Below are 72,089 nucleotides of genomic sequence, written 5' to 3' on the forward strand. Positions count from 1 at the left end.
AAAAATAAAATAAAATAAAATGCCTTAAGCCCAAAACCTGATCCAAGCCCGACCCAAACCTTTGGACCATTCATCCATGACCCATTAAACCCAGTTGGCCTATTTACCAAATGGAGCTGGAATATTCTCAAGAATTTTTTCTTTGAAATATTCTCTGGAATATTCCTTATGCTAAATTTTTCGAAATTTCTCAAAAACCCTCATAAGCTAATTTCGAGATCCTGAGTTCGTTTTTGACATCCATTTAGTGAAATTCTAAAGTTTTAACGTAGTTGACAACCAAGATGTCTCGATTGACTTTTTACGAAAATTGCCTGGGTCCTTCCTTAGCATATTTTGACGCGCTGATTCCAAATCCGCCGTCTATTTCTCCAAATTCAAACGTTTTAATTGATTTTTACTAATGGTTCTCAATATTATGCTTATGTGCGATTACTATCGGAGACTCCGGCTAGCCTAGTTCGAACGACTATGACCTCGCAAGTAACTGTGAGTGAGTCTTTTCTTTTATATAGTATATATATAATTGTTACTTTCCATATATACATTTCATAAATAGTTTTCTACAATACGTTTAGATTAGCATGACGTTTATAAGATTTAGCACATTGATAGAAATTATGAAGTTATGTTATGTCCTATGGGATGCACAGATATGTGTATTATTATTGATGCCAAATTATATTTACTACTATGAATAATATTATGTTGACTAGAATTATCGAATCACTGTGGCATGACTATATTTATGTCATTTGCTTATCATTTGCTACAGCGATGTTCGTACTCATCGGGGCTAGGGCTAGTCTTCACATGTATGTGCACATCGCACCGTACACTCACTTTGGATCCATTGTAGATGCCAGTGATGTCCTAAATTGCTATAGACAATTAGGACTCATATGTGCTGCGCATAGCGCCAGTCTTCACGTGATTGTAGTACTAGAACATATATCATTGTTTCACCTAGTCCCGTTCATGTCAGAATATCTCTGCATGAACTCGTGTGTCAGCATGTGTCAATGAGCACTCGATATGATACAATTGTTTATGTGAGATTATGTGACTATCGAACGTTACATGGTTATTTACGAAATATATTGTGACATATGGAGTTCTTGAGATATTACAGGCTACAGTAAGTACTTTCATACTATACGTAGTATGTATATTTTGGAAACTATACTTGTTTACGGCGAGTGGTTATTATGTTTTCGAAAAGGTTTTTACAAAACTTTATTTTCAGGCCCACTCAGCCTTGTATATCGCCCCTCCAGGTATTAGTGGCTAAGCTTTTGTGTTGACAAGGATTCTTGGTAAATCTTGGTATTGGAGATTACCTCGATGGTATAATTCTCATCCTCCCTTACTGTACTTTACTTATGCTCTGACATCACGCGTGAAATGGGTTCATTCCCGCTCACAAGCGCACTCTTATATTTAGGCACTTTTAGGTTTAAATTTATTCACACTTCACTTTATGGCTTCGTCACCCTCCTAGTGTCGGCCATCATAGCTCTATTCGGAGTCCGTGTGGACATTTCGGGTCAAAGTGTATCACCCAGCTTGTTCATGCAGTTACTTTTTGTATGACTTGTGTGCCTACATAGATAATGAGCAGTGATTTTCATAACAATGAATTTTTAATAACTTTCATAGGTGTGATTTTATGATAGCTATTCGTGGGAGTACGAGGTTTCAGTCAAAGTAGTTGACTGTTCTTTGGTCAAAATAGGTTGCTTATGTACTGAATAATCATCCTTTATGGATGAGACATCTTTTATATTTCTGCACTATGCTCTGAACTTCATGTTTTGTAATAAGGGTTACCACCCAATCATGTGTGCACTCTGGTTTATTTAAAGTTTAAAGTTTTCCTCGCCTTTGCACATCAACCTTACTTTATGGCTTTGTCTCGCTCCGAGTGTCGGCCAACACATCACAATTCAGATGGACACGGGGACATTCTGGGTTGGGATGTGTCGATTTTTGCAAATAAATTATCGAAGCCATGTCTTTTAGGAAACAACTCTCTGGTAATATGAAAAGGAAAAAAAAAAAAAGGCAAAGGACAATGAAATTGCCGAAAGTTTAAGAGTATCTCTTAATAAAAAAATTTCTACAAAGAATGAGTCGGTTGAAAATTTGAGAGAAAATGATGTTGGTGAAGAGTCACAAAATGTTGTTGGGAAGTCTCATGATCGTGAAATTGGTGGTTGTGTGGAGAACGATGTGAATGACGACTCTCATGACCATGAAAATGGTGGTGATTTAGAGGAACATGTTGGTGATGAGTCTCAAGACCATGAAAATGGCGGTGATGTGGATTTAAATGTTGATGATGATTATATTGGTGTAGAGGAAAATATTCAATTTCCTAAACCTAGTTTCCATTTAAACATTTATGATCCAAGAGTTTGGGATGGTCTTAATGCAAAAATGAGAGACTTACTTGTAGTAAAAGGACCAATTCGAGGAATCTCACTTATCCTAAGGACAAACTCTTTAGAAAATTTTCCTCACACTACTATGATAAAAAAAAAAAATTACGAATGGGTAAAATGGCTCGTGTACTCAAAAGAGTTGGATAAAGTCGTTTGCTTTTGTTGTAAATTGTTTAAAACAATTGCCTCAAAAAGTGAGTTTGCAAAAGATGGAATTAGTGATTGGAGACATCTTGGTGACAAGCTTGACCAACATGAAAAGAGTAAAGTGCATCTCACTAATTCGAGAACTTGGGTTGGGATGAAAAGTAGATTGACAAAAAATCAGACAATTGACAAAGAATTTCAAATGTGAATCAAGAAAGAGACAAATCATTGGAAACAAGTGATGCTTAGTGAAATGTCTTACCATACGTAATTTAGCATTTCGTGGAACAAATGAAAGACCTTATGAAGACTCTAATGGCAACTTCTTAGGTTTACCTGAAATGATTGTGGAGTTTGATCCAATAATGCAAAAGCATTTTCGACTCATTGAGAATAAAGAGATTCATCATCACTATTTGAGCCATAAAATCCAAAATGAGTTGATAGCTATTTTAGCTTCAAAAGTCAAAACTGCAATCATTAAAAAAGTAAAAGAAGCCAAATTTTTTTCTATCATTCTTGATTGTACTCCTGAAGCAAGTCATGTGGAACATATGACTTTAATTTTGAGATGTGTTCACTTGTCAAGTAGGTCAATAAATATAAGGGAGTATTTCATGAAGTTTTTAAATGTGGAAGATACATCAGGACAACGACTTTTTAATGAGTTGCAAGATGTCCTAAAGTCTCTTGATCTTGATATTGATAATGTGAGGGGACAAGGTTATGATAATGGATCTAACATGAAAGGGAAACACCAAGGTGTCTAGAAAAGATTGCTAGACATAAATCCCATAGCCTATTACATGCCATGTGGTTCTCATTGTCTTAATTTAATAGTTTGTGATATGGCAAGTTCATATCCTAAAGAAAAATCTTTTTTTGGAGCATGTCAATGCATATATACGGTGTTTTCCAACTCTACAAAGTGTTAGAATATTTTGCTTGAACATCTTGATGGTTTACTTTGAAGTCATTGTCAACTACTCGATGAGAAAGTCACATTGAAAGTGCTAAAGCAATTAAATCCCAAGTGGCCCAGGTTAGAAATGCTTTGTTTAAGTTGGTGGAAATTACTGAGAATCCCCAATTAAGCAGGGATATAGGATGTTTAGCATTAGGAGAACTTTCAAGTTTTGATTTTCTATTAAGTTTAGTTATTTGGTATGACATTTTGTTGAAGATTAACGTGGTGAGTACAAAATTACAATATGAATACATGCGTCTTGATGTTGTTGTAAAGGCATTGGAATTACTTTTTACATTTTTCGAAAACTACAGAGAAACTGGTTTTGCTTCTGCTATGAATGATGCTAAAGAAATTGCACTTCATTCGGAAATTCACCCTATTTTTCAAACGAAACATCATACACCTAAAAAAAACATCATGACGAAGTTGATGGTAATGACAGGGAACAACAGTTTGCTGAAAAATCATTTTGAACATATTATTTTCTTGTTATAGTGGATATTGCTATTTCTCAACTGAAACACAGGTTTGAACAGTTAAAGCCTTTTGAATCTATTTTTGGCTTCTTGTTTGATGCATCGAAGTTAATTTCATTGGATGATCAAGCGCTAAAAGAAAATTGTTTGAATCTTGAAGCACATTTGAAACATGAAAATACCATGGATGTAGATGGAGCCGACTTATGTTCCGAATTACAAGTTTTGCAAATGATGTTACCTGAAGAAGCATTCTCTCTAATAACCCTTGGACATCCATGGAAATAGCAAGCTTCATAAAAGAAACTGACATGTGTCCTAATATCTTGATTGCTTATCGTGTACTGTTGACGGTACCCGTGACCGTGGCACCTACAGAAAGAAGGTTTTCAAAATTGAAATTATTGAAACCTTACTTGCGAACCACTATGACTCAAGATAGGCTAAATGGATTAGCAATCTTATGCATTGAAAAGGATGAGATTGAAGACTTGGAGTATGATGATATAATTGATGATTTTGCTTCAAAAAATGCCTGACGACAATTTCTTAAAGGTTGAAATTTCAAGGAGCTTTGCTAGGAGTGCTTGTATGTGATTGTACTTTTGATTGTCAGGGTTTAGGTACTATGTTCCCCTGTTGTATATTTTCTCAAGTAATATAATGTGGACATGAGGGCCTAGCCCCCCATCGTTGATTGGGTTCCGGCCCTCGTTAAATATTTTTTTTTTAACATATGTTTCCATATTAAAAAAGGGCACATTTTGAGCTTTCGCACTAAGCACCAAAACAATCAGGACCGGTCGTGACACATAGAATTGGACACTTTCAATGTCAAGGACCCTACATTTAGCAACAAGAAAAGATCCGAATTTTTATTCAACTGAAAAAAAAATAAAAAAAATAAAAAAAAAAAAAGAGTAGATTCTGATGTAAAAGAAAAATAAAACCAGAAAAAGACAAACAAATCACTATATATTGCATCAAATTTCTGAAGAAGCAATATAATTTTGGAGGTATGAAAAATCTCAACAAATGGTACTTTGAAGGACAGCATAGGGGTTCTTTATAAAGGGATAACTCATAGCTAACAGTTTTGTATAGCTGTGTTTTACAGTTATAATTTTAGTTGTGACAGTTTCTGTAACTAATCTCTATGATTAGAGATTTAATTAAGCACAATTAGTCACTAAGCTTTATTAGGAAAGTGTATAAATACTGAGTTGTATTTTCCTTACTCATTAAGAAAGAAATAATACAAGGCTTATTTCTTACATGGTATCATCGCCTCTCTGCTTCACCGTCTCTCGATCCTTCTTCCCTACAATTTCTTCTTCGATTGGTGCATCTGCAAATTCCTCTCAATTTTTATTCAAACTTTGATCTTCGATCATGGTGTCTTCGACTTCATCTCATGTGCAACCTAAAGTTATTGCCCTAAATCTTGCAATTCATTCCCCTAATTTTGCAACGATGAACCCTAATTCCTCAAATTCCTCAATCTCGTCAATTTCTTCCATCACTGTTTAGAATATCAATTGTATGGTTCCTACGAAGCTCAAGTATGACAATTACCTTGTCTGGAAAGCTATCTTCGCTCCAATTTTCTGACGATATAAACTTACTAGAATCATTGATGGATCTGAAGTTTGCCCGCCACCTTATGTTCTTGATCAATCTGGTCAAAACTCTAGAATTCTGAATCCTGACTTCGAATTTGGTATAAAAAAGACCAGAATATATTGATTTGGCTGAATTCTACTCTCCTGAGAAGATTATTCCATTCACCGTCGTATCACATCATCTCGAGAACTCTGGCTAAATCTCGAGCATCGATTTGGTGGCGTTTCTACTACCTATATTCATCAGCTTCGTTCTCGTCTTCACTTTGTTCACAAAGGCGATCTTGCTATCTCAGATTATTTGCAAAGAATTAAAGGCCTCTCTGATTCTCTAATAACTGCTGGAGCGTTTGTCTCTGATCATGACTTGATTGCTATTAGTTTAAAAGGCTTACCTGATGAGTATGAGTCGTTTAATGACTCTATCATGCTTAGGATTTCCACCACAACACTGGATGAACTTCATGGTTTGCTGATCAATAAGGAAGTCTTCATGAATCGCAAAAAGAAATGTGTTGCCTCATTTGGTTCTACACCACCACAGTATTACAATTCTCTTCATGCTTATGTTGATCAACAATTTAATCATAATGCTCCACCAAAGTTTCACAACAACAATCGTGGTCGAGGATCTTTTCCACACAATAATTGTGGCAATTTTCACAAGAACTTTAATAATCCTCAAGGTAACTTTCACAATTCTGGTGTTAATCATGGCAACTATAAAACAATTTTAGAAATTGTAACAATTTTGGTGGAAATCACTCTAATTATGGTGGAAGAACTCTCTGTCAAATATGTCATTCCTTTGATCATGAAGTTGTTATAAGAGAATGAATCATGCTTTTGCTGGAAAAATCCCTCTTGCAAAACTTGCTACTATGTGTGCTCACACTAACTCTGAGCAATCTCCTTCTATTTGGTTGATGGACTCGGGTGCTACATTCCATATTACTAATGACATATCTACAATTCAATCTCCACATCCATACTCTGGCGAAGACAAGGTGTACATTGGTGATGGACAAGGTATGGTTATCCATCACATTGGTAATTCTATCATTCCAACACCACATGCTAATTTTGGATTGAGTAATGCCCTTCATGTTCCACTGATGAAATTCAATTTACTCTCTACCTATCAATTCTTAAAAGATAATCATTGCTCTTTCACCCTTGATTCTGATGGTTCTGAAATCAAGGATCGTTCTTCGGGGAGGATGTTTTTTCGAGGGCCAGTTAAAGCAGGATTTTGTCCCTTGCGAGGTCTCTCCAATGTGCCCTTCTCACATTCTGCTATGTTCAGCACTAAAGCATCATTGAAGACCTGGCATAATAGGCTCGGTCATCTTTCTTCTGTTATGTTTAGAAAAGTATTAAATAAACATAAACTTGTTCACAATGGCGACAAGTTTGTATCTTTCTTTTGCATAGATTGTACCATAGGCAAAAATCATAAGCTGTCATTTTCTTCCAGTACTAGTTTTGTGTCTACTAGTTTAGAGTTGCTACATTGTGACGCTTGGGGTCCATCTCCAGTTTCTTCTGTCGGTGGTTACAAGTTTTACTTGTTGATTGTGGATGAGTTCACCAAATATACTAGGTTGTTTCCTATGAAAACTAAATATGAGGTGTTCTCTATATTTGTATCTTTCAAAGCTTATGTAGAGAACATGATTGGCAATAAATAAAAATCTTGCGATCAGATTCAGGGGGTGAGTTCACTAGCTCTGTGTTCAACTCTTTTTTTATCAAATAGTGGTATTTCTCATTAATGTAGTTGTCCTCACACCCCAGAACAAAATGGATGTGTTGAGAGGAAGCATAGGCACCTTACAGAGACTACACAGACTCTATTGGTTTCTTCTCAAGTCTCACACAAATTCTAGGTTGAAACCTTCTCTACTGTCCTTTATCTCATCAACAGATTACCAATTTCGAGACTGGACAAATCTCCATGGGAACTCTTCTTCAAGACAATTCCAGATTATTCAAAATTAAAAGTGTTTAGCTGTAGCTATTATCCTTGGCTTAAACCTTATGCTTCCTCAAAATTGGAAGACAAAAGCAAGCATTGTGTCTTTCTTGGTTATAGTCTTCAGCACAAAGGATATCGGTGCTTAGATCTTCAATCTCAGAAAATCTACATTTCAAGGCATGTATTGTTCAATGAGGGGCATTTTCCCTTTCATGATGTACAGAAGTCTTCTACCTCATCAATACCACAGTCTCCAGTGCATGCTTCTTCCACAGAATTTAATCTTTCATTTCCTATATCTTAGCATGTTTCACCATATTCCACAGTGCCTACATCATAGTCAACGGCATCTCCATCACTTGCAATATCTCAGCCACCTTTATCTTCATAAGTACCATCTCAGTTCTCTCCACAAGTATCCTCAGCATCTCATTCATTACCTTTGCAGCCAGATTATTCATCTTTAATTCAACAATTGATTTCTACCAACTCTCATCCCATGAGTACAAGGTCTAAAGCAGGTATCTTTAAACCAAAAACTCTCTCTACCACTAAACATCCAATTGATATTGATACTTTGTGCCTACCACTTATCTACAAGCCTCAAAGCATGCTCACTGGAATCAAGCCATGCTCGAAGATTTTCAGGCTCTCAAAAACACAGGTACTTGGACCTTAGTATCTCCCTCTCCGCATCAAAACATTGTAGGCTATAAATGGGTGTTTCGGATAAAAAGAAAACCTGATGGTACAATTGACAGATTCAAGGCTCGCCTTGTACCCAAAGGATTTCACCAACAAGAAGGTATTGAGTTCATAAACACCTTCAGTCCAGTTGCCAAACCAGTGACCATTCGAATTCTATTAACTCTTGTTGTTCAAAATGATTGGTTTCTCAATCAGTTGGACATTAGTAATGCATTTCTTCATGGTACGCTCAAAGAAGAGGTAATGCATGACACCAGTTTCATGGGGTACTTTGTACCCAAAGACGCACAGGTGTTTGTGAATGCTTATGTAATTGGAAGAGATCCAGATGTGTGGCCTGAAGAGCCGACGTTGTTTAAGCCTGAAAGGTTCGTAGGCTCAAAGACTGATTATAAAGGGTAGAATTATGAGTTGATTCCATTTGGAGTTGGAAGAAGAATGTGTGCAGGTTCCTCTGGCTCATAGAATGCTGCATCTTACATTGGGGATGTTGCTTCACAATTTGATTGGTCACTTGATGCAAATGTTACTAGAGAAACTATGGATTGGAAGGACAAGTTGGGGATAACAATGACAAAATCTGAGCCATTGCTAGCAGTGCCTAGGAAGTTGGGGATGCAAATGTTATTAGAGAAACTATGATTGTTGCTAGACAACAATTTGGTGTTCTTGAATGAGTGATCTTAATCGACTTGTTTAATATTGAACTATCGTACTGAACGTCAAATGTATTCATTGAATAACATGACAGTGTTTGATTGATTCAAATTACTCAAAATACTAACGCAAGCATTGCCCACCTTATTTGTAAACAAATTTGGTGAATGAATTTGATGATTCGAACGTTAATGCTAATAGTGTTATGTCAAATTGTTGCTCAACTTATGTGCTACAGCAACGTTGTATTACAAAATGTGTGAAAGATATTAGTTGGGGAGGGGGGGAAGTCTTAAAGAAGTATGTTGTATGGTAATATTAAAGAAACATTGTGTAGAAAAAGGAGATCAATTGATTGATCAAGCATGGTTTTTGATTAAAAATTTACATAAGAAAAAGTTAATCATTTGGATTTTTCCATGTAGTTGGTATTATAAGGGCCCAAACAATAGGGACAACATGATCAACACAGACAATTTTCTGACCATTGATATATACGAAGAACATAATTCATTGATACTATTACCAAGAGAGGAGTGATTTCTGTCTTTTCACCTCTTTGACTCCCTTTTTTTGTAGTCACTAGATTGAATAGATCAAATGAGTATCAATGGATAAAATTAGGAGTGCAAGAGGTCAAAAGGGAGTGCAGCGATATGTCCCCTTTCGAAAAGCAGAGGACAAAGAGGAGAAAATAACTAAAAAGAAGCAATCAATCTGATTAAATGAAGGTAGCTACGGACATGTCAAAAGATCAGTGCAAATATACCTATCCGTGATGCCACAGAGTTTCGTATTACAAGATAAGCTTTACAAGAAACTGACCGTAGGCCCCCAATTCATCCAACATATGAACAAATGAAAGAATCTTTGAGTTCCAAGAAGAAAAAGTAAACAGCAAAACAGAAGCTAAACGTGTTAATTTGATGCGTTAAACATCTCAAGAGTGGAGTAATTCGATTTCCGATCACTTATAACTACTTCTTGGAAGTGTTGTCTAGTAACTCATGCTTCTTTAAACCACTTTATTGATGAACATCTCCATCTTATAGACCTGTGCAAGTCCAAAATCCGCTAATGCCATCTGCAGAATTTGTTAAGCAATTTCATCCTGCTTGAGCATATAATCATCGTATGGCCGGCTGCCACCAGCATCTCGCATAGCCTTCCTATTAAGTTCATCAACCATGCACATATAGTTCAGACCAATGAGAAGCTCTGTAATTGCATCTTCAGTTTTAGCCTGACTTGCAAAGTAGAGGGTCTGGACCAGAAGCACATTTGTCTTGGAAACTTTCTGCTGCTTCACAATATTGTGGTCAGAATGCCACCGTATCATGTTATGGGCGAGTGGAGCAAGCCATCCCAAGATCTGCTCCATTGCTCGATTCCACTCGCCTGCAAGGGCAGGATTATACACAGATGAGCCCATAGTTTTGGCATATGACTTTAGTCTAGCTCTCAGAGCAGCTCTTATGGTTGTGGTCAACATATTGTAAAGATTAGATCTTTCATCAAGGCTGATCAAGTGAGGTGATGAAGCTATCTTTTCAATCAAAACTATCACATATGCGTAATGGAGAGCTAGAGCAGCATCGCCAAGGGTAGAAGGTGGAGCATTTAATAGTGTGCATTTTGAACTGAACAGGGACAGTTTAGAATAGATGCCGTGGCTGAAAGATTGAGATCCCATATGTGTGTACTTTAAGTCATCAAAATGTTTGATACTGGTACTTCTCAAACTCATAGAACCACCCATATCTGGCTTGCAGCTCTCAAGAACAGGAGAATTGCTTCCACCCGTCATACATTCTTTAAAAGGCCGAACATGAGCAAACCGTTTGGCTTTTAGTTGGGAAAAACTTCCATGGTGGATGGATGACTGGTGATGAGTTTGCCACTGCTTGTTTGTTCTATTCTTGCCAGCATTAAACCTCGGCTTTGTAAGCGACCTCCCAAGAGGTTCAGAATATAACCCACATGGATTACCATCAGATGGATGAACGGAAGAGTGCATAAGAGCAGAAAATGAATGACTGTGGGAAAGACAAACAGAATTGATAACTTCAGAGCTATCCATTCCCTCTCCCAAAGCCATTTGATTAAATCCAAAGACCAGCTTTATCCTCTCTAACATTGTGAAAAGGGATCTTGCCAAAAGTCGGACAATGTAATCATACGTTCTACTCCATGGAGATATATCTTGTAAAATTTTCACTACTTGACGCCGCCACATTACCTTCTGTTGAAACTCAAGCAATTTTACCCGATTTACTTCAGGATTAGCACGCATTCTCCTCAGAGTTTGCTCAAGCTCTGCCAGCACTTCCAGCTCCTGCGATAATTGCATTGTAACTTCAACAAATTTCTCCATTTTCTTCACTTTCCTCTCCATTTTGCTCCACCTGTAAGCCCATCCAAGCCACTGAAAACCATTCTCGACAGGGTCCTCGAAAATTTCTTCAAAACGGTGATACACAGGGTCAGTGCACTTCTTCCCAAGCCTGACGACAGACATTGCCAGATATCCCAAATCCTCAATTATCTCATTCAGTGCAAGTTCCATCAAGTAATCATCGTTGTCAGACACGAGCCTTCTGACCCCAATCAAGTTAACAATCTCTTCCCTCAACCTAAGCATCTCATTCTCACTCACACTATTCCATAAATTAACCATCTTTAACATCAACCCCGCAATTTTAAATGCCAGAATTCCAATCACCGGCTTGTCAGCCTCCGCCAAACGACTCCATGAGAACCTCAAACTACCAAACCAGGACCCAGACACTATCTCACCCCCCATTTAAGCACATACACCGCAAAGTGCGAAACTAACCCTAAACAGAAACCTCAGTAGATCCCTTTCCTGTCACAGAACAAGAAGTACAACTATATTATATTGTTAAACAAAAAACAAAATCACAATTTCTTGACCCCCGAAAAAACACAGGAATTTCATGGAATTAACCCTAAGTCCCAAAATATATCTTAGCTCAATAGTAAAACCATACACATGGCTCTAACCCTTCATTTGGTTGCTCGGAAAGACATTAAATACCCAAAAATCAAATAAAGAAATTGATAATTTCCCGGGTCCAAAACACAAGAATGACAACATTTTCTTACCAACCAAACAGCCCTCACAGATTCAAACAACAATACACTAACACAAGCATATACACTGGTACTAACGCTGTGCATACATACAGTTACAGTAGGAAGAACACTCACCGTTTTACTCGAACAAGGTGGAAGCTTGACATTGATCTGAAGCGCAGAATTAAACAAACATAGCTGAGCTATAGAAAGAGAGGAAGGAGGAGGAAGGTTTGGGGGTTTGGGGGTTGGAGTGGGAGGGAGAGCGTAGGTTTTGACCGTACGCGCGACCTGCGTACAAATAGCCGCGCCCGCAACGCGGAGAAAAACAAGCGAGACAAAGCTCAAGTCGAAAACAGTCCGAAACGAGTCGTGACCGGTCCAATCGAGGTGAGAAACAGGATTCCCTTGGGGAATACCACCAATGGTCCATTTTTTCCATTTTTAGTATTATTTTTGTAAGAGCAATTCCACACTTAAATACTCCGTACGCTAGAGGCAATTTAATTCCTTCAAATGGACGGTAATTATTTTTAGTGAACAGTACTTGCTTAAGTGTACTTTTATTTCTAAATTGAATAGCCTAGAATATTAGTATTAAAATATTACTACTAACAAGATAATTTTATTTTTAATTTTGAATAATAATAAAAGATTGGTTGAAAGTATTTGAAAATATTGAAATATGGTGTTATGTCACATCTCAGCCCAGGCCCCCACCACATCCCGGGCTCGACTCCACCGTAGCACGATATTGTCCACTTTGGGCCCTGACCACGCCCTCACGGTTTTGTTTCTGGAAACTCACGCGAGCAGAACTTCCCAATGGGTCGCCCATCCTATGAATGCTCTGGCCCCCTTTCTCGCTTAACTTCAGAGTTTGTACAGAACCCGATGCCAGTGAGCTCCCAAAAGGCATCGTGCTAGGTAGAGATGAGAATATACATATAAGGCATAGATCATCCTCACCCCTGGACGATGTGAGATCTTACAATCCACCCACCTTAGGGGTCCGACGTCCTCGTCGACACACATCCAGCTAAGGATTGGCTCTGATACCAAATTGTCACATCCTGGCCAGGGCCCCCACCACATCCCGGGCTCGACTCCACCATAGTACGATATTGTCCGCTTTGGGCCCCGACCACGCCCTCACGGTTTTGTTTCTGGGAACTCACGCGAGCAGAACTTCCCAATGAGTCGCTCATCCTGAGAATGCTATAGCCCCCTTTCTTACTTAACTTCAGAGTTCGTACGGAACCCGAAGCTAGTGAGCTCCCAAAATGCCTCGTACTAGGTAGAGATGAAAATATACATATAAGGCATAGAGGATCCTCACCCCTAGGCAATGTGGGATCTTACATGTTAAGTGGAAGAACATAGTTAGGTATTTATAGAAAAAAATATATATAATTAATTTTTTTCCTTTTTTTGTATTTTAATTATTTTTTTGGATTTTTAATTATTTTTATATAACTTTTTATAATTTTTTAATTGTGGCTGACGTTAGCCTTGCATCACATAGCCTAAGGCCTGGCCCTGTCGATTTCTGCCTAGGGGAACAACAAGGAGCTCAGTGGTTTTTTTTTTTTTTTTTTTTTTTTTTTTTTAAACAAACGATATTACCTACACTAGGAGGTAAGGGAGTGGGCAGCTAGAGGGGTTTTTGGGTGGGGAAAGGGATTTAATTGACTATACCCCAAGGGATTTTTTTGGGCCAGTGCTCAAAGAGAGTTTGGATATTTTTTAACAAACAATATAATTTACTCTAAGACCATATTCAACCCTTTGAATTTTAGGTTTTAAACTAACCCAATTCTTCTCAAATGGTTGCGCTTAAAATAAGTTTTGAGTTAAAACCTAAAATTTGAGCAAATATAACCCATAATTTAAACTAGGAATAAAATTGCATGCATTAGCATTCCTAAACAACTCTTATATTAAAGATCAAAGGCTTATTCTTAAATCATTGAATGTGGCCACAATTCTTAAACAATTGAATGTGCCCACAATATCAATAACCGAAGGATAAGTTGAACAACCTAAAGACACGAAAATACGTATCCAATATTTAGATACTTGATGTCATCTTTTATTCTATGATCCTAACATGTCCTTATTTTTTATGAGGAAAAAAATAAAAACATGAATGTTATTTATATAATAATGTGACATTGTCAAGGCAAATTAAGTATATTTTTGGATGATTTGGTTGGTGGGTTGATAGGGACGTGTAGTTGCGAGTGGCTGTTCTTGGACATGGGTGGTTTGTGGTTGGCAAGAGCATTGGGAATTTCACTGTGGGGTTGCGTTGGGCCGCCAGTGATCGAGGCCAACAACAACAAAGAAGAAACAAAGAAAGGGTGTTTTGCTTTTGATGAATGTTGAATGTTTTTGTTTGTGTTAGTTTGCTAGTTTTGTTGTTAGTGAATTGTGTTTGGGGTATTTCCAGGCGCATATACTTGTCACCTAAGACAAAATTTGATTAACTTTCCTCTTCTAAATTGGAGATATTATAAGGATGAGGATCTTTTTCAGATCCTCTTTGTGAGGATTTCGGGGATCACGTCATCGTGTATGTTCATTGTACATCGTGCGGACAGTTTTCATTAGGTAATGTTTGTGTTGAATTTTAAATAAAAAAATTCAAAATGATTTATAGCCGCAGAATGATAGATGAATGAAAAAGATGAAGTGATTCCCACAATCCTCACAAAGAGGATCCATATAGGATCCCATTCCATATTATAAGGAGAGGGTGTGAAATGGATTTTAGAGAGAGAGACTTCTCATATCAGATGGTACATTTGTTTTGTTTCGCACTTGGTTAATGAGGGATAATCGACTGAATTTAAAGTTTAAGGAGAAATTGACAACGCCTTATAAGTTTAAGATGAAAATCAGCAAATACTTCTTTTAAAAAAACACAAGCTTTGTCGCGATTTGAGAAGCTTCGACCCTTCTTTCATAAGCCTTTCCCCTAAGTTTTATTGTTTTGGTACTCTTAGCATGGTTCTTAGTTGAAGCACCATACCAACTATCCCTTTCTCAAGGAATCAACCCATAACCATAGCTTGAGGAAGCTCAGTTTAAAACACAACATTCTTTGTTTGAAGTGATGCGTTTGACCTTGTTTTACACTTATATGTATGATTTGATTTACCTTTTTACATTTCCAAATTGTGTAAAGTCCATATTATTTAGTTTTCTTTTTGCGTCATCATCATTGATTGATTGCACTTCTCTGGCGAGACAACAGCAAAAGCAAGGGTTACAGAAGATCTTGCAGTGGAGCGAGTTTCCAATCGGATCCATCATTTCTCTCATCTCATTGCAACTATGTACTCCATATCGCCATTTCAAATAGTGCTCTCACATCTGTATGATGTTGCCATCGTCTCTCTCCTAGGTCTTCTTCGCCATCATCTCTCTCCTAGGTCTTCTTCCTTAGGCTTTTCTTGCTTCTCGAATTGAATCTACGGCCCCAAATCCTCTTCATTATCTACAAACATCCATGTTGATATATAGTTTCTAGTGAAAACATAAATTAACCACATTGAATAGGAGAACAACACATGGAATTTTATCTTAATATGACAATTTTATCCTTAACATTGTGAGCAAACCACACTAGAGCTCAAAGGGCTAAGTACTTTCCTGCTTTATAAGTCTTGGGGCTTCGGTCCCATACACAAATCAAGGTGTTCCTTGGGCCCATGTGTTAGAAGTACGCCCATAAAGCCACTCATTTTATGCAATAACTTTTGAAATACTTATGTTAAACTATTTATTTAGTTTAATGGAAGAGCCATATTTATTGTTAATCACTACTTGATGTATTATGTGTTTAATCAATAATGCAATCCAAGGAATGTAATCAACCCGAGAGATAAGTAATCTAAGTATGTTAGATCAATAAGACATTTCTCTTATGTTCAATCCCAAACATTTGTAGCCATAGGATTGTCAATTAGGCATTGACAATCCGCTAAGGCTAATATGTGTGATGTCAACTCAATTAAGTGTATGACTTGTCTCAAGTTAGTAGCGTTGGACACTAAGATAAACACATAGGTGCTCAAAAGGTTGTTGAGTACACTGAACAATGATCAACAAAGAGTTCTAACAAATATTTCATGTAAGAACTTATAAGTTGCAATTAAATAGTTTAACTATGCGATTTAGTGGGCGATTACAACTAAATAGTTTAATTGTGCATAGTTAAGATTAATTAATTAGTTAATTAATCATACGAAGAATTTCTTATTGCACATTAAGTTAGCTTCGGGTTTCATGGCCAAAATGAATTTTGGCTTATAAGACCTATTATGCTAAAGTTGTATGACAACTTAAACAAAATGGACAATTAGCCCAATGACTAGAGGGAGGCCGTTTATGCAAGGAGGGAAGGCTTAATTTCAAGTTTGCCACTCACTTGTGAGTGAGTATAAAAGTGAAGTTTGAGCTTTAACCTCATTCAGGTTTTTTTGAGACAAATAGTAAAACATTTTCTCTCTTTTCTAAGGAGGGCGGCCACCTAGAGGAAGTATAACTAGAAATCTTTCTTCTTTTAAGTCATTCCATGTCCTCTTCACATCTCACCTTGGTGTGGAAACTTAGAGACTTTTCAACCTTTGAAGCTTTGGAGATCATTTTCACCAAATCCTTATAAAGCAAGGAGCTAAGAGACAAGGAGGAAGGAAACATCCAAGGAGCTAAGAGTGAACTTGAAGGTTACCCATTTCCATGATAAATTTGTGAACACAAGGATGGGCTTCAAGAGTATGAAAGTTCAAATCCTTCTATTTGACTTTGTAAAGAATCTTGGTTCACCATTCACTAGGCTTTGAATTTCATGGGAATTAGAATAGTTTTTGAGTTCTTGCCTGCTTTAATAGTTATTTTGTATGCTTGTATACTCAAATGCTCTTAGTAAGTCAAAAGTTTTCCTTCACCATGATATCCCACTGCTGCCACTATTTTTTCAAGGCCCAAGAAGGCAGGGGTCAATTGTTCGAAGTTTCCTTTAGGTGTCTCGCACTCTAGTGCCACTACGTGCCAGAGTCCTCCCATGGACTTCCTATATCTATATGTGGGGATTGGTCTGCATCATGCTAGCTGAACATAGCGATCTGCCTAGTATGGCATGCAAACTCACCTCCCAACTAACTGGGAGGATAATTTCTCCTATAAATAGCCAAGTCCAATATAGAAATCGGTTATCACCACTTACTACTTAGAATTCTCTATGCTCTAGTTTCTCTTAAACTTGTTTGATTTAGGCATCGAAGGCCCTTGGCGGATGCCCTCCCCTTTTTTCTTTGGTGTTAGTCAATTAGGCTAAGGGAGTTTCGTGTTTTGTAGGTGTGATTTCATTAATTCAATCCTAGACGAAATTTGCATCAGAAGATTGATACTCCAACTATTTATGTAAAACGTTTTTGGAAGCAAGAGTATATGGTACAACTAATGAAAGCTTTGCATTCTTGATAGACTATATAGTTGCCTTAGGGCCTTAGGATGACTATGGACCTTCGATTGGATTCAACACGAGCCTAGTGTTGGATCTCGGTCTAGGGATGGTGGTTAACTTTAATTACGCATTTAACCGAATTAAGGCATTTTTCCCTATTATGCGTTGGACTGAACTACTCCAGTTTGCATGCATATCAAATAAGACACGAAAGGAGTACTTTAGAGTAAAGAAGAGCTTATGCTCTTTTACACCACATTTGATTAAATCAAATTACAACCAAAATCAAATCTACACATTTTCATGGTTCAAACAATTTTGAGTGACGGCCAATCACATAGCTCAATTATCATATGCTTAGGTTCATAATCACTTTTTCTTGAATTAGTCAAACACCTTAGCTAATTAAACTAGAATGCAGCAATGTCATTTGGTTTTAGTATGCTAAATGAAATGAAAATCTTATTCTCATTCAAAGAGGAAAACTTTTTTTTTTTTTTTTTTTTTTTTCCTTTAGCTAATTTGGGCCAAAATGCAAAACACAAACTTTTGGGGCCATTATGTAGAAACACAAGAGTCCACGACTTCATGTAACTACAACTAAAACCCAAAAATTTCAATAATTTAAAAAACTTCATTAAAGGAACAAAACAATTTGTTCTTTAGTCAATTTGGGCCTGTATGCAAAAACATAAACTTTTGGGTCAAAGTGCAAATACACAAAAGTATCAAAACTTTATTTAATTGAAAGAAAACCCCAAAAAAACACCCTACTTGTTGAGGTGGCCAGATCTTGAAGAGAGTGTGTGTCAAAAATTCAAATTTTTTTTAAGTGTGAGGAAAGAGAGGAAAGTGTGACAAGTGTAAAAGTACTAATCTAATCACACAAACCAACACAAACAAAGACTAAACAAAACTCAGTAATTTTGCGTCAAAACTTCCCAACTTTTTGTTCTTGCTATGAACATGAAAAACACAACAAGAACAATGAAGAACATTCATGAAAACCCATAAGAGCTTCATGCAAATTTTCACCCAAAGACACCCAAAACTATCTTAAAAAAAAGGGGTTTAACTTATTAACATACTAGGGTACTTAGGTTCCTAATGTCACTTTCAAACTCTTTTAATCCACCCATGGATTTGGCCGAATTTCCCCAAACAAAAGGCTCCAACTTTTAGTTCCAAAACTTATGCTCATTTGAACTACATCTACAACTTTTGAGATGACAAATTTTCATGCAAAATTTACATTCAAGGAGGCAAGAATAAAGCTTGTAACTATTACAACATTCAAATCTTAAGCTATGAATAACAAAACCCAAAAGGGTTCACCAACTAGACCTAGGCTCTTATACCAATCGAAGGAAAATATTTGACAAACTGAGTTCATTAAGCAACATAATGTATGCATTTAACAATTAAATGGCGGAAGCATGCTTGTATGCACTTTAAATCAAAACTTAAACCATGAAATTCAAAGTCTAGTAGGATGGTGAACCAAGACTTCACCCAAATTGACACAATCTGATCCGGAATGTCCACTTGGACTCCGAATTGAGCTGTGTTGACCGACACCAAGAAGGTGACGAAGCCATTAAGTGTGGTGAAGTGGAAAAATGTGAATAAATTTAAACCTAAAAATGACTAAATGCAAGAGTGCACATGTGAGCAAGAATGAACCCATTTCACACGTGATGTCAGAGCATAAGTAAAATAAGAATTATACTATTGGAAGTAGTCTCCAATATCAACATTTGCCAGGAGTCATCGTCGTCATAGAATTAAGCCACTAAATCCTGGAGGCGCAAAAAACAAGGGTGAGTGAGCTTGAAAATAAAGTATTGTAAAACTTTTTCGAAAACGTATAACCCCTCGCCGTAAAACAAGTATAGTTTCCAAATATATATACTACATATAGTATGAACACACTTACCGTAAAATGAACATATAATATCAGGTGCTTATCGAAATATACTGACACACGAGTTCATGCAGAGGTATTCTGACATGAACATGACTGGGTGTAATAATGATTTACGCTCTGGTACTATAATCACATAAAGACTGGCGCTATGCACGTCACATACGAGCCCTAATTACCTATAAAAATCTAGGATAGGACTGACACCTACAATGTATCCAAAGCGAGCGTATCGAAGCAATGTGAACATACACGTGAAGGTTGGGCCTGGCCCGGGCAAGTACTAGCACCATTGTAGCATGCACAATGAGCAGTTAACATAAAATCCCATAATAGTACGTTGTGCATCCTGAAGGATTTACAATGATTTCATAATTCACATCATTACGACATTACCTATAAACGTTAATTTAATTATGCAACGCATATAACATTCCTTATTAAATATATATATATATATATATATATATATATGGAAACTAAATAAATATATATTATTTAAAAAACAAAGACCCACTCATATTCATGTTGTCAGGTCATAGCTCGCCTCACGGACTCCAAAAATTCTTGTGATGTGTTTCACCTAGAAACAAAACCATTTCTGTAAATATATAACATACTGATGTAAATTCATGTATTCGTACAAAGTACGGCTAATAAAGGAACTATTTAAAAAGATCGAATTTCGGAAAACGGAGGGCGGATTCGAATTTGGCACGTTGAGAAACCTAAGGAAGGACCTCAGGTTCCTCCACGCGTCACTGCACACCCTGCCACAAGGTGGATGTGCAATCTGTTAAGCACCGCAAGTGCCGAGCCTTCATGTGCCTGCGAGTACAACTGTATTCGTCTCCTTCACGAAATCTGCAGTTTTTGCAGGTTGCAGGGCTAACTTTCAAAGCTCAATTTGAGCTCATTTCTCAATCAAAATCAATGATTCAAAAACTTAAATGAAGTTAGAAATGCAAGGAATACGTCTATACCTATTTGAGGTCGAGTCGTGGCCGGAGTTGGTTGAGGGGATGGCCTAAAAGTGGTTTGATGTCATAGTCCAATTTCCAGAAATCTGGGGAAATTCGTCCCCGAGTTCATTTCGTGCTAAGCATTCACCAAAATTTGTATTCAAGGTCAAAATTGAATCCAACAACAAAAAGGGAAGTGATTTACGAGACCCCAAGGCTTACCTTGATTGGGAAAGTTAAGAATCTCTTCAGAAAAATATGGAAGTCTTAATCAGGGTTCGTGTTCGTAGTTCGAGGTCCTATTTCTAGGCTGGAAAGCTGATAAACCTCATTGAATTGGAGAAATTAGGTGGTGGTGGTTTGATTTGCTGGTGTGATGAACCTCATAGAGAAACAAGAGAGTTTGAGAGGGAGGGCTTAAGAAAGATTACAGAAAAGAGGGGGGAAAGTGAGAAATATGAGAAAGATGAGAGAGTCCCCGAGAGTTCTGGAGGAATGGGACACGGGGACAAGGAAGGAATGGGGTGTAGGCCTTACTTGGCACACAGCCCAAATCCACAAAAGGAAAACAAAAAAATATCTCTCAAAAACATGAATTTACCAAAACGCCCTTCCCACGTGTTTGTATCGTTGAATACTTTGAGAATATATGTGTGTGTGTCTTTGGGTCAAGCCCAATCAATAATTAATTAAGCATGAGGCCTAATTAATAAAATAGTAATGTAGACGAACTTACTTACCCACTTGCTTAAGGAACCTAATGAATAAGTCATTGATATTACAGTCTGCAGCCCGTAATACCGACAACTCATTGTTGTCTCGATAAATAAGTAATAAATTCCTTATGGTAGAAAATTACCATTTTGCCCCTCGTTGGGAAATGTGCATAAATCATATGATTTACGCTCTTTCATGCTCACGTGTTAGTAAGAACACGCACCACGTATAATATGTGCAAGGGAACAAAGAGTCATAAGGACTCAAATGTCCATGAAGGATTTCCACCTGTCAGGGGCATTTTCATAATTTCTCGAAGTTAGGCAATAAAATAAGTATAAATTCGGGATGAGGTGTCACACAAATCACAAAGAAAGTTGAGAAACTTTAAACATTTGAAGCATATCTTTGCTTAGCAAAGGTTAATCACGCATGGGAGAGCCTTCATTCCATTGCATCCTTGCACCTTGGATCCAATGGATGGATGAACATTGTTTCTTGGCTCCATGTTTTCTTGGATTTGGATGGAAGAAAGGATTCTCCAAAAGCCACCAAAGTTAGAGGCCTGTAAGTTTCAACACCAAGGATGACGGAATGAAGAAGATAAGTGATATAGGAGGAAGAAAATGTTAGCTTCTCTTGAGAGAAAGTGAGAACTTGTGTTCTCTCATCTTTCCTCAAAGAAACCATAAGGAGGTTAAGGCTATAAAGTTGCATTTACACCTCTTTCCAAGTAAGTGGCAAACTTGTAATAAGTCCAACATCCCACTACCTCTAGCATAGACAGTTTGGAGATTATTATTCGGCTAATTCCCATTTAATTTTAGTAGTCATAAAACTTAAACTCAATGGGCGTTGTGGACCAAAATCCATTTGGGCCTTAAAACCCGAAACTAACTTAAAACCTAATACGAACCTTTCATATATTAATTAATCTTTTCCATATACAATTAAAATATTTAGTGGTTCTTAATCAACTTCGTTATATCCTTCAATCATTACCTTACATGGTGTGCAATCCAAAAGGTTCCTTTAGGCGAGGTAGTTGGCAATTAGAACTCTTACTAATCGATTGTGAATTGAAACTTACTTTCAACTCTCCCTTCAGTGATTATTCATCTTTAAGGATTCCACAAACTATGAGTGACACCTAGCAGTAATTCATGAATATCCAAGCTAATCAAAAGAGGTTGGAGAACTTATTCAGTATGGAATTACAATGCAATACAGTCTTTCTTTAATTCAATACTCTTGATCATATTTTTTTGGTTGATAGTTTATTCATATCTAATATCCAATGTGATTCTCTTACTCAGATGATTACCTTGAATGTGATATAGAATGACTTCCTATATCTCATTCATACTCCGGCTAGAGATTCTTAATCATATCAATCAAATGTTTGAAGGTTTGTAATCCCTTGTTGTACTTTCACATGCCCACATGATTAAGTAACTTAGCCTCAACTATGTCGTGGACACTCTTAAATGGAATGCCTTTAACACAATCAAAGACTAAGGATAAGATTATTTTATCTAACTACTTAAAATGTCACAAACACTGGGCTGCTGTCACTACTGACCAGCCACCGAAAAATAATTCTTAGACCGACTTACACTTATCTAAAGTCTACGAAATTTTATATGCAGATACTAGACACATAGAGCTACACTCATACAAATGTTTGGGATTTTTGGAGTTGATTTGATATTTAAATTAAATTGAACAAAAACAAGACAGAGACAGATTTTTAAGTAATTCACAAATTAAGAAAAACGAGTTAGGGGAATTACTATCCACCACCAAATAATCATGCAAACATGTTATGTTTCATTCAAATTCCTTTCATTTTTGGATGAAGATGCTCAAGTTGGCTTAATGTTAGAACCCAACCTATTACTCTTTCTTATGTAATATGTTAAGAGAATGGCGTTTTCAACTTAACTTAGTCCCTAACATGCAATCTAGAATTGTGTGTTCATAGATTTAACAAGTAGAAATCATTAAGAACAAAAAGAGTTTGAGTCATCACAAGGCATCGTAAGTACTAGCGTTGTCTTAGTTATCCTAGAAATTGATTCACATGTTAATCGCAATTAACAGGTACTACTCTAGAACATATGTAGGTCCTCATTCGACAAGGGCAGGCACACGCATATTCATAGCATTAGAATCCTAGATATGCTTATTAAGTATGCATCCGTAGAAAACACAAAAAGAATTCATCAATGAGACAAGTAGTGAACCAATTTTCATCCATTCGTAAAAGTAATTCAAACGAAATGTCATAACAAACTTGCAATCATATTCGGGGCTTCAAAACAACCCCTAACTACTAAAAATTAGTTACACATAATTCTCAAATTAAACCAAAAGAAAGACATGAGTTTGAGAAGATAAAACCGAAAGAAGAGAATGCCAAGATTTCCTCCTACCTTTCCTTCCTTCCCTAACGCAGCAGCCTTGCCTTTTTTCCTTGCTTCCTTCCTTTTTTTTCACACTTTTTCTCCCCCATTGCTGCTGCAACCTGTAGCCCTTTTCTTCTTTTTTGCAGCCACAGTTTTTTCTCCATAACTCACCCCACTAACAGCCATTTAGTGATGACAATAAGTGGGAGGAAATGCTAAAACAGTTGTAACTCTTTTGGCAGCCTTTATGCCCATTACTCTCACTTAATTTTTCATTTCCTCTGATATTTGAATAGGTGTCAGCTGGTTTGTTCTTGATTGCATCAGTTTTGGCTGCTAGAATTATTGGATTTATTACTTTCAATGCTTTCTTGTCAGTTACAAACTGCTCAGCCTCTTGGGAACCTTTCAGTGTTAAAATGGCCATAACTTCTTGTAGAAAATGATATTAACAATCCATGAAATTTTCCAGAAAATAGACATCCGTAGCTTTCCAACCATATAAGGCTCATTCTCTAATTCATTCTGAGTTGTCTGCAACTTGCTTCTAAAGTCAGCTGACCTGCACAGGCAGTTTTGACGAATTTGTTACTTAAAATTCCACTTGTGTTATTTTTCTTTTATTTGCTTGACAAATCCTACAAAACACAAAAACAAAGTAAATAGCTCAAAAATAAAAGGAACTAACTAAGAAAAGACAAGTGAATTTGATGTAAAATTTATATAAATATGAGCTTATCAATACTCTAGCATCAAATTCATGCATGCAAATTAAGTGTCGACCCCCAACCCACATACATAAACAAGTTTTAATAACTTAGATAAGCAAATCACAAAGGAATGGAATAGGGGATACACGGCAAGGTTTTAGGGACTTCTAGAAGGATAGGTGCGGCACACTTGTAGGAGGAAGATAGGGTGTTCTAGAAAGAGTATTTAGGGCAGATTCCTAAACCTAAAGGGACAAGAACACACGGCATAGGTATGAAGGAAGGATTACAACTTCTAAACCTACAAGGAATGGCCTACATGCGGCATACAAAGGGATTAGGCTTCTAGAATCTGAATTAGGTGTTTAAATGTATAACTAATCCCTTCTAATTAGCTAGATTTAAGGCACCACCTGATTTGGATACGATAAGATAGGATAATGTTAGATTTAGGAAAGGATAAGGTTGGTTAGGATAGGATAAGATAAGGTTGGATAAGGTTCCTTATTTCTTGCTATTTCCTTATCTTCTTTGCATTTGAACTTCTTCCTCCAGATTTGTAGCCTTTCCTAGCCCCTCTTGACTTCAATTTCGTCCATCTATTTTGCTCCATAGTTAAGCTATCCAATGCATAACCAAAACTGCTCCAAATAGCTTCAAAATGCACTTTCTTGCTCCTTTTTCCATTAGGACATAAAAACATACGAAAATAGCTTAAAAGACTAAAATAAATATTAATTAACTAACTAAATGCAAGGAAACAACATAACTAAGTAGCATAAATATGCTCCTATCAAATTCCCCCACACTTAGCTTTTGCTAGTCCTTGAGCAAAACAAAATAAACAAAGCAAACAAAACACAATCTAAACCTTCCAACAATTGCCTCAGGGATTTCCAATGCAACATGACAAATTAAAGATCACCACTCACATAGATTTTAGTTATCCCTACCCTCGAGCATATACTTAGCCATAGTCACCACTCACTAGCTTGCATTTAATTAATTAAAACATGATTTCGAATGTAGTAACATGCCTTAGAGAATCCCTTAATTCCCCACCGGATATACTCTCTATTTTCACACAGATTTTCTGACTACACTCCCTACACTAGGTATATGTGAGAAGATTGATGTAAACATGTAGACTAATACTCACATATGTATAATCAAACAAGGCACTTTCTCGAATTATTAACATTATATGTATGATCTCAAGAATGGAATGCCACTACTTAGACACGATAACCAGTGATACCATTGCTCAAACCAATTTTAAACTCCACATATTGAAACACATAACAATCAAGATTGAAGTCAAAGGGTTTGTAACGGGCCTAAGGTATTGGCTAACAAAGAAAGGTAAGGATAAACAAAAGTTCTTAAAGCAATAGTAAGCAAAGTAATGAAAGAAACACTTAGAATTCACTTTTGAATGGAAAAATCAACTTTGAACACCAAGGGAAGATTCACACAAAACTTAGGGCCATATTCAAACTTTTTGCACCCTTTCTTCAACATTCAACACTTGTGAGTTCATTCTCACTTATTTTCAACTCCTTTTCTTTCTTTTCTTCTTCTTTTTCTTCTTTTTCACGTTATTTTCTCTTTTTTTTTTCTTTTTTTTTCTTCGTGCCCCTCTTCTTCTTTTGGCACACTAACACAACTTTATAGGTTTCCTAGCGAAAATCGTAGATCAAAAGGAATTCCCACTAAGTCATGCTTTCCTATCCTTTAAGAACAAGGGTATGGATAGTCCTAATCTAGGCTAGGTAATTATTATGTGGTTAACAAAGAAAATTGGCCAAATAAGGCTCAAAGGCGTTAAACCTGCAATACATATGCAAAGGGGTAAGGCTTTTTGGCTCTGGTTTAACTAAACAACTTCATCTTATTATTTGTTATGCTAATCAATTTTATGCTTTGAATGAAATGGGCATGAGTTCTAGTATTTGGAACTATAGTGATGAAACGCATTCTAAGTAGTAACCAAGCAAAGAATGATGAGATCATGCAACGACTTCAAAAAACAAGAACATCAAAATTAATAACTCTCCAAATAAAGTTTAGGCTCAAGTCTCTTAGGGTTGTAGCGTTAGTTTGAGTTTCTTCCTTCAAGCATGTTACAAAAATTGATTTTTTTTTTCCTTTTTGTGATTACATGTGAATTTGTAAACGACAACTACAACTAAGCATAAACCAAAGAGCATATCAAACTTCCATCCATGTTTGTAACTTTCTTTAATAGTCATGCAATTAAAAACCAAATCCTCATCATTGTGTTGGAAGGTACCCTAAGACAAACAAACAAAAAAACAAAAATGACTCTAAAAACAACTCTTTTTGGGTTTTTGAAACACTCTTTTTTGATATTTTTTTTACAAATTTTCGGATTTTCTATTTAAGACACATAAAAACACTTCAAAACACACTAAAAACACTTAAAAACAGTGAATAACAACTTAGAAGTGAAAGGTGATAAAATCGCACGAATTTTCATGAAAAACACTTTATTTACCCCCCCCCCCCCACACACACACACTTAAACCAAACATTGTCCTCAATGTTTTATGCATAGACTCATAAACAAACAACCAAATAACACAACTAACAAACACGACAAACATGGCAAAGTAAAAGCAATAAAGAGTAGGGTTTAGGAACGCAAATCTGGTTATGGAGTGTTGGAGCTTCCTAGTTCTTCTTTATTTGCATAGGTTGCATCCTAAGAAGCGTTTTCATTAACATCTTCCAGCCGAACGATCCTTCCTCTTAAGCTTCATTGGGGCCCACGGCTTGGAAGCTTGCACCATCCACGACATGCTCTTCAAAGTTCTCATAGTATGGCTTCAAACGATGTTCGTTCACTTTGAACTATTGCCCTGTCTTTAAACTTTGAATTTGGACTGCACCATAAGGAAATACATTAGCAACAACAAACGACCCAATCCATTTAGAACGTAACTTACCTGGAAACAAGCGAAGGCGGGAATTGAAGAGTAGCACTTTCTGCCCTAGAACAAATGTCTTGCTACGAATCATCTTGTCATGGAATGCCTTTGACTTCTCCTTGTAAATCAAAGCTTCTCGTATGCTTCATGCCTTATCTCCTCAAGCTTGTTCAATTGAAGCTTCCTATGGATTCCAACGGCATCAATGTCCATGTTGAACGTTTTGACGGCCCAATGTGCTTTGTGCTCCAATTCAACGGGAAGATGACATGGTTTCCCATAGATGAGCTGAAATGGGGACATTCCAATTAGTGTTTTTTAGACCGTACGATATGCCCACAATGCATCATTCAAATGCAAGCTCCAATCCTTCCCGTTTGGCCCAACGGTCTTCTCCAAAATCTACTTGATTTCCCGATTAGAAACCTCGGCTTGCCCACTTGTTTGAGGATGATAAGGTGTTGCCACCTTATGTGTGACGTTATATTTCTTGAGCAAAGCTTCAATGGTTCAATTGCAAAAATGGGACCCTCCATCACTTATAAGAACTCTTGGCATTCCAAATCTAGCAAATATGTTAGTTTTGACAAAATCTGCAACCACTTTGGAATCATTAGTACGGGTGGCTTTTGCTTCCACCCATTTCGACACATAATCCACCGCAAGTAAAATATAAAGGAAACCATGAGATGAAGGAAAATGACCCATAAAATCAATACCCTAAATATCAAAAATTTCGACACCATAGATAGGTGTCTACGGCATTTGGTCTTTTGGACCTATATTTCCAGTTCTTTGGCACATGTTACACAAAAAGTTCTAGCATCCTTAAATATAGTAGGCCAATAAAAACCACATTCAAGTACTTTACGTGCCATCCTTTGAGTGCCAAAGTGACCTCCACATGCATAAGTGTGACAAAACGTTATAATTGAATTAAACTCCGATTCATGCACACACCTACGAATGATTTGATCCGCGCAATATTTCCACAAATAAGGATCATCCCATACATAAAACCAAGCCTCCCTTTTAAGTTTATCACGTTGGTGTTTATTTAGGTTGCTTGGAATTTGTTTAGACACCAAATAATTCACTAAATCGGCATACCATGGCTCACTTACCTCAATGGACATCAACTGCTCATCTAGGAATGTCTCTAGGATAGGCACGGCCTCTTCTTCATGCACCATATGGCTCAAGTGGTCAGCCACCACGTTTTCACTTCCTTTCTTGTCCCGGATTTCTATATCGAACTCTTGAAGTAGAAGCATCCAACGAAAAAGCCTTGGTTTGGCCTCCTTTTTGGTGAGTAAGTACTTCAACGCTGCATGTTCAGTGTAAATTATAACCTTAGTACCAAGTAAATAAGAACGAAATTTATCTAAAGCAAAAACAACATCAAGAAGTTCTTTTTCCGTTGTGGAGTAGTTCAATTGGGTATCATTCAAGGTCCGGGATGCATAATAGATGACATGTGGCTATTTGTTCTTCCTTTGGCCTAAAACAGCTCCTAATGCATAATTCGAGGCATCGCACATAAGCTCAAAAGGAAGGCTCCAATTTGGTGGAACAATGATGGGGGCCGAAGTGAGCATCTCCTTAAGGTGTTTGAAGGCCTTCTCACACTCCTCATCGAACTTGAATGGTACATCATTTTGGAGAAGTCGCCAAAGGGGGTTGGAAATCTTTGAAAAGTCCTTGATTAATCGCCTATAGAATCCTGCATGTCCCAGGAAAGAACGAACCTCTCTAACCGAAGTAGGAGAGGGTAAGTAGCGTACAAGATCTATTTTTGATTTATCAACCTCAATCCCTTTTGCCGAAATTATATGCCCTAAAACTATGCCTTGTTTTACCATGAAATGACATTTTTCCCAATTTAAAACAAAGTTAGTTTCAATGCATCGTTCCAAGATTAAAGTGAGATTATGTAAACAATCATCAAATAATCACCAAATACACTAAAATCATCCATGAAAACTTCAATAATCTTCTCCACAAAATCTGAAAATATACTTACCATGCATCTTTGAAAGGTGGCAGGTGCATTGCATAAACTGAATGGCACGCGGCGATAAGCAAAAGTACCAAAGGGACACGCGAAAGTGGTCTTTTCTTGGTTATCCAGAGCTATGACAATCTGATTATATCCCAAATACCCATCAAGAAAACAATAAAAAGAGTGACCGGCTAACCTTTCAAGCATTTGATCAATTAACGGCAAAGGGAAGTGGTCCTTCCTTGTGGTGGCGTTGAGCTTTCTATAATCTATGCAAACTCTCCAACCTGTTTGGATACGTGTATGCACAAGCTCATTCTCGGCATTCTTCACCACCGTCACTCCAGATTTCTTTGGCACAACTTGAACTGGTGAAACCCAACGGCTATCCGAGATAGGATAAATCACTCCACAATCAAGTAATTTGATAACCTCTTTCTTCACAACTTCCATCATTAGAGGGTTGAGTCGACGTTGAGCCTCTTGAGTTGGTTTAGCTTCCTCCTCTAGAAGTATGCGATGCATGCATATTGTAGGGCTAATTCCCTTAATATCGGCCAAGGTCCATCCTATGGCTGTTTTGTGCTCTTTCAACACTCGAACCAATTTCTCCTCCTCCATTGCCGTGAGTGATTGAGAAACAATGACGGGCAACGTTTCTTTGTCTCCCAAATAGACATACTTCAAGTGACTTGGCAATGGTTTAAGTTCAAGAACGGGTGCCTGAATCACTGAAGGTAATAACTTGTTAGTAGAAACGAGCATTGAAATTGGGTTTAAGGGCTTACTTTGATATTGTGGTGATGATTCAAGTGCAACCACCATCTCACCAACTTCATCATCATGCACAGCCAGGTTGGGTGTTAAACCCAATCCTTCAGCAATTGTTGTTTCAAGTGGGTCTCTGTCCAACGAATCAACTTGTGCCAATGAATCAAATATATCAATAGAGAAACAAGAATGATCATCTTTAGGATATTTAATATTTTAGAAAGATTGAAATCAATAACTTCCCCATCAAATTCCATCGTTAAAGTCCCTTTGAACACATCAATCTTGGTGCGGGCTGTTTTCATGAACGGTCTCCCAAGTAGGATCGGCAATGGTGTAGAATGGGTTGAATCTTCCATGTCAAGCATGTAAAAGTCCGCCAGAAAGATCAAATTGTTAACCTACACCAAAACATCTTCCAAAACTCCTTTTGGATAAGCATTAGAACGATCGGCCAATTGAATAATCACACCATCGTTTTTAAGCTCTCCTAAATTCAAAGATGCATAAATTGAGTAAGGCATGACATTAATTGAAGCTCCTAAGTCTAGCATAGCATGTTCAACCTTAGTATTTCCAATAACACAACAAGGAATTATAAAACTACCCGGATCTTTGCATTTAGGTGGTAGTTTTCTTTGTAACACTGTCGAAACATTCTCACTTACCTGGACCACCTCTTTGTTCAAAATCCTCTTCCTTGTTGTGCAAAGCTCTTTCAAGAATTTAGCGTACTTAGGAACTTGCTTGATTGCATCAAGGAGCGGAATATTGACTTGAACTTTCCTAAAGGTTTCCATAATGTCCTTCTCATTCTCTTCTTTCTTTGATTGCCTAAATCTAGTAGGAAAGGACACATTTAGTGGAATAGAACTTGACAAAGTCGAATTTGGACTTACCTTGGTGATGTTGGATGGTTTTGGGACAATAGGTGGCTGCGGCAAGGTTTGTTCCACCCTTGCCGTGGCTTTTGCTCCTTGTTCATCCTCTTCTTGCAGCAGCGTGTCCTCTTCTTGGCTTGTTTTGGATGGTTTTGGGGTGGTTCCAATCTCCTTACCACTTCTCAACGTGATTGCCTTGGTAGTTTCAAAACCTCCCTTCGGATTGACGATTGTTGAACTAGGCAATTTACCTTCCTCTCTAAATTGGCCCATGAATTCCGCCATTTGCCCTATTTGTTTCTTCAATTCTCCCATCTCCTTTGCTTGATTTTGATAGCCCTGCGACAAGGTAGTTAGTAATTGAAGAACATTATCATTATTCATTGACAAACTTAAATTTGGTTGAGTAGGTTGAGATTGTGGGAATGGTTTTTGATATATCCCAGGGGGTGGTCGAAATCCTCCTCTATTGCCTTCAGTTTGGGGTTGTTGAGGCTCCCTCCACTTGAAATTTGGGTGATCTCTCCATCCCGGATTGTATGTATTTGAGTATGGATCATTCCTTTGTGGATTTTGGCCTTGATAAACTATGGCATTGGTGTTTTCCCATCCTCCATTCTCTATCAATTGAGGACATTGATCATTGAGGTGCCCTTGCATAGAGCACATGCCACACACACTTAGTGTACTTCCTTGCACTTTGGATCCTTTAACAACCTGAGACACAAGCAAAGGGAGATTAGCTAATTGAGATTGAATTTTAGAAATTGCACTTACCGCATTCACTTGTTGTTGCTGTGGGGGGTCTCTTTGTCCAACACCTTCATATTGTTGTGCATTCAAGGCTCGATTTGCAATTAAAACCTTGGCAGCCACGGGTGTTTTGTCAACCAAAAAACCTCCCGCCGAGGCATCTAGCATTTGTCTCTCAATTGGAAGGAGTCCTTCGTAGAAATATTGAATTAGAAGCTCTTCCTTCATTTGGTGTTGAGGGCATGATGCAACTAGAGTCTTAAAACGTTCTTAATACGTTGGAAAAGACTCCCCTTGATTTTGTTGAATGCCACTAATTTTCTTCCTCAAAAGAATCACTCTTGAAGTTGGGAAGAATTTCTCTAAGAATACCCGCTTCATGCTTTCCCAAGAAGTGACAGTTCCAGATGCCAATTCGTATAGCCAATCTTTAGCCTTTTCCAAAAGAGAAAATGGAAAGGCCTTCATCTTCAAAATGTTCCCATCGACATTGATGGGTGTCATGCTTGAACATACCACTTCAAACTCTTTAAGATGCTTGTTTGGATCTTCCATGGACAGCCCATGGTATTTGGGAATGTGATGCAACAAGCTAGACTTCAATTCGAACTCATCCGTCTTGCCTTGGGCGACCATAGAATATTGAATGCATAAAGGCACGGCATTGTCTAGTCCCGAGGCCGAAAGTTCTTTGATTGTTCGATTGTCCGCCGCCATGCTTTCTTCTTCTTTAAATTCAGATTCAGAATCTGAACTTAAACTAGGTGGATTAGGTTCTGGTTGCTTCCTCTTTCTTCTCAAAGTTTGTTCAAAATCATCGTCAAAATCCAATATGTTTGCACGAATAGGTTGAGAACGACGAGTCATAAACTAGTACCTGAAACAAAGAATAAAAACAAATCAACAACCAATTTAAAAGGCACAACAAACTTAAACAAAAAGACACAAAGACACAAATTAGACACTTTGACACAACACAAACAAAAGGGATTAGCAAGTTTGCTAATCCCCAGCAACGGCGCCAAAATTTGATGTGAAAATTAACTTGACACACAAATTAAACCCTATTTGTGACAATTGTAGTAGATATGTAAGTAAGGATCGTTCTAGACCGGGGATTAACTAGGGATGCTAATCAATACAAATAAGACTCAAAAACACTAAACTAGACTCTATAGACTCAAAATTAACTTAAGACACTTAAAACAGCAACCAACAATCAAAAAGACTCAATTCTAGACCTAACAAGTGATTTGGACGAAAATAGGACTTAACTTGACTCAAAAGACTCAAAGAAAACATATTTTAACTCAAATAATAAGACTAAATGAAAAGGGGATTGTTTTTGACGAATTTAAGACTTAAAACAAAAACTTTGAATAAAACACTTTGTAAAAACGAATTTGGGTGAATTAAATGGGTGAAAGGCTAGTTAGAGGGTCCTTCTCCACACATGATATATGCATACAAACCAATTTCCAGTTATTATTCCTTTAGACTATGAATGACAACGCCCTAAGTTAGTTGCATCGCACAACTAACCATCAGATTTTCCTTATTTCATTGAATTGAATGAATACGCATTACAACCAAATTATCTTTTTCAAGTCCTTTATATGAAACGCATAATAAAGATTTATATCAAAAGTCATTAAGTTTTGTGAAAACCATAAGCATTGACAAGGCATTTATCACTATGAAACGCATGAGACTCATACCAAGGATTTACTTAATGCGATTGTGACTAGCAACCTCCACTACTTGTGAATATAAGTGAATAACTATTACGGGAGACTCCCTTATACTCTAGCATCAAATTCATGCATGCAAATTAAGTGTCGACCCCCAACCTACATACATAAACAAGTTTTAATAACTTAGATAAGCAAATCACATTCATGCCTTAAGAAACAATAACTAGACGTAATCAATTCATATAAAACATATAATCATGGCTTCGAATTCACCTCTAACTAAAAAGAAATTAGTTCCACATGTTCATCATAATTGAAAACCAAATTAACATAAACATTGAACTAAAACTAAGGATATAATACACCTAGAAACACTCCACACTCCAATGGCATGCACGGCACTCCCTTGGATGGCAGATTGCACAAGTTTTCTTCTCCTTCCTTCCTTGCTTACGGCACTAGGGTGATGTGGTGTGAATTATGGTGTTTGATGGATGAAAGTATGAATGAATGAATGAGTGAATGGATGATTTGAATGGTGTGGCATAGGGTTGTATTTATAGGCTAATTTATGCACAATTTCTTAAGAAAAAGGATTGCACAATCCAATGGGAAAAGGGTTAAGTCTTGGCAGAAACCAAAAGGGAATGGAATAGGGGATACATGGCAAGGTTTTAGGGACTTCTAGAAGGATAGGTGCGGCACACATGTAGGAGGAAGATAGGGTGTTCTAGAAAGAGTATTTAGGGCAGATTCCTAAACCTAAAGGGACAAGAACACATGGCATAGGTACAGAGGAAGGATTACAACTCCTAAACCTACAAGGAATGGCCTACATGCGGCATACAAAGGGATTATGCTTCTAGAATATGAATTAGGTGTTTAAATGTATAACTAATCCCTTCCAATTAGCTAGATTTAAGGCACAACCTGATTTGGATAGGATAAGATAGGATAATGTTATAGTTAGGAAAGGATAAGGTTGGTTAGGATAGGATAAGATAAGGTTGGATAAGGTTCCTTATTTCTTGCTATTTCCTTATCTTCTTTGCATTTGAACTTCTTCCTCCAGATTTGTAGCCTTTCCTAGCCCCTCTTGACTTCAATTTCGTCCATCCATTTTGCGTAATAGTTAAGCTATCCAATCCATGCCCAAAACTGCTCCAAATAGCTTCAAAATGTACTTTCTTGCTCCTTTTGCCATTAGGACCTAAAAACATACGAAAATAGCTTAAAAGACTAAAATAAATAGTAATTAACTAACTAAATGCAAGGAAACAACATAACTAAGTAGCATAAATATGCTCCTATCAACTTCTGGCATGCTTAGCTTGACTGCCATGTTCATTACCTTTCTGCGCGCCTCCTCTCGCTGAATAGTAGCACAAACACTAGAGAATGAGGGCATATCAAGGTTCATCAGAATGTGACTTCGAAAGTCTTCGAACTCAGAACTGAGGCTTGCCAAAAGCTGGAAGATTTTGTCTTCCTCAGCCTTCTTTATTAGCATCATAGCATCAATGGTGTGGGGACGATAGACATTCAATTCGTTCCACATGGTTATTAGCTTTCCAAGATGTTGCACAATGGGTTGTCTTTTGATGTGATATAAATTAGCACACAAATTAAACCCTCTTTTATATGGTTGTAGTATATGAAAGTAGGGATCGTTCTAGGCCGGAGATTAGGAAGGACTGCTAATCTACTCAAATTAGACTCAATTACACTAAACTAGACTCTAATCACTTAAAACAAACTAGAATGACTCAAAACAGCACAAAACAAACAAATTGACTTAAAACAAGACTAAAGGGTGATTTGGACGAATTCTAACTTATGTTGACTCAAAACACTAAAAAGAAACCAATTTAAACAGATTCTAACTAAAAGACACAAAATATAAAGGGGGAAGTGGTTTTTGATGAATTTAAAGTAAAAGCAAACAGATTTAAAAACTCTATACAACTTTGGACAAAATTGGGAGTTTTAATGGGTGAATGGCTAGCTAGAGGGTTTATCTCCACACATGACACATATGCATACAAATCGATTTCCAGTTATTATTCCTATAAGTCATGAATGACAATGCCCCAAGTTAACTGTAAACTGCACAAATTAACCATCAAATTTTCCTAATTTCATTGAATTGGACTCAGCTACGCAATCAAATTATTCTTATCAAGTTCCTTATATGAACTGCATGATAGAGATACATAGCAAAGATCATTAAGTTCTATGAAAACCATAAGCATTGACATGACATTCGTAACTATGAACTGCATGATACTCCTGCCATGGATTTACTTAACGCGATTGTGACTAGCAGCCTCCACTACTTATAAATATAAGTTCATAACTATTGGGTGAAATTCCCTTATATTCTAGGATCAAATTCATGTATGCAAACTAAGTATGCATCCTTAATCAACATACAAGAATAAGTTATCAATCAAATAGATAAGTAAATCGCATGTTTTACGAAACAGTAATTGGAGGAAATCAATTCATATCAAACATATGTCCATGGCTTTGAATCCATCTCTAGCTAAAACGAGTTTAGTTCCTCATGTTCGCACTTAAACAAAGATAACTTAAATTAAACATTGAAAGCAAAAGATAGAATACACCTAAGAACGTTCTAGCAATCCAAGCTTGAATGGCAAGGCACAGCTCCAAGGGTCTCCTCTCCTTTCTCCTTGCTAGGTTGCGGCACAAGAGAGATTTGTGTGTATGATGGATGTGTGGTGTGAATTGTGGTGAGAGATGGGTGCTTTATGATTGCTGCGGCATAAGGTATTTATAGGGAGAAGGGAAGGCATGGCAAAGGCTAAGAATGAGGGGAATTAGGACTCCAAATCAACAAGGAAAAAAGACACTTCTCATTCAGATTCTAGGGATGAAATGGAATGGTCCTTGCGGCAGGAAACATGGCTTCTAGAAGGGGTGGATGCGGCATAGATTTAGGGATATTGTTTTGGCTTCTAGAAACCTGATTTGTAGGTATCCTAATGTCATTTAGATTCCTCCTTGCAATTGGAATTAAGGTGGGATAAGATTAGGATAGAATAAGATAAGATAAGATTAGATAATGTTTGGATAAGATAAGGTAGTTTGGATAATGTTTTCGTCTTCTTAGGTGATTCCTTATCTTCCAAGTCTTGACTTAATTTCTTCAACTCTTGAGCACATTCCTAGCCTCTTTTGATCTTCAAGAACGTCCATCCACCTTGCTTCATGCATGTGCTATCCATTCAAAGCCCAAAACTGCTCTAAAATGCTCCAAATTACACTTTCTTACCAACTTTGCCATTTGAACCTGAAAACACACGAAAATAGTCTAAAACACTCTAATAAGTAGAAATTAGCTATGTAAATGCAAGAAAACAAGCTAACTAAGTCGCATAAATATGCTCCTATCATCCTTCTTGTTGCAAGCCAAAAATATCTCTCTTCAATTGGAAAACACAAGTTGAGTTGTTCTGGTTTCCATACATTTCTTTGAGATTCTTCCAAAGATGCATGGATGACTCAGCATAACTGAAAAACTCATCAATTTTTCGCTCCATTGAATTGAGCAGCCAAGACATAACTAGCTGGTCCTTGCACAACCAAGCATCATAGCTTGAATAAGAGATCTCAAGCATTGGAATGGCCACATTAACATAGCCGAGTTTAGATCTTCCCCCTAGAGCTAATGTAACAGCCTTTCCCAAGCAAGATAATTAAACTCGTTTAAAAGAACTGAACTAAGATGTTGGTTTGGGTAGACATCAACATCAGAAAAAGATGAAGGTGGAGAAATGTGGGAACTTTCTCCTTCAAGATTTATAGAGCTTTGTTCATCCATAGTTGTGGGTTGAAAAACAGCTCAAAGAACAATCAGAAAAGTATACAGAAACAGGCCTGTTAGGGTAACTGCTTTGATACCATGTTGTAATTGAGAGTTTCAATATTCATTCAAATCATAATTTGTACAAGAGTACTAATTAGTATATATGTACAAGAAGAAAGGAACATACTCCTATGTCCCCATGATTTACGCCTAGTCCTAGTCAGCTAATTACAATCCCTTGAATAAGGACAAAAGGTAACCAGCTAATTATAATCATAATAATACAAGAAAGATGACCCTAGAAACCAGCTATAGATTGAAGGAACGCTGGAGCAATGCCCTAGGAACAAAGGCTATCATATTGCACAATGGATATAAGCCTATGAGATTGCACAGTGGGTATAAGCCTTAACCTTAGTTGACTTTCTTCTTCCAATAATCCTAAACATATCTTCTATCGGCTCCTTCTTCTATGTCTTCTTCTTCATCTTTGTCGAGCCTCGCAACAACCATTGTTGGATGATTGGAAGAGTCGCTATGGAGAAAGAAGATGAGAATGCAGAGTAAGAAAACAAGCAGGGTTGGGTTTCAATGGATTTTAGCCTAAAAATTGTTCACGTAGACATCGCGTGGCAGAGTAATTGGATGGAAAGTTGGAAAATCTAATTGACTAATTTTACAAGTCCTAGAGGGTAATTAATTAAAGTTCAGGGTGTAAATTAATATCTCCTTACAAGTTTAGGGATAAATTGGTTAATACCTTATAAAAAATAACTTGAAATGAAAGCAATGTTTTATCCTTTTTATGGGATCTTGCCATAAAAAAAAAGGGTTTGCTTATTTTTGTTGAAATTTTCTTTAGTTTCTCAAAATTATTTATTTTTATTTTTACAAATGACATTATTAGTGAGTTAAATTGTTAAATATTAGGAGAAGGGAGGATAGAACTCACCTAAACGCATAAACAATATTACTTTATGTCAATGTGTTAAAGCATCATATGCTCTGAAATTTATTCTTTTAAATTTATTTTCAGAATAAAATAGAAAACTAAAACTTCAAAGTTGAAAATTACAATAATATGGTAATTGTAAGGTCGTATTTCATTAAACAAGGAAGATTTTATACCTTATCAGATGAGTCAAATCACGAATATTTTCACTCAAAATTTTATTTTGATATGCATAAAAATTAATAACATGAAAATAAGAAAAGAAAAGAAAATTTAAAATAACCGAAAACAAAAAGAAGAAAGGAAATTATAAACAGTCTTAAAATTACTCATCAATCATCATATTTAGTGTAAATAATATCTTTTATTAAAAAAAATAAGGATAAAACCGTAATCACACTCTCAACTCGATAAACAGAGCTGATGGTAATTTTGTTGGATGGGAGAGACATTGGAAGTCCAGACAAGAAAATCTGAAAGTAGCAGTTTTCAGTCTTTTTCTCCTCCATTAATGGAGGGAAGAACGTTTGTATAAACTCTCTTTCACATCACCACCTTCTACTTCTGCCGCCATTTCATCAGATTCTCTGTTTCCTCCTCTGTTTCTCGTTATGGAGGAAAAGTAAAGCGCTTTTTCCGAGTCACCCCCAGTGACTCAGACGGTGGGTATGTCCATGGTGGCCGCGGCATACCTGTTTTGGAAACAACCCAAGTGACAGATATTGCAGCAGCAGCGAGTGTTGGGAGTGGTCATTTCTCTGGGAAGAAGAAGAGAGGGAGGCCCAGAAAGTATGATGCAGAGGGAAATTTGAGGCCGGGGTACAATAGTAGTAATGACAAAACTAAGGGTGGCGCTGCCCCACCGCCGCCGCCCGGGTTTTATCTTTCATCCCCTCCGTCCTCTGAGTTTTCATCTTCTTCCAGAAAAGGAAGGGGGAGGCCTTCTGGATCCGGCCACTGGCAGATTTTTGCTTCTGTGGGTAAGTTATCAATAGGAAGGACTAGCAGTACTACAAAGTTTGAAGCTATTTTTTTATTTTTTATTATTTTATCTTTTTTGGTTCTCTGTGTTTGTTTGTTTGGTTACCGAGAAAATGCTGTAAAAAGGAAAGAAAATTTGAGTGGGATTAGGATAATGTGGTTGGTGCTTGGTTTGGTTGATACTCATTTGTGTTTTGTTTTGTTTTTTTTTTTTCTTTTTTCTACATTTTCTGATGTATAATGGAAGACATGAGACAGTGGTATTCTAGAATTCATATAGTTGATACCATTTAGTGGGAAAAGGCTTTGTTGTTGATGTTGTTTCTGATGTATAAAGCTCAACTTATCTACCTAATAGAAGAAGAAAAAGGAACCTTCGTCTATTCTTGTTAAATTATCTTTTGTTTTCTTGTATTTTCTCACCAACCAAACAGACCCTTTCTGGCTAAATAGTTCATTTGGATACTAGGAAAATCAGTCTCACTTATTTTGGCAGGAGAGTTGTTTGCAAACACAGCTGGTGGGGACTTCACACCACGTGCGGTTAATGTTAGCACTTGGGAGGTAAAATTTCCTCTATTCACTCATCCTTAACTGCAAAAATTCCTTCGTGTTCCCGAGTATCCTATACTCTCTGGGATTTTCCGCGGTTTAGATCTTGTGGGTTGCATGAAAAAACTGACAAAAGGGTACATAAAAATTGTGGGAATGCAGGATGTTGCAAGCAAAATATTTTCAATTTCTCAGAAGGGTCGAGGCGTTTGCGTTCTCTCTGCAAATGGAGCTGTTTCTAACGTCACCATTCGCCAACCGGGTTCTTCTGGCGGCATTCTCACCTATGAGGTATAATCTCACATCTCCTTCTGTCAACATCACTTGGCCCCTTTTCTTTTTTGGTTGGAATTGCTTACAAGTAATATGTCTTAGGAATTTTTAACTACAGTTTTGCTGCTTTCTGCTATTTGATGCTGTTTTTTCTGCAACTGTTGTCTTTAAAATGTATGTCATTAGGGTGTTTGATTTGTTTAGCATCCTCTAAAAACATTCAACTTTCTTGCAGGGCCGCTTTGAGTTATTGTCTTTATCTGGGTCATTTACAGTCACTGAGACTGGTGGTGTAAAAGGTAGAACTGGCGGCTTGAGTGTCTCCTTGGCAGGCCCCGACGGTCGCGTTATATGTGGTGGCATTGCTGGTGTGCTAACAGCTGCCAGGCCTATCCAAGTAAATTCCTTTCTATTTGAATTGCGAAACATGTCCTTTTCATTTTCTGACCATAATACCAAACTACCCTGAGTACCCTCAGGGTAGCGGTATTCCAAGTCAATCGCGCGCTGACATACGTTTTAATTTTCCGCCATGGCAACACACGATTGGCTTGGGATAAGCACAAGGGATCATGCATTTTAACTAAAATAATATCAAATGGATACCAGATGCATAAGATCAGGAAGCTTGATGCCAAATGGAAAATAGGTCAGATTGTGGTTGGAAAAGGTTTTGACAAAGTTGTGTTGTTTGTGGTTAGATTGTGGTTGGAAGCTTCATGCCAAATGGATACAAGGCTCATAAGATCAGGAAGCATTATCGTGAGCATACAATAGGTTCCCCAATCTCATCTGCTCCAAATACAGTCACAGCAGCAACAGCGATATCTCAAGCACAGCCTAAAACTGAAACCAGACTGAACTCGACATCCCCTTCACCGGCACAGAGCCATGGAGGAGATGCAGATGAAAGCATGATTCAAATGCACAACACCAATGTTATGTCCACTAATGCGAGCTGAAATGGCGCATCTGTTCCTGGTGTATCTGTAACCGGTGCTTAGAATAAGGTACCTATTATATGTATGCTGCAGAGTGATGAAGCTTCACCGCAGATGGGAAGACACAGCAGGACGTACATCAAACTAATCATTTTTTCATCTTTACTGTTGTAAGATGGAGATTTTAGTGACAGTAGTGGATAGTTTCAGCTTCAGATTGTAGGAAAACAGAAACATTTGCAGCATCTATTTTAGCTTAACATGCTGAGATAATGGTTATCAATTCAGTTCAATTCTAGTAATTCGGATTTCAATTAAATTAAATTACTGTTTGAAGAAATTGGATAACAGTTCAACGTATTGTATCGTACAAGTCTTATTTAGTGGGGTTAGACTAAGAGTAAGGCCAGTTTAGTATTGTTGTTGTTTTTTTCTTTTCTTTTTTTTTTTTTTGACAAAAAATTGCTTCACTTTAAAGTTAAACAGTAAAAAAAAATTTGGTAAAAATAAACTTATTTTAAAAGTAATGACCTTTAGACAACAGCTTCTAAATAACTTGTAGGTTATTTTTAAAGCTGCTTTAATAAAAAAAAACAAAGTTGAGCCTTTAGAATATTTTTAATTTCTGTAATAAGCTTATTATTTTAAAAAATGACATTACTTATACTTCTAAACGCTGCTTTTACATTGTTTTTCATACTCAAAACACTTTTAAAAATACAGTTTATTAAACACTCAACTACTTTATTTTGCAGCTAATTATCATAAGCAATTTATTAAAAAAGCACAGCAATCCCAAATGGCCTTACCTCAAACTGAATTCCGATCTTGTTGAGTCCAAGCCACCAAACGGGAACAAAACAAACTGGCATGCATGCATGCATCAAATCTAAAGTAGAATGCTATACTCATACAACTCCCAAAATCAAAGGCATACAGCTGCTGAAACGGCCAAAGATCTGTTCAAACACAGGAAGGGGAAATAAAAAGAAAAACATAGCACTCACAATAAAATCGAACATTCAAACCACTCGAGCTTCTTCATAACAATGGGAGCAATTTTTGCAATATCTCAATCCTTCTGAAAATGGTTTATAATCTTGGAATAGAAACCCCAATCAGAATGTTCAGTTGTAATTGCAGGTTGGCCAAAAGTGTTGAGAAGTCAATGATATCATCCCTGATATCTTGGCTTAGTTTTAGGAAACTATTTTGTAAATTGTTTATAATTGATTTGTGAATATCTGTAAAACCTAGAATGTAGGATAGGTTACCTATTTGGTTAGATCTCTCTTTGTATAAAGACTCTAAGAAGCAATAGAAGAAATTAATCTTCTGCAAAATATTTGTAGTACGATTTTACATGGTATCGAGAGCTAGGCTGAAACCCTAGTTCCTTCCGCTGCCCTTTGTTCTTTGCTATTTTCACATAGCCTTTTCTGTCGACCTCCATGGCTACCGACGCAAGTTCTGGAAGCAAATTCAATGCTAAGGCTGATGCTTCCAATCCTCTTTTTATTCATCATTCTGACCATCCAGCCATGGTGCTGGTTTCGAAACCCTTGAATGGGGATAACTATTCAACCTGGTCTCGTGCTATGAAGATCTCGCTGAGTGCCAAAAATAAACTTGGCTTTGTTGATGGCACTGTCCTGCAACCTTCTGTCAAGACCAAGCCGGACGATCACGCTTCGTGGCAGAGATGCAACGACATGATCGTTGCGTGGATTATTAATTCTATTGACTCGGATATTGCTGATAGTATCCTATATATGGCTGATGCTCATGCGATTTGGGAGGAACTGCGTGAGCGATATTGTCAAAGTAATGCTCCCCGAATTTTCCAAATACAACGGGACATTGCTTCACTTACACAAGATCAACTTTCCATTGCCGCGTATTACACGAAGATGAAAAGTTTGTGGGATGAATTATCGTCCTACAGTGAATTTGTTTCTTGCACCTGTGGAGCACAGAATGAGAGGAACAAGTTGATGCAATTTCTTATGGGACTCAATGACTCCTATAGTGCTGTTCGAGGACAGCTCCTGTTGATGAATCTTTTACCTACGGTTCGTCAAGCCTATGCATCTATTTCCCAGGAGGAGAAGCAACGAAGCCTTGCTTCTTCTCGAGTTACTACAGACGTAGCAGCTATGGCAGTACGTCAACCTAGTTCGAAGTCTTCTAATCGCAAACCTTTGCATTGCACTCATTGCGATCAAGACTACCATACCATTGATACCTGTTATCAGCTTCATGGATATCCACCAGGACACCGTTTGCATAAAGTTAAACCACAGAAAGGAAACCAGCGACAAAAAAAAGATCGGGGATCTTCCTCGGCGAATCATGTCTCGGAAAATGCAGCCACCAAAGAGGAGTTGCAGTCCGTCATGTCTGGACTTTCTGATGCCCAGTTTCAACAGATTCTACAAATCATGAATGGTCAGAGCCGTGAGGAACAGCCACAGGCGAATGTCGCTAAGACAGGTTTGTCGAACTCTCCCTTGCATCTTCATCGATGGATAATCGATAGTGGTGCAACGGATCATATCACTTCCTCACCAGAATTGCTTACTGATGGTGTTAAAAATAAGAATATGTCTCCTGTTTTGTTACCCAGTGGAGAGCAAGCCCGCATACTTTCCATTTGGCCATGTCCCTCTGAGTTCTACTTTTAAATTGCAAGACGTGTTGTGTGTGCCTACTTTTAAAGTAGATTTGATGTCAGTAAGTCGTATTACGAGTGGCTTACATTGTTCAGTAACATTTTTTCCTTCCTGGTGTATTGTGCAGGACCTAACGACGAGGACGGTGATTGGTTTGGGTAAGCAAAGAGGCGGGCTATACTACTTGGTGGCCTTGGCTCCTGATCAGTCTAAGTTTCCTCGACAGATCTGCAACCTTGTGCTTTCACCAACGGAGCTCTGGCATCGGCATTTGGGTCACTTGTCATCCTCTCGTCTAGATTTCATGTCCAAACAGTTGTTACATTTCCCTTTTGCATCTAATAATGCTTGTGATGTTTGCCCTTTAGCCAAGCAACATCGATTACCTTTTACTGTTAGTTCAATTTCATCTAATCAACCTTTTGTTTTGATTCATTGTGACATCTGGGGACCTTTTAAAGTTGCGTCTACTTCTCGAGCCAAATATTTTTTAACCATCGTCGACGATTATTCTCGCTTTACATGGATTTTTCTTATGCAACACAAACATGACACACAATCTCTTCTCAAGGATTTTTTTTCTTTTGTTAAAACCCAATTTAATACTTCTATTCGTAATATCCGTGTTGACAATGGTGGGGAATTTTTTTCCCTTCGTGATTTCTTTAAAGATCATGGAGTGATTTACCAACACTCTTGCGTTTATACGCCTCAACAAAATGGGGTCGTCGAACGCAAGCATCGTCATATACTTGAAACTGCTCATGCCTTGCGTTTTCAAGCTAATCTTCCCCTCCATTTTTGGGGTGAATGTGTGCTCACAGCCATTCATCTCATTAACCGTCTTCCTACACCCATTCTTTCCAAGCAAACACCGTTTGAACGTTTGTATTCTAAACCTCCTACCTTTTCCCACCTTAGGGTCTTTGGTTGCCTCGCTTATGCCACTGATGTCAATGTCACTCACAAGTTTTCTCCTCGTGCCCACAAATGTATTTTTTTGGGATATCCCATTGGTCAGAAAGCCTACAAGTTATATAACCTCACCACTCGCCACATTTTTACCAGTCGTGATGTTGTCTTCCATGAAAATATTTTTCCTTTTCACACATTCCCTTCTTCATCTTCCCCTCAACCTGCGTCTTTCTCCAACCCACTTCTTGAACCTCCTTCACCTGACCCCGTGTTACCCTCGGTCATCCACCCCTCTGACCCTATACTCTCTGTTGAGCCGACCTCTTTCGCTGATGCCGAGTCTCCCGCGCCTCCTTCTCCTGCACCGCTACCTGCATCTGCTGTTCCTGACCTCACGCTGTCCGTGTCTGAGCCTGCACCTGCTCCGGCCCCGGTGCTCCGTCGTTCCAGCCGCCATTCTTCTCCGCCACCCAAGTTACGAGATTATGATTGTCCTACTCTCAAGCTTAACCAACCCCATCCTCCATCGTCTTCGTCGTCTGGTCGCACTCCAGGTACACGGTATCCACTCGCTAATTACCTTACTTACCATCGTTTCTCACCCACACAACAATCTTTCCTTGCACATATTACTCAACAGGTTGAACCTCGGAGTTATGAGGATGCAGCTCGTTTTCCTCATTGGCAAGCTGCCATGGCTTCCGAATTAGCGGCATTGGAAGCCAACTGCACTTGGTCTCTTACTCCCCTTCCCCGTGGCAAAACTCCCATTGGTTGTCGTTGGGTTTACAAGATTAAGCATCGTTCTGATGGCTCCATTGAGCGTTATAAGGCACGTTTAGTTGCCAAGGGCTATACCCAGCTTGAGGGTGTTGATTTCCATGACACGTTTTCTCCCACTACCAAAATGGTCACTGTTCGCTGTTTGTTGGCTCTTGCTGCTTCTCGGCAGTGGTCTCTTCATCAGTTAGACGTTCACAACGCTTTTCTTCATGGTGACCTTCATGAAGAAATTTATATGACTCTTCCTCCCGGTCTTCGGCGACAGGGGGAGAACTTGGTTTGTCGCCTTAGTAAGTCTTTATATGGGTTGAAACAAGCCTCTCGTCAATGGTTTGCGAAGTTTTCTGAGGCCATTCAATCCGCTGGTTATGTACAATCCAAGTCCGACTACTCTTTATTTACTCGGAAACAAGGCAAGTCCTTTACAGCTCTCTTGATTTATGTTGATGACATTTTGATTACGGGAAATGATTCGAGTACTATTGATGCCCTTAAACAATTCCTTAATGGTCGTTTTAAAATCAAGGATCTTGGTGATTTGAAGTACTTTCTTGGGATTGAAGTATCACGTTCTAAGAAAGGGATCTTTATTTCCCAACGGAAATATGCTTTAGAAATATTGAAAGATGGAGGTCTTTTGGGAGCTCGCCCCGTCGACTTTCCCATGGAACAGAATCTTAAATTATCAGACAATGGTGCAATCCTCAAAGACCCGGCAAAATATAGAAGATTAGTGGGGCGTCTGATATACCTAACAATCACTAGGCCGGATATAACCTATTCCGTGCATGTGTTGAGTAGGTTTATGCATGAGCCTCGCACACCACACATGGAAGCAGCTCTTCGGATTTTGAAATATATCAAAAATACACCTGGACAAGGTTTGTTCTTCTCTACGGAAAATGATTTAGTCTTAAATGCATATTGTGACTCGGACTGGGCAGGTTGCCCAACAACACGAAGATCAACTACGGGGTATTGTATTTTTTTGGGCGCTTCATTGGTTTCTTGGAAGTCAAAGAGACAAAAGACTGTGTCTTTGTCATCAGCAGAGGCCGAGTATCGAGCCATGGCTGGAGCTTGTTGTGAATTATCATGGCTACGATGTTTACTGAAGGACCTAGGTATACCACATCAAAGACCGGCTCTGCTCCATTGTGACAATAAAGCAGCTCTTCACATTGCTGCTAACCCAGTTTTTCATGAGCGAACCAGGCATATAGAAATGGACTGTCACTTCATCCGGGACAAGATACAAGATGGTTCAGTTGTCACGAGATTTGTTCCTTCCTCCAATCAACTTGCAGATGTACTCACGAAGCCATTAGGAAAGGATACTTTCTCAAAGATCATTCACAAGTTGGGAGTTCTCAATATCCACTCTCCAACTTGAGGGGGAGTGTTGAGAAGTCAATGATATCATCCCTGATATCTTGGCTTAGTTTTAGGAAACTATTTTGTAAATTGTTTATAATTGATTTGTGAATATCTGTAAAACCTAGAATGTAGGATAGGTTACCTATTTGGTTAGATCTCTCTTTGTATAAAGACTCTAAGAAGCAATAGAAGAAATTAATCTTCTGCAAAATATTTGTAGTACGATTTTACAAAAAGGATGCTCTTTCACATACGAAGTAACATCGTCTGCATCCGCGGGTCCATCTAAGTAAAGCCTCAACTCACCCTTGGGACCCAATCACAAAGTAAACATCTGAGTAACTGAGTACATTCTGTAACAACAAAGCAAAAACAGTGATCAAATCTGACTCATCACCCAAAGCCATGTCGTTAACTTGGTCAACCTTGTAATCAGTACAAAAGATTGCTGTGTTAGGCTGCAGACGAAAAACAATACAAAATTAGACAGAAAACAACAATCTCATCACCCGTTTCATGGTGCACTAACACTTCGATTTAATATCAAAGGTCAAGAATAAAACGCTAAGCGCATTTATTTATTGTCTACTTTTGATATGAAATATGAGGCTGAGTGAACATACATTTATTGGTCACCTAATAACGAAGAGAAAGAGTGCATTTCTGCAATCTCAGATTTATGATTCTAAGAAACATTAGAATTAATAGTTTATTGACAAGAAAAATGTGTGTTACTTACAGTGTTTAGCAGAGCCTTGTAAGGATGGTCATCTATCAAGAGGGTGTTGGATGAAGAATATTGGGCAATCCGGGATGGAAGGCTGGCTCTCGAACCCTTGTTTTCCCATATCTTCTAAAGATTGGCTTGTCTTTCTTCTCCAAGGCCTTGAAACCTGAATCAGTACATTCAACTTGATCCTAACAAAAAGGAAAAACATTACCAACATGTATACAACTTTTAGCTAGTAAGCGGGTCGAAAGGTAGGACAGATAGGTGGGCATAGCAGCATTCATATAGTTGGTTACTTACCCAAGCAAATACCAACTTGCTGCACAATCCTCACGTCACACAATTCAGGGCGTTCTCCAAGTACCATCTATGTCAATCACTTAAAAAATCAGATACATTGGTGCGTTAACTTAATGCATGCAATGAAACACTAAGGGGGTGTAGTCAAACTCGGATTTGAGAGGATTTTAAAAGACTTTAAAATCCTAGTGTAGTCAATTAAAAGATTTTAAAGGATTTAAAAATCCATATGAATTTTGTAGAAATCTTTAATCCTTTTAAATCCTATCAAATGTATCACTTTTAAAATCCTTTAAAATCTTAGTTTGACTACACCCCCTAATATGCAATCTCCTGTCCTATAAACAATCTTATTTTCTTTATTTTAGTAACAATATACAGTAAAATAAACAAATAATAACCCAAACTAGGAAAGCAGCTCAATTAGGATAAAACAAAAATGATTGACAACATATATAGAAATGGTAAAAGTGGGATTGACATGTGTTGCTTGCTTACTCCCTTGCAGAAGACCATATGCCCACCTCAAACCTTTCCAGGCAAAATTTCATGAAACCCTCACAGCAAGGCCCCTTGTACACTAGTAGTGTAAGCACACAGTAAGATTATTACAGACCGATCAAAGCTAAGTTTTGTTAAAAGAAACCCTTTACATAAACATGTAAGAAGACAAATGATTTAGCTAAGGGATACCCATAAAGCTTTCATAGGCGGCATCTAGATGGCGATATTTGGGTATCTTGGATGCTTCATCGCAGTGTACCCTATGGCAAAGCAGTCCTCCAAGACTAAGAACAAAAAGCTTCTTCCTGGGACCAAGGTTCAGTTTCTCCAAGAGAGGCCACATCTTTCTACAGTGCTTTCTTCAACTTCAGCTTCACCGTTCTCGTCAGAACGTTTTGTTCTTCATCTTTTCTGCCATATCTTCGGTATACGTATATGCATGCGAGATAATCAAAACCAATAAGTTAAGCTGTATTATCTTTAGACAGACGGGCACAAGGGGTTGGATTTATATAGCTGAGATTCGTGGCAGTTGAAGTACTGTTGGACGGATGGTTTTCCAAGGTTGATAAATATGTATGGGAGAATATGAAAGGGCCGTCCATACATTTCAGTGACGCTTTGGTTTCCGAATATTTTGATTATATATATAAGGATAGGATAAAGGGACAAACATTTTGACAAATATTTTTACTCTTTTTAAGCCTTTAGATCGATCACATGACATCCAAGGGCTCTTATTATTCATTAAATGATATGGATGCTTATGTGGATTTTAACTAACATTAACGAAAAAATAAAATGAAAAGCCATAAAATCTGAAATGAATTAAAAATAAAATTAAATAGGAAGAAATCCTATGAGCGTGCCAATAAAATGAAAAGCCATAAAATCTGAAGGAAATTAATTAAAAATAAAATTAAATAGGAAGAAACCCTATCCGCATCTGTCTTTTTTATATAATATTAGCTCCCAATCAATAATTTCCTCCTAGTTTTCCGCTCAATCAGCCTCTCCACAAGCTTGGCCTCACTCTCCGCCATCAAATTTATGAAAACGGCCGAATTCCCAAGAATCTTCCTCAGAGTCTGAGCACCCTGGATGTCAACTTTCAAAACAATGTCGTACCCTTTCCCCAATTCATCCCTAATCTGCTGTTTGGGAATCCCCAGTATCCATTAACTCGAACTTTCATTCGAGCTTTTCTGTCATAAACAAACATACAAAACAAGCTGCAAAATAATCATCAGCCGTAAAACAATTGAAAAAAAGCCACAAATCCACCTACAGAAGTTTCTAGTAAAAAAGAAGTAACTTACAGAAGTTGCAAGGAACTATCAAGATGACTTGGAACATCACTTTTCTTCTAAGATCTCCCCTAGACATGTTTCAACGAAATGGTTGTTCTCCCCGCCAAGCTTATTGACCAGAGAATAACATATGTGTTCTTCCAGTGTATAACCCGCCCTAAACATAAAGTCTAAAACAAGTAAAGAATCATCCAACCTGTCTCTTTGTGAAAGACATTCAACTAGTTTCCCAAAAGTTTTCCGCTTTGGTTTAAGCTTACTCTTTAACATGTCTAAGAACCATTCCATTCCCTCTGCAGCATCTCCTTGATCACACAATCCAATGATGATATAATTTTGAGTGCCGAAAGTTGGTTCCAAACCTCTATTCTTCATATCATTCCACAAACTTTTTGCTTCTTGTACAGCTCCAACCTGACAAAGCTTTTCAATAAGTGGGGTGTAGGAGTAAGTTGATGGTTGTAAGCCTTGAGTCAGGAGCTCTCGGAATAAGTTCGTACTTTCTACTATCTTGCCTTCCTTACAGAAACCTTGGATTAGAGTGTTGTATGTAATCAAATCACGAACAATACCCTTATGGGGCATTTCAGTGAATAATCCATATGCCTCATCGGTCCTTCCATGTAAACATAGTCCTCTCATCATTGCGTTGTAACTGACAGTGGTTTCTTTATAACCTCTATCACACATCTCCTTGTATAAGATCTTCGCCTCTTCAAAACTACCAATCTTACAGAACCCCAGAATCATTGTATTGTATGTGTACTCATTTGGACGATATCCCTTCTCAATCATCTCAAACCACAGCTTCCTAGCTTCCCCAACATAATCCATTTTGCAAAGACCATGAATCATGGTAGTATACATGACAGTATCTGGGGCATAGCCTCTATCCTTAAGATCATTGAAAACCCGTAAACCCTCACGCCCCTTTCCTTTCTTACACAGCCAATTGATTACCTCCTGATACGTATGATTGTCTGGGTCACGGTTCTTTGAAATCATGATGTGGAGGAGTTCAGACACTCGAGTATAATTCTTCTCCTTACAAAACCCAGAAATCAATTTATTGAAAGCAGCATTTCCAGGGACTAGTCCATCTACCAAAACCTGCCGAAGAAGCTCATATCCTTTCGAAACATTGTTATCAACACAAAATGCTTCAATGAGATACCCAACAGTCTCAACATCAGCTACAACACCACATTCTATCATTTCTTGATACAATATCCAAATAATATCAGTCCTCCCCACTTTAAGGCAACCTGACAAAGCCGCATTCCAAGTCATTATAGACAGGCACACTCCAGCCCCTTTCAACCTATAAAACACATCAACCGCCTCCTGAACATATCCACCCTCGCAAAGACACCCAATATAACTTTCTAATGAAGCAGGTTCAGGGCTAAAACCGGTATGTCCAAGAAGCAATTTTGCAGCATTGCAGGCCTTAGCCTCCACGAGCGCAGTGAAAAGCGCATTACATGAAACGGGGTTGGGCGAAAACCCATTCTGAGAGCTCAACCAGAAGAAAAACCGAAGCGAGAAAAACACATTCGTTTGGTGCTTCAAAAGCTCGGTGAAAAATTGGGGGTCAGTGAAATTAAAAGAAGGGTAATGGGATGGCAGAGTCTGCTCCCATCTGGGTTTTGTTCTAATAATCTTACAAATCTGTTGAGAAATTTCTGTAAAGTCAGAATCTTTGGTTTCGGTTGTGAGGTATCTGATTTGGGTATTTGGGTTTTGCCAGGCACGGTGGTTGTGGCGGAGGAAGATTAGGATTGACGACGGAGCTCTGGCCATGAACTATTAGCTCTGTGTGTCTCTCTCTCTAGCTAAGAATTGAATCAAAAACTCTCTGTTGACATGGAAATGAAGCTCGAAATTATTGCACAAATGGTGGGAAAAAATGGTTCAAAGTGTGAAGTTTCACTTACTGGTAAATGGGTTTTGAAACAGAAATGTGCAGACTGCAGAAAAAATCAATTGCATCCTCTACAGAGTCTACACAGTCCGAAGCCTGCACCCAATCAATACAAAAATATCAATTACGATTACAATTACAAGTCAATCTAGCATACATAAGTCACAGAAGCACTGAATCTGTTCCAAAAGACAGAACAATGAATAATTAAACCAAATTATAAAGAACCTGCACAGTAGCAGAGGTGAATAGACGAACACAGCAGCCATATGAGAATACCAGAAAATTGACCCCAACGGAAGTTGGGAGGCTAATAAAAAACCCCGACAAGCATAGAGAAAAACACTTCAAGCCGGTGGCTGAAAACACAGATAGAGGAGGGCTCGGTGCTATCTGGCTGAGGGAGGCTGCGCTTCAAGCCTTCAAGTTCAACGATGGAAGGGAACTGAAATGAGGAGGTGCGATGCGACATGGACTGGAGAACCCTAAAAACAATAAACGGCACAGATCAAATTTCAAACAATGAACGGTTTGAAATAATTCTCTTATAATTAAAAAATAATATATATATATATATAATATTTATTTTCGGTTCAGCATGGGATTACCGAAAAATTGGGAAGACAATACCGAATCTCATACCGAAATTTCAGGATCGGTTCAGTATGTCATACCCAGAATTTTAGGAATTTTGGTTTGGGATTGGAATTTTTTCGGTTTGGTTTGGAATTTTCAGGAATTTTTTTCAACCCTATGACTTATCATGAGAGAAGACGACGTCACGATAGTTGTGGTGGAGGTGAGACCGTGAGAGAGATTGGAGAGGAGGAGTGGTGGACGGCCAATTACTGAGAAAGAGACCGAGTGACCGAGTGAGAAAAGTGAGAGACTCAGAGAGAGATTCCAGTCGCAAGTCTTTGTTACCGCAGGAATCCACTCTGGTGTGACCAAGTCCTTGTGAACTCGGATAACCACCAATAGAAACAAGCCACGTGGATAACGATTTTAATTGAAAAACTAATTCTATATTGTTCGGTACCGAACCAAGAACCGAAACCGAATCGATCTTGTACTCATACCAAATGAACCAGAAAAAAAAAAAATCGAACCTTCGATTCGGTTCTCGATATTTTTTGCCCAGGCCTACCATTAGGTACTACACCCTAATGCTCAATCATTAAAAACGATCCCTAGGCCTGGCAAACAGATCATGTTTATCGTGTTCGTGTAACACCTGTTATCTTAACGGATCCCGTTATCTTAACAGGTTGGGTGATTCAATGTATTCGTGTAGGGTCAAGGAGTGTAGTTGTAAAAAATCATCAAAATCGGAGTTAAAATAACCGTTAAATTATGATTTTTCATTGATAACCGTCGAAAAGTTTTGTCGCATTACTTGATCTTTGAATGTTTGTTTTTTGCAATTTTTTACTTATGAGATCTCGAAGTATATACAAATATGTTTGACAGCTGGATCGTTGAAACTAGTTTCGTAGAATGTGTATCCCATCAAAACAATTGATTCACTAACAATTAAGAGTTTGTTTATACTTTCATTAAGTATAACATAAGATTTTGTGGTATCCACTAGTGTAAATATGTTAAATTGAAGATCAAGTTCATTCATTGTATTCATATAGGGTCAACAGCTGTAAAAAATCATCAAAATCGAAGTTAAAATAACCGTTAAATCGTGATTTTTCTTTTTATAACCGTTGAAAAGTTTTGTCTCGTTACTTGATCTCAGAATGTTTGTTTTTTTTGCAATTTTTGGTGTATGCGATCTTGAAGTATATACAAACATGTTTGATGGTTAGATCATTGAAACTAGTTTCGTAGAATGCGTATCCCATCAAAATAATAGATTCACTAACACTTAAGAGTTTATTTATACTTTCATTAATTATAACATAAGATTTTGTGGTATCCACTAGTATAAATATTTTAAATTGAAGATCGAATTCAATCATTGTATTCATATAAGGTCAAGGAGTGTACCTGTAAATAATCATCAAAATCGGAGTTACAATAACCGTTAAATCGTGATTTTTTTTTTTATAACCGTCAAAAAATTTTGTCTTGTTATTTGATCTCAGAATGTTTTTTTTTCCAATTTTTGGCATATGCGATCTCGAAGTATATACAAACATGTTTAACGGCTGGATCATTGAAACTAGTTTCGTAGAATGCGTATCACATCAAATTTAATGGTGTGTGTGTGTGTGTGTGTGTGTATATATATATTTATTAAGTAGATTTAAATCTATATATTTTGTACTTATAATTGAGCGGTACATGGAGTAGTACATCACATGTCATTATAAAAATAGTGGGATATGTGTGATAAAAAGTTAATAACTTTAAAAAAAAAAAATTCTCACCACTTTTATTAAAACACATGGTGTACTATTTGTGTTCCCGTTACAATGAAAAATTTCTCAAGAAAAAAAGGAGAGAAAGAGGTAAATGACGTACACGTGTCCGGAACACAGCTGTTGGATCTTATCCTAACAATAACAAGTTCACACTTAAGAGACCACGGTGGAAAACCCCACCCTACTAGTAGCAAGCAAAATTGAAAATACCACTAGATCCCATCTTTCCCTCTCTTTTTTGTTTCCTTTTCAGCTTTTCTTATAATTTTCATTTTTTCCTCCCTTTTTCTTCGAAGGATGACATGATGCATATTAATTATTATAGTTTTTAGGGGTATAAAATTTAATATATATATATATATATAATTATTATAGTTAATATTTTGGGGGTATAATTATTATAGTATATATAATTATTATAATTATTATAGTTAATTTAATATATATATATATTATAGTTTTTAGGGGTATAAAATTGTTAAGTTAATATATATAATTATTATAGTATTTTTGTAGGGTTATAAAATTATTAAATTAATATTCTGCTTATTGTGTATCGTGTTACCCACGTGTATACCCGAACCAACCCGTTATCTTAACATGTGCTTATCGGTTTACCTGATAACGACCTGATTCGTTATCGTGTTGACCCCAACACCTATTAATTTCATGTCGTGTCATGTCGGGTTATCGAGTCGTGTTAGAAATTGCCAAGCCTAACGCTCCCGACCAAAGATTTGATGATGGGCTTTATGGGAAAATCATTTTCCCAGTTGCTATGGAGATGTCACTTTTATGTTTCACTGTACATATTCTTTTGGGTCAACAATCCAAAGGCAATTGGCCTTCTCATCATGTATGATTAACATATTAACTAGTTATCACACATAAAAGATAACATCATCAACAATTTTTACTACCTTTGTTTTTTCTTTTTGTCTTCATTCTCTTGTTTATTTCACTTAATTTTTATTACTTTATTGAATGCAAACGCAAATGCTAGAAAAAAAATAAAGGATTGAAAGGTAGAAAATAACATGTGAATATTATTTCCCATAAATAATTTGAAGATTGGGAGGTGCGAAAGCTATAAATTAGTGTATAAGCTTCTTACATTGGTTTTAGTGTTATTGGTTACAACCGATTCAATGGAGAGTGCATTTTCGCCCCTCTGCCTGACAATTCCTGGCTTCGTAACTGGGCATAAGATGAGCTAGCTGGGAGTGGAGGCAGCTAGACACAAATAAAATAAAATAAAAAACAAAAAACAAAAAACCAAAACTCAAGTGCAAACGCACCCACTGTAGTTCTATTACTACTGTTAGGACTAGGATTTTATCACAAAAGGTTTAAGTATTAGTTGAAGTGGGGTTGAGATATTTAGTCTCTCCTTTTTCTCTATCTCTGCCTAATGTGGGATATTTCAACAGAGACTAGTTACAATTATTATTATTATTTTAGTAGAGCGATAGTATGAGTTTGTTAAATAGTTATTTGGTAAAGAAAAGAATCGATGGGATTGAACCCGGATTAGAAGTTAGTTATTATTTATAAATGAGGCAATTAACTAGGGTATTTTCATGCTATATATCTAATATATAGGTTTTTTTCCCATGAACTATGCATCATATTAGTATAGTTTGATTTATATGAGTGTTTTTGGTTTAAAATTCTTGTGGGAGTTTAGCACGTCGCCCATCCGTAGGAAAATTCTTGGACTCACCGGCATTATTTGGTAGCCCTTCCGAACACCTTCAAGCAATCATTGGTTGTTGCTGAGCAAGTTTATAAGCACTATTTTAAAAATTCTCACTAGTCCAGTTTAGGTGTTAGACGGCTGGTTATCATTTCGATTAATACCTAGGCGTTTGAAAATTAAGAAATGACACGTAGACCTGCTGAGGCGCCCACCTAGCCCACCCAGACCCGCCGAGGTCGCGACTCACTTAGACAGAAAATAGATAACTTTTCATTTTGCATTTTTATTTTTTTCGATAAATTGTAAGAGACTTGTTGCATACTTAATGGACACACTTATATCCTTGTTTCCCATGTTTTCATTATGTTCCAATACTTCATAATATGTATGTTATTCTATTTTTTAGTTTATGATGAAATTATATATATTGTAAGTATAAGTAGACACTTATTTACACGAAATATAATAGATTTACTTAAATTTGTCTAGGCGCCCGCCTAGTCTTCCTAGGTGCGCACCTAGGCCCCGGCAAGCCGCCTAAGCACTAGGCCCCAACCTATTGCCCGACTAGCGCCTAACATCTTTTAGAACCTTGTTTACAAGCTACAACGAACCTTTCTTTCTAGGGAGGTTCATGGAGGCATTGCATAACTATTCTGCCATTAATCCATTACTGACACATGGCTCGACGATAGTGGTTGAAAATATATTTTTGCAAATAGTAACCATTTTTATCCTTCTAAAACGAGTGGACTTGCACAAAGAGAATTAACAGTTCAAAGTGAATAGTAAGGACAATTTCCATGACTTGTCCTTTACTCTTGCATTTCGAAAACAGGTGGATTTGCTCTTACGGGAAAGAAGATTCGAAAACAAGATCTCAAGTGCATGGACGAATGTTTTTTAACCAATTAAGTTACAAGTCACTTGCCAATATACCAGTCCATTAAATTTCGCATAAGGAGAGTAACTTATATAAACGAATTTACACTTTCGTAACGTATCGTTTCAATGAATTTTATTATTTTACTAAATTAAAACGCCACGTAATAGTAAATATGGTCCGTATATATCGTTTTCTATAGACAACACACCCCCTTAAATTGCATGGTGCCGCCGCCTGCCATCCTTTCCAAGGCCCCAAGCCTTGTTGCTGTTGGTTAGGCTCAGCCTAAAAATGAGCTTATCTACTTTAACCGATAACCGTAGAGCTTCAATTCCATGCTATGCTTCCCCAACCTCGTATAGTGCACCCCCACCTTCCTTCCTCCCTACTCTCTCTCCATCTCGAGGTTTCGCAGATTCCTCACCTCCTATATCTCTCGCTCTTCTCCTCCCTCCCCTCCTCCGCCGCCCCAAAATCCTCCCATCCCCCAATTCCCCCCACCACCCTACCCTCTCACTTCCTCCAACACCCGACCCTTATCCTCCCAAATGGGCGACGCCCGCCGACCCTGTTCGGTTCCCATTCCCTACATCGAAAAATCCGACCGCTCCGAGCTCTGGAGGCCTCTTTGGGATCGGCCTTCAGCTCCGAGCCGCTCTGGCCCAGCCCAGCCCCCTAATTATCGTCATCAGCGGCCCAAGCGGTGTTTGGAAGGACGCCGTCATAAAAAAGCTCAAGGATTCCAACGAGAACTTGCATTTCGTGGTAATGGCGACGACCCGGCGAAATTCACGGTAAAGATTATTACTTTGCGAGCAAAGAAGAGTTTTTGACAATGGTGGAAAGGAACTGTTAGCACCAAACCCTAGCAAGGCTCAAACCTAAACCTGCTTGCAAGGTCAGAAAGGGCGGGAGAAGTCGAAGAGAACTCTGAACAGAATTGGTTTTGTAAATTGTATATATGCCTTACTCAAAGAAACACAAATGGTTATATAGTAACCCAGTACAACAAACTCCCTTACAACTACAAATAGGAAAATGACCCCCAAATCTATCTCACTTATTACATTTTGGTCCATTCTTAGTAATTGTGATCAAAGACATTCCAGATCATAACAATGCCTTCCCCTTCAGAACAACCTTGTCCTCAAGGTTAAACTACAAAATCTGGAAATCGTTTCTGGAACTCATCAAAGTCTTCCCATGTGGCATCTGCAGCTTCCTTACCCCGCCAATGCACTAGGAGTTGAACTCCAGCCACACTTCCTTTTTTATACATCCTTCTCGACAGAATTGTTGCAGGTATGTCCTGAACCAAGCCATCCTCAGACACCAAAGGCAGTTCAATCTGGGGAATAACATTGTCTCCAACCTGTTTTTTGAGACAGCTCACATGAAACACAGGATGGATTTTGGACCCCTCAGGAAGTTTCAACTTGTATGCCACAACACCAACCTTCTCAATAACTGCATAAGGACCATAGAACCGTGGTTGTAATTTATGATAACTATGATTCACCAATGAGTGCAGTTGATAGGGCACCAACTTCAAATACACCATATCTCCAACATTAAAGTGTCTCTCAGTCCTTTTCTTATCTGCCTGCACTTTCATGCGATTTTGAGCTAGCTGCAAATTAGTCTTTAACACTGCCAGCAACCCATCTCTTTCGATCATGCATTGTTCCACAGAAGCGACTTTGGTAGAACCAACCTCATGTGGGGCAATGTAAGGTGGGGGAAAACCATAAACCACTTCAAATGGAGTATACTTGAAAGAAGTATGGTATGCAGTATTAAAACACCATTCTGCCCATGGCAACCATTGAACCCATTTCCTCGGCTGTCCTCCCACAAAGCACCTTAAGTAGGTCTCCAAACATCGATTCATTACCTCTGTCTGCCCATCAGTTTGCGGATGATATCCAGAACTCATGCAAAGTTTGGAACCTTGGAGTCTAAAGAGTTCCTTCCAAAAAGCACTTACAAACACTGGATCTCTATCACTCACAATGGAGTTAGGCATACCATGCAATCGGAAAACATGTTCTATGAATAGTTGAGCAACTATAGAAGCATTGTAAGGATGAGCAAGTGCAATAAAGTGGCTGTACTTTGAAAGCCTGTCCACAATCACCATGATAACTGATTTTCCCTTGCAGTTAGGCAATCCAACTATAAAATCCATGCTAATATCAGACCACACCCTTTGTGGCAGAGGTAAGGGTTGAAGCAATCCAGGGGGTGCAATGGTTTCAAACTTGTTTTGTTGACATATGGCACATTCAGCAATGAACTTCCTTATATCCCCTTTCATTCCCTGCCAATAAAACCCCTTCTTAATTCGTTGATAAGTTTTAGCTACCCCTTGATGACCTGCTGCTGGTGTACAATGATGCTCCTCCATGAGTTTGATTCTCCACTGAGACGTTGGACTAATTACTACCCTCTTCTTGTAGCATAAAAATCCATTATCAATAGAATATTTAGCTAAAGCAGGATTGGTGGTGCCTTTAAGTTTGTACTTAGTCACCTCCTTAATTTTGTCCATAATCCAAGTATCACTCTCATTATACCTTCTCAAGTCATCCATCCATCCAAAATACGGATAAGATATGGCAGTTAATTCCATACTGTCCCCTTCAACAATGTCCTGATGGTCTGGAATTCGGGATAAAGAATCTGCCACAGTATTTTCCTTCCCACTTCGATACTGAATTTCATAATCAAACCCGAGAAGCTTAGCCACCCATTTTTGTTGGAACTGAGTGTTAGTTCGCTGCCCCAAGAAATACTTCAAACTGCTATGGTCAGTTTTGATAACAAAGTGTCTCCCCTGCAAATAATTCTGCCATTTGCGTATGGCATGAACTATGGCAATAAGCTCCCTCTCATAAGTCGATAACGCCTGGTTTCTAGGCCCCAGTGCTTGACTGAAAAATGTAATAGGCCTATGATTTTGTTGCAAGACAGCACCTATACCATTTCCCGAAGCATCACACTCAACTACAAATGTTTGAGAAAAATCAGGAAGTGCTAAGACCTGTGGTGAAGACATAATGTTCTTGAGCTGTCCAAAAGCTTCACTAGCTGACTCATTCCAAGCAAATCCTTCTTTCTTGGTCAAATTGTACAAAGGTTGACAGACCTTCCCATATCCAGGAATAAATTTGCGATAATAGCCAGTAAGCCCCAAAAATCCCCTTAACTCCTTGACATTTCTGGGTTGAGGCCACTGCTGAATGGCTTTGAGCTTTGAGGGATCTGCAGCCACCCCATCCTGAGACACTATATGGCCCAGATACTCAACACTGCTTTGACCAAAAGAGCACTTAGATTTTTTGAGGTAGAGCTGATTTCTGTGAAGCACAGTTAGTACTTCCTTCAAATGAACCAAGTGGTGCTGCCAAGAGGTGCTATAGATGAGTATATCATCAAAGAAGACAAGCACAAACTTCCTGAGGAATGGTTTAAACAGATCATTCATCACATTTTGAAATGTGGCAGGGGCATTAGTGAGCCCAAAAGGCATCACCAAGAACTCATAGTGACCTTCGTGGGTTCTAAATGCTGTCTTGCCCACATCCTCAGGTTTCATCAGAATTTGATGATATCCCGATCGCAAGTCTAGCTTAGAAAAATACTTGGAACCATGTAATTCATCCAACAAGTCATCAATAAGGGGAATTGGATACTTATCTTTAATTGTAAGTGCATTCAATTCCCTATAGTCAATGCACATTCTCCATGTGCCCTCCTTCTTCTTGACTAAAAGTACAGGGAAAGAAAAGGGGCTATGGCTAGCCCTGATAAATCCTGCATCCAGAAGCTCCTGCACAGCCTTCTCAATTTCTGTTTTTTGAAGAGGTCCATAGTGATAAGGTCGCAAGTTGGGTGGTTTAGCACCTGGAGCTAAAGGAATAGAGTGATCCAGTGACCTGGATGGTGGCAGTTTAGTGGGTAACTCAAAAATATCCTCAAATTCGTCCAACAATGCTTGTAATTCCTGCAACTGTGAAGGGTTGAGAGTACTAGTCCCCAACTGAGTAGTGTCCAGAGAATAAAGACATAAACCCAGATTAGAACTGTTAAGTTCCTTATCAACGTTATGCAATGGAAGTTCCTGGATGAATGGAACTGTTGGAGGACTATGAAACAACTTAAACTTCTGAGCCCCCTTCGAAAATTCCATGGTTAAAAGTTGGAAATCCCACAGAACTGGACTCACAGAAGACAACCATTGTACACCGAGCACTGCATCACATCCTCCCAATGGCAAAGCATAAAGGTCCACTGCACACTGGTAACCCCCCAACGACAGAGGCATATCCCTACAACACCCTGACCCTTGTACCTTGCCTCCATCTGCAATCATAACTTCGAAGGGCCGTGTAGATTGAACTGGAAATCCCCATTGTTTCAAAAGCTTGGAATCCACAAAATTGTGAGTACTCCCAGAATCCAAAAGAATCTTGACAGAATGGCCTTGCAACAGACCCTCAACCTTCATTGTTTGCAGTGTTTGGCTCGCAGTGGTACCATAAAAAGCACATTCACTAAGTGCCATGTGCTACAACTCCGAATTCTCTGGCATCTCCTCAGTAAGACACTCATCAACACCATCCAATAGATCTAACATAAGAAGTTGCTTTAATCCACATTTATGCCCCCGTGTCCACTTATCGGAACAAAACCAACACTCTCCTCGCTCTCTCTTCCTTTGAACTTCCTCAAGGGATAATCGCTTAACTGGCAGATTACCAGGGCGTGAGGCCACTGGAGGAGGAGTAGGGGCAGAGACCAACTGATGTTTCAACACAGGAGAAGGTTTAACCTGACTACTCTTAAACTCAGTAAATTTCGCATCCAGTTGGACTGCGATGGCAATTGCATCATGGACAGTAGCAGGTTTAAGCAATTTAACATTGAACCTCAGCTCTTTTTTTAAACCACCTATGAAACAACTCTTAAGCAACACAGGACTAATATCAGAAGTACGTGATGCGAGAATTATACGCACACAAATTAAACCCTCTTTTCGTCAAATTGTAGTATATGTATAAGTAGGGATCGTTCTAGACCGGGGATTAGGAGGGATTGTTAACCACTTGGATTTGACTCAAAAACGTAAAATAACAATATGAAACACTATACTAGACTCAAAGAATGCAAAGCTAAACTTTAAAACACTAAGACAAACCAAAAGACTCAAAACAACACAAACACACTCAAATCTGCCTAAAAACCACTTTCTGGGCAGATTTGAGCACAAACACAAATTTGGACGAAATTAAGTAATAACTTGACTCAAGAACGTAAAAACACAATATAAAACACTAAACTAACTCAAAGAATGTAAAACTAAACACTTAAAACATTAAAACAAACCAAAAGACTCAAACATCACCCAAAACACTCAAAACTGCCTTAAAATCACTTTCTGGGCAGTTTTGAGCACTTTGGTGAATCTGGACGAAATTGGAAAATAAAATGAATCAAAACACTTAAAAGCACAAACTAAATTGATTTCTAACTAAATTGGACATTAAAGTAAAGGGGGATTTAGATTTATACGAAAATTGAAATAACAAAACAAGTTAATAAACTAAACAGATTGTAAAACGAATTTGATGGAATGGAATGAATGGATGATAGAATGGCTAAGGGGTTCATCTCCATACATGTTATACTTGCATAATAAAATGATTTCCAATTGCATTTCAATAAACTATGATACTCAACACCCCAAGTTAACCGTGATGCACTAATTAACCTTCAAATCTTCCTAACGTTATTGAATTGGATGATGCATGCGACAATTCAAAACATTCCCCACAAGTCCTCAACATGAATGCATAGAAGAGGTACAAGCAAGAATCATTACGCTCTATGAAAATTATAAGTGTTGACGAGGCATTCGTTACTATGGATTGCATGAAACTTATGCCAAGAATTCATTTAACGCGATTGTTTATAAGCAACCTCCACTACTTGTGAATATAAGTTCATAACGATTAGGTGAAACTCACTTATATTCTAGCGTCATATTCATGCATGAAAATTAAGTGTGCACTCTCAATGAACATACATAAATAAGTTATCAATCAAACAGTTAAACGAATTGAATCCACAACTTATGAAACGCAATTAGAAGTATTCAAATCAAAATGCAAGCATAAACATATATTCGAATCACCCCCTAACCAAGGGGGGTTTAGTTCCTCATGGCTTTGAAATCAAAGAAACACCTAAACATTCCAACAACTCAAACTTGAATTGTATGAATGTTTAGGCACTCTTCTCTTCCATTCCTCATACGTACAAAACAAAGAGAATTGAATTTAAACATTGAAATCAAAGAAACACCTAAACATTCCAACAACTCAAACTTGAATTGTATGAACGTTTAGGCACTCTTCTCTTCCTCGTTGTTGTAGCACAAGGTCTAAGGATAGTTTGATGGTGTGAATGGTTTGGGGAGTAGTGTTTGGATTAATAGGGAAGGCACGACACAAGGGTGGTTTGATGTCTACATTTCTGCAATGGATGAGTTTATGGAAGAGTGTTTGGAATGGATGAATTTCTGGCACAAAGGCCTTATTTCTGTGGTGAATGGATCCCCCCCTTTGTGGCTGCAATGAAGGGTTATTTATAGGTGAAATGGGGGGAACATGACAACTAGGAGGGTGGTGGAAATCTGGAATGGTGATGGGAGATGCATGTGGCTGATTTATGCATGTGATTAAAGGGTGGAAATGCATGTGCTTTGAATAAGTGGCTGCATGTGCAAGGGGACAATCTGAAAATGCATGTGAAAGCATGTGTTGGCTGCAATGATGAAATGGATGGGAGTGCATGTGGCTTAATTAATTAAAGGGAGTGCATGTGCAATGTTTTAAAGGATGGAATACATGTAAATATGATGGAAATCTGATGGGAACTCATGGCAAGGATGATTTCTGGTGGTGAATGGGTGTATGTTTGAATGATTAAAGGGACATGTGGGTTGGAAATGATGAAGGAAATGCATGTGAGTGACAACTAGATATGTTGATGAATGCATGTGGAATGTTTGTGGTGAGTGAATGTGGTGGTGAATGTGGCTGATTTGATTTATGGAAGATGCATGTGGATTAAAGGTGAGTGAATGATTATGGAATGCAATCTGAAATGGGAGATGGAATGGGATGTTTTGCATGTGAATTAAAGAGTAAATGCATGTGAATTAAAGAGTGAATGCATGTGCAATGACAGCTAGGTTGAATATGCATGTGGAATGGCTGATTTATTTGAAGATGCATGTGCAATGAAGTGGAATGACAGCTAGGTTATGATGATGAATGCATGTGGCTGATTTAATTGAATAGGAAAGCATGTGGATTTAATGGTTTAAAGGGTGAATGCATGTGGATGCATGTGTTGATGAATGGGATTAGGAAAGGTTTAAATGTCCTAAAACTAAAGGGAACAAGGTTCCAACACTTTGGTCTTCAATTAGGTCTTCAATTTCGTCCAACACTTTGGCTCCAAGCATAAGCTATCCATCCTTAGCCCAAAAGTGCTCCAAAAGTCTCCAAAATGCATCTTTTTGCTCCTTTAGCCCTTTGGACCTACAAACACACGAAAATAGCTTAAAGTACTAAAATAACTAAAGAAACATAACGTAAATGCACGAGAACAAGCCATTTAAGTCGCATGAATATGCTCCTATCAGTACGCGTAGCCAAACGCCTAAATTCAGAGATGTAATCCTTCAAAGTACCTGTATGGCGCAGCTTAAAAAGTGTCTCCGCTGTGTCCTCAAATTCTAGTGGTCCAAATTCTAAGCACAAAGCATGAGTGAACTCCTCCCAGGTTGGTGTAGTACGCAAACAATCGCGCCACTTAAACCACTGCAACACTTCACCATCGAAATGGAAGGAAGCAGTAAGCACTCGAGAATCAGATGGAGTGTTGTAGTAAGAAAAGAATTGCTCGGCTTTGTAGATCCAAGCAAGTGGATCATCTCCATCGACAAAGCGAGGAAACTCAATGCGCTGGGTCCAGGGAGGCCGCGGCGGATGATCACCGCCAAAACGATTCGGACTCGGAGGTCGTAGATCAGATGCAGAGGCACGAGGATCAGAACAATCAGGAGCCATAGGCACAGGAGGACCACTACTGCCCGGACGAAAGTGCAGCTCACGACGGAATTGCTCGAAATAGATCTGCAATTTAGTGTCGAGAGTAGCAGCGACCGCATTGTCAATTAAGGAAGGAAGAGAAACCATGGAAGCATCGACAGAAGCTTTGAGCGACGCCATGGAATTCTCGAGCTCAGCAACTCGGCCGTCCATCACAGAGATACGATTGGTGGTAGTAGCACGAGGCATGCGCGGAAGGGAACCAGGATCAAAGGCTGATACCAATGTTAGCACCAAACCCTAGCAAGGCTCAAACCTAAACCTGCTTGCAAGGTCAGAAAGGGCGGGAGAAGTCGAAGAGAACTCTGAACATAATTGGTTTTGTAAATTGTATATATGCCTTACTCAAAGAAACACAAATGGTTATATAGTAACCCAGTACAACAAACTCCCTTACAACTACAAATAGGAAAATGACCCCCAAATCTATCTCACTTATTACATTTTGGTCCCTTCTTAGTAATTGTGATCGAAGACATTCCAGATCATAACAGGAACGAGCTTCTGGAGTACGCGCTGGTGTACAGAGACTATAAGGGGATTCCTAAACAGCAGATTAGGGATGAATTGGGGAAAGGGTACTACATTGTTTTGAGAGTTGACATCGAGGGTGCTCAGACTCTGAGGAAGATTCTTGGGAATTCGGCTGTTTTCATAAATTTGATGGCGGAGAGTGAGGCCAAGCTTGTGGAGAGGCTGATTGAGCGGAAAACCGAAGGACTTATTGTGAGGGTTGCGATGGCTAGGGAGGAGGTGAAGCATGTTAAGAATTTCGATTATGTGGTGGTGAATGCGGAGGGGAGGTTGGACAATGCGGTTAAGTTGGTGGAGTCCATTATCGATGGGGAGAAAGCTAAGGTGCAGCAGAAGAGTTGTGTGATATAGCTGTGGAGGTAAATGTGGTAGCAGGTCGAATTTGAATGGACTAGTTTCGCGTGTGGAAGAATGCACGCAAGCACACAATGATCCAAGTTGTAGTGGTTTTATAGGAAGTCGTTTATTTTGTAACAATTTGAATGTGAAATTTAGGACCTAGGAAAATCAACTGCTGTAAGTAGTTGCAGTTCACAGAATCACAATGTGTGTTGTTCATATCTTTATCGGAGTTATCTTTATTAAGCATGTATCCACACTAATGATCCTTGAGCATACAGTGTTAGGTATGGTCGAATTTGATGCACTAATCAATGGAAGGTTGGAAATATTCAGTTTCATTGGAGATGTTTGTGGCACCAACTTCTAGTAAAATGAGTTGGTTACGAGATAAGCTATAAGAAGTGACATTCCTTTTATTGCTGTACAACCCTTTGATAACCAATCTGCTTGGCTTTGCTCTTTTCCTGTTTTGGTATATTAGCCGGACCTCTAAACAGGTGAATTAGAGAAATCAACCTGTTTTAGCATTGCATGTTTTGGAATGAAATCTGTTTCCGGTCTCCTTGCTATCAGATATCATTTATGGTCGTTAAAGGTCAAACCACGTCTGCTCAACCTGCCTATTCACCATCTGCTGCTCAAATGGTTCACAGAATTATCTAGTTTTGTTTGTCATTTCAAGGATGCAAATATTTACTGCGTCGCTATGTGAAGGCTGTTAGTTAATCTAGTAGCCATTGGACATGGATCTGTTGTATTGTAGCCAGGCTTGTTCATCATGCATAAGGTTCCTATTTTAAAATAGTTTCTGCTCACCGTTTGGGTTTTCTTGGTCAGGTAGCGATGGTCCAGAATTAGATTTTGCATCATACATTTAATTTTATATTTTGCAATGTATAGACTGCTATGTTTCATCATGATGTTTAAGTGGTTAAGTTCATAATTCAATCCTACCCCATTGTCATCTCTTTGTTTGTCTTGAATTCTTATTGATTAAGACCCACTCCAACCCTAGTAAGAGGAAGACTAGGAGGAAATTATTGATTAGGAGCTAATATTATATAAAAAAGATAGATGCGGATATTTCTAAGAATCGTCATAACAAAAGGAAAATGCTTAGCTCATTTTTTACAGACGTTTGACGTGCATAAAATTTCTTTTGTGGTTACTAAATTATTTTTGTACATGAATTATACTGTGATTTGTAGAAACAACTTTTTTAGAACATATTGTTTTTTGGAAAAAAAAGGAAAAAGTAGAAGTCGATGTCTCCAAGCTACGAGACATGGTAAAGTGGAAAGTTGAGAGAAAAACACCAAGCAATTTCTTGAATATAATAAAATCTAATGGTAAAAAACAGTTCTAATGGTTGAAATTTAAATTCAACGGCTAAAATAATTAAAAAAATATATTTAACTCAAAATTTACCCCAAAAACTCTACAAATACCTATGTATTTGTTCAAACATCCACACAAAACTCACTTTTCTCCCACAATTCTTCCAATTGTTCTTTCTACCATTTCTCCCCATTTCCAAATTTTTCAAGATGGCAAGAGAGCATATTAGAAGTCGTAATTGGACTTGTGAGGAAGATGTTGCTTTATGCTTTGCATGGGTTTCTATTAGCGAAAATGGTGCAGTTGGCACGAATTAAAATAAAAAGGTTTTGTGGGATAAAATCGTTGATAAGGTCCATGAATACTGTAACGCCGGTGGGAGGAAAGGTGGTGGTGCTTACGATTGGTGGAAGGTTATCAACAAAGCATGCACTTTATGGAAGGGAAGCTTGGAGAGAGCCATGGTTGACATGACTAATGGAAGGAGCGCCGTAGAAATTGTGAGTTTTTTTGTTGATATTTTATTTGTCATGTACATAATATTATTTTGCAACTAATTGTTTTTTTTTGTATTTTTTGCATAGGGTGACAAAGCAATGGCAATTTACAAGACAAGAGTAACACCAAAAAATCAACCTTTTAAGTTGTTCGAGGTAGGCAACCGATGCGGACCAACAATGGGGAAGATTATTTCAACGTGAAGCCGCATTGACAAATGATGTCAATGAAGGTGTCGATGAATTGACCTCAACTTCTTCTTGTGCAAGGCCGCTGGTAAGAGATAGGCAAAAGGAAGCAAAGAGAAAAAGGAAGTCCCAAGATCCGATGAATGCACAAATTGCTACCAGATTTGCAAGATTGACTAGCTCTCGGCAAGAAGAAACAGCCTGAATGCGTTCGGCCATGAAGAAAGCAGGGGATAGGGAGCAAGAAAGGTTTGAATGTAATTTCATGATGTAGGACCTTAGCAAATACACTCCAGAGAGGAAGAAGTTCTTACGTGATAAGCAACAGGAAATTTTGTGAAGGCATGCCACAAGGAGTATATTTCAAGATGATAAGTCATCTCAAGGCTATATCCCAAGTCCACCACCAAGTCAATATGGTGGATATCATTATTAAGTTTATGTAGTTTATGAATTGTCGTTTGTATTAAGTTTATGTAGTTTATTAATTGTCGTGTGTATTAAATTTATGGCTTATTAATTATTGTTTCTATTAATCTAGATGCCTTCATTAATTCAAACGACATTCAATAATTTTGACAACGTACTAGACAAAAGATTTTGCACAAGAAGACACTTCAATTTATTACTAGAAAATGCCAACATAGTACACTTAAAATTATTACATAAAATAACAACATAGCACACTTAAATTTAACACAAGAACACATTAATACACCAACATCATCAATTTAACACTAGAAAATACAACATAATACACTTAAAATTATGTATTTTGGTATGTATTTCGTGTGTGTCATGTGTTTCACATGTTTGGTGTGTTATACATCTCTATCATGTCTTCTGTATGTGTTTTATATGTGTTTTGTGTGTCTTGTGTGTTTCATGTATTTTGTGTTTATACATTTCTATCATGATTTTCATATTCTTCAGTAGTGTTTCATGAGTTTCATATATTGATTAAGTGATTTTTCAAAAGTTATCGGAATTTAGATATTTTTAGGTTAGAATGTTCATAAAATTAATTTAGGATAGTCTACATCATTTTTTTTAAAAAAAAAAAAAAGTCTAAATTCATTCTTTAATAATCTGGGGCTAAAATTTTAGGTCAGAAGGGTTGGAGCAGAAAAACTGTTTCTGGGCTAAAAATTTCAGGTTTTAGCCGAAGGGTTGGAGATGGTCTAAGAGGAAGATTAGGAGGAAATCATTGAATAGGAGCTAATATTATTAAAAAAAGATAGATGCGGATATCTCTAAGAATAATCATAACAAAAGGAAAATGCTTAGCTCATTTTTTACAGAAGTTTGACGCGCATAAAATTTCTTTTGTGGTTACTAAATGTTTTTTGTACATGAATTATACTGTGACTTGCATAAATGATTTATTTAGAACATAATGTTCTTGGAAAAAAGGAAAAAGTAGAAGTCAATGTCTCCAAGCTACGAGACATGGTAAAGTGGAAAGTTGAGAGAAAAACACCAACCAATTTCTTGAGCAGGCACCACCCCTTCTTTCTTATTGGTTTTCTTTTAGACTAGCCTCCATGCACGCGCATGAAGGCATTTTTTGAATCACTTTAGAAGAAAAGTCAAATATTTGAAGTAAATGAATAATCTTAGATCGTGCTAGAAGAAACCCCTTATAAACCACTTAAAGTAGCTGAATTCACATAATAAAATCAATTTCTATAGAATTTACATTAAGAATAGAGAAAATAATATTTAATAAACAATTGATTGAATCAAATTATTGCTAGTCTATTATAAGACTAATCCCACCTCCCTCCCCCTTAACATAGATAATATCGTTTATTACAACAAAAAAAAAAAAAATCATTTGACAACTAATTTAATCACATTACTATCCACGTGCGAATAATCTTTTTTATAACTGACATTATACAAATGTCTTGAACGTGTTTAAAAATAGATAAATTGAATCACATTATTGCTAATCAATTGTGAGGTACTAATTAAAAATCTAAAACCAAAAACTAATTAATTATTAAAAAATTACTATAAAATGACGAAAATGCCCTTGTATTATTTTGGGATGCCTTTGAAGTTTTTTGTTTTGGGGGCATTTTTGTCCAATTATTTTTGGTAAAGCATTATGACACCAAAATAGTATTCACCTTTTGTGTTGGCTTTATATATAATAGATAAAGTGAAAAGTTATAGTTTATCAAAAAAAAAAAGTGAACAATTATATGTAAAACACACTTTTGCTTATTGAAAATAGGTATGCTTTTGTGTCTTTAAGTTGCTTTTTATCAATTTTATTCTAATAATAATGTCATGTATACAAAATTTATGCATAAATATTACATGATTGGTACAAGACGCCATAGCAACAACATCGTCATGATATGAAAGTTATTCTCTGACTTAGGATATTCAGACTTATCGCTCACTGTTCATCTTTTCTTCTTTGTTTTCTCTTTAATTCTCAAATATTTCAATGTAGTTAATATAGTATCAACGGCAACACGTGCTCCACATCACCCATTTATGTTATCCACGAGCTAAGTTTGAAAAATTCTAACACATAAAAGGAGTGTTGAGAATGAATCTCATTTAAAGGAAAATACCGCTCTAACTAATTTCACTACCCCAGTAATCAATAAACTAGTTAGTGGAAACAAGAAAGAGACGTTGAATCCAAGGCAAGAAGAGCAAAAATTTATTTTCCAACAAAACGTAACAAACTTAGGAGTTAAATACAACAACACAACAACAACAACAACAAAGCCTTTTCCCACTAAGTGGGGTTGGTTGTATGAATCCTAGAATGTCATTCCACTCGGTTCTGTGCCACGTCTTCCGCTAGATCCAAGTACTCTAAGTCTTTTCTTAGAGTCTCTTCCAAAGTCTTCCTAGGTCTTCCTCTACCCATTCAGTCTTGAACCTTTGTCCCGTAATCCCATCTTCTAACTGGAGCGTCAACAAGCCTTCGTTTCACATATCCAAACCACTGTAACCGATTTTCTCTCATCTTTCCTTCAATTTCGGCTACTCCTACTTTACCTTGGATATCCTCATTCCTAATCTTATCATTTCTCGTGTGCCCACACATCCAACGAAGCATTCTCATCTCCACTACACCCATTTTATGTACGTGTTGATGCTTCACTACCCAACATTCCGTGCCATAAAACATTGCTGGCCTTATTGCCGTCCTATAAACTTAGGGTTAAATAATGAGGAAAAATACAAAAGAAAAATATGACGTTCACTCTTTTCTTTCCATTTCCACAGAACAAATATGCTCCCCAAGTTCATTTTCCTCCATCTTTGTTCATAAATCCATCCCCTCATCCTTTGACCAGATCAAAATTCCATCATCTACTTCTGCAGCACAATCACATTTGATCGAAAATCAAGACAAGGAAAGAAAGAGAATTAGAATTGAGGATTACCAGTGTTTCCACATCATCTAGAATAGCTAATCTCGCTTAATCCTTTGCTTACTTTTGAAAAACCAAAGAGGGAGAAAAAGCAACATGGTGGAGCATAATAACTCAGGAGAAGGTGAAGGAAGCATTCATTTGCAGATTGAGGAGCCTTTTCATCACCGCTTCAATGAAACAAGCAACGCCATGACAACACAGTGTTTGAGCCTCAGAACAGCATTGAGAAGACAGACAGCAGCACAACAGCTGTTTGGGTTAATATTTAAACTTTGGGCTTCAATGGGAAGGAAGCCTAATTAAGCTCAATAAAGAAGGTCTGCCCGAAGCCTAGAGTCAACCCCAGGTCATCCATCTCAAGACAAAATGACGGCCTCCATTAAATGCAAAGGTTAGGTGCTTACAAGAGAAGTGACAACCAATGGAAATCCACCTTCTTCCGGCCCAAAAGTACTTTTGGATGGCAGAACATGTAAAAATGTTGATGATTCATTACCCTTCATTTACTTTCGGGCAAGAACAGAAACAACACAATTAGGTTAAGTTGTCTATAAAAGGAGGAAGAAGGCCCAGAGACAAGGACACTCAACCAATCAAACAAACAAATATACGACTTGTCTCTCAGTCAAGCAAATACTCAGAAAGCTGCACTTTGTCCAGATCCTGCACCATTTTCAGCCTTAGATTTCCCGTAGAAAGACATCTTTTGTCTATGTAAAAGCTCTGCTACTTTCCCCTAAATGTTGTAGTATTGATTCTCTTGTGTAAACTCGTTTACCCTTCATCCCTCTTTATTACTCAACCCTCTATAACTACAAAAAAAAGAGATTGCAAGACGCTTTAACCTTACCCGACAAAAGATTGCGAGCCTCTTGGCCTACATCTAAGGCCCGATAAAGGCACCTTTCGGAACTAACTCTGTCCTCTTCTTACAGCCCGACAAGCGAGCAAGAGCTCGACAGTCAACCAAAGTGTCAACTCCTCGGGGAGTTGTGTGCTCGAGCCAGGGACCTTTCCTAATGAAATTTCTGCCCGAACATAATTTTGGCACGCCCGGTGGGATACAAATCTTGTATGCCAAAAAGACGAAGGAAAGAACAAACCTTCAGGTGAAAAAAAGAACAAAAACCACCCTAATACATGCCAAGATCTAGCATGGAAAATCTTCCTGAAAACTTGCAAGGACCTATCCTAATGGAAAACCCAACTTCTTCTGAGAAATCAGGAGGGAAGGTCACAAATGAAG

At 37.8% G+C, this 72,089-nt stretch overlaps 2 protein-coding genes and 2 pseudogenes across 5 annotated transcripts; 2 read left to right on the forward strand and 2 right to left on the reverse strand.

The window, feature by feature from the left end:
* Positions 1-9,746: 9,746 nt before the first annotated feature.
* Positions 9,747-12,456, reverse strand: LOC137746047 (protein PSK SIMULATOR 1-like). The gene is made up of 2 exons (XM_068486099.1): positions 12,234-12,456; positions 9,747-11,868 (listed from the first exon to the last, which is right to left on the reverse strand). The coding sequence occupies exon 2, from the start codon at positions 11,803-11,805 to the stop codon at positions 10,099-10,101; it is 1,707 nt and encodes a 568-aa protein (XP_068342200.1). The 5' UTR covers positions 11,806-11,868; positions 12,234-12,456; the 3' UTR covers positions 9,747-10,098.
* Positions 12,457-37,713: 25,257 nt separating this feature from the next.
* Positions 37,714-40,938, forward strand: LOC137744408 (AT-hook motif nuclear-localized protein 7-like; annotated as a pseudogene).
* An 8,018-nt stretch (positions 40,939-48,956) lies between these two features.
* LOC137745197 (pentatricopeptide repeat-containing protein At5g18950) lies at positions 48,957-51,841 on the reverse strand. 4 transcript variants are annotated; one of them, XM_068485106.1, is made up of 3 exons: positions 51,619-51,841; positions 49,476-51,486; positions 48,957-49,361 (listed from the first exon to the last, which is right to left on the reverse strand). In XM_068485106.1, exon 2 carries the CDS (start codon positions 51,267-51,269, stop codon positions 49,512-49,514), a length of 1,758 nt encoding a protein of 585 aa, XP_068341207.1. In that variant the 5' UTR covers positions 51,270-51,486; positions 51,619-51,841; the 3' UTR covers positions 48,957-49,361; positions 49,476-49,511. The 4 variants fall into 4 exon arrangements, with proteins under 4 accessions (XP_068341207.1, XP_068341206.1, XP_068341209.1 ...); XM_068485105.1 differs by having other exon boundaries at positions 48,957-49,388; XM_068485108.1 differs by lacking the exon at positions 48,957-49,361 and having other exon boundaries at positions 49,436-51,324; positions 51,404-51,486.
* A 4,730-nt stretch (positions 51,842-56,571) lies between these two features.
* LOC137744410 (guanylate kinase 2, chloroplastic/mitochondrial-like) lies at positions 56,572-65,633 on the forward strand (annotated as a pseudogene).
* Positions 65,634-72,089: the final 6,456 nt, after the last annotated feature.

This window comes from Pyrus communis, chromosome 9, assembly GCF_963583255.1.
Source record: "Pyrus communis chromosome 9, drPyrComm1.1, whole genome shotgun sequence".
Lineage (NCBI taxonomy): Eukaryota > Viridiplantae > Streptophyta > Magnoliopsida > Rosales > Rosaceae > Pyrus > Pyrus communis.

Excerpts from the sequence above, each read along its gene's own strand:
- LOC137746047 (XM_068486099.1), bottom strand. The coding sequence starts at position 11,805 with ATGGGGGGTGAGATAGTGTCTGGGTCCTGGTTTGGTAGTTTGAGGTTC.
- LOC137745197 (XM_068485106.1), bottom strand. The coding sequence starts at position 51,269 with ATGGCCAGAGCTCCGTCGTCAATCCTAATCTTCCTCCGCCACAACCAC.